We start from the raw sequence: 71,660 nt of genomic DNA, 5'->3' as shown, positions 1-71,660 counted from the left end.
CAGACAATTTTTAAGCGATACGCGCTTCAGCACACGGCAGTCCCATTCTGTGAGCTTGTGTGGCCTACCACATCGCAGCTGAGCCATTGTTGCTCCTAGACGTTTCCACTTCACAATAACAGCACTTACAGTTGACTGGGGCAGCACTAGCAGGGCAGAAATTTGAAAAACTGACTTGTTGGAAAGGTGGCTGAGCTCTTCAGTATGGGCCATTCCACTGCCACAGTTCATTTATGAAGATTGCGTGGCTGTGTGCTCAATTTTATACAATGGGTGTGGCTGACATAGCTGAATCCAATAATTTGAAGGGGTGTCCACATACTTTTGAAAATCGATTATATATCTGATGGGACTGCAATGAATGATGCAGAGCCAAATATATAGACATATATAGAGATTTTCCTAATTCAAATCTAATTTTATTCGTCACATGCTTCGTAAACAACAGGTGTAGAGTAACAGTGAAATGCTTACCTAAGGGCCCTTCCCAAACATGCAGAGAGAAATAAAATAGAGACATTTATATTGAAAAATATATGGCTTTGGATTGATTGTTTATTGTCTTTACTCATCTTTAGATTCATTTATCTGGTTTAATCATAAGGGCCTATTACATGCTAATATCTGCTTTGCTAATGACCCCACTGTTTCCTCTCTCCTCATCCTCGATGGGAATCAACCAGTCTAAGTCTGAGAGTGAGGGACATGGAGGACAACCCTATCTATGGGAACATCACCTACACCCAGACTAGTGAGAAGAAGTTCCCACAAACTACTTGTTTGCAGAATTTCAGTTTTTAATTTTGAATGTCAAGGTTTCAGTGTTGTCAGTGTAATGTTGAATGGTAATGAAATGAAACAGGTCATTTTTTTCTTTCAAATTAGTTTCTGATATACACTCTTAGAAAAAAGGGTTCCAAAAGTTATTCGGCTGTCCACATAGGAGATTTCAGGTAGAACCTTTTTGGGTTACATGTAGAACCCTCTGTGGAAAGGTTTCTACATGGAACCCAAAAGGGTTCTACCTGGAACCAAAAAGGGTTCTTCAAAGGGTTCTCCTATGGGACAGTCAAATGGGACAGTCAAATAACCCTTTTAGGTTCTAGATAGCACTTTTTTCTAAGAGAGAATTTATTGCACAGTTACATGTAATTACACCAAGAAAACCTCTTAAGGATCCGCCCCTTTTTTCATATGCATATTCTTGGTACATTTGAAAGGAAATACTTTGAAAATGCGGAAATGTGAAAGGAATGTAGGAGAATATAACACAATAGATCTGGTAAAAGATAATACAAAGAAAAAAACAACCGTTCTTTTTTTGTACCATGATCCTTAAAATGCAAGTACCGTTACCGCTTGCCGTGCAGTAGCAGAGAGAACAGTGTATGACTAGGGTGGCTGGAGTCTTTGACAATTTTTAGGGCCTTCCTCTGACACCGCCTGGTATAGAGGTCCTGGATGGCAGGAAGCTTGGCCCCACTGTCCAATTTAAAGTAGCTATAACAGTGAAATAATACCATGCTATTGTTTGAGGAGAGTGCACAATTTTGAACATGAAAAGTTATTAATAAACAAATTACGCACATTTGGGCAGTCTTGATACAACATTTGGAACAGAAATGCAATGGTTCATTTGATCAGTCTAAAACTTTGCACCAGTGTTGTACTGGGCCGTTCGCCCTACCCTCTGTAGTGCCTTGTGGTCGGAGGCCGGAGCAGTTGCCGTAACAGGCAGTGATGTAACCAGTCAGGATGCTCTCGATGGTGCAGCTATAGAACCTTTTGAGGATCTGAGGACACATGCCAAATCTTTTCAGTCTCCTGAGGGGGAATAGGTATTGTTGTGCCTTCTTCACGACTGTCTTGGTGTGCTTGGACCATGTTAGTTTGTTGGTGATGTGGACACCAAGGAACTTGAAGCTCTCAAACTGCTCCACTGGAGCCCTGCCGATGACAAAGGGGGTGTGCTCGGTCCTCCTTTTCCTGTAGTCCACAATCATCTCCTTTGTCTTGATCATGTTAAGGGAGAGGTTGTTGTCCTGGCACCGCACGGCCAGGTCTCTGACCTCCTCCCTATAGGCTGTCTCGTCATTGTCAGTGATCAGGCCTACCACTGTTGTGTCATCGGCAAACTTAATGATGGTGTTGGAGTCGTGACCGGCAGTGCAGTCATGAAGGAACAGGGAGTAAAGGAGGGGACTGAACACGCACCCACGAGGAGCCCCTGTGTTGAGGATCAGCGTGGCGGATGTGTTGTTACCTACCCTTACCACCTGGGGGCGGCCCATCAGGAAGTCCAGGATCCATTTGCAGAGGGAGGTGTTTAGTCCCAGGGTCCTTAGCTTAGTGATGAGCTTTGAGGGCACTATGGTGTTGAACGCTGAGCTATAGTCAATGAATAGCATTCTCACATAGTTGTTCCTTTGTCCAGGTGGGAAAGAGCAGTGTGGAGTGTAATAGAGATTGCATCATCTGTGGATCTGTTGAGGCAGTATGCAAATTGGAGTGGGTCTAGGGTTTCTGGGATAATGGTGTTGATGTGAGCCATGACCAGCCTTTCAAAGCACATGGCTACAGACCTGAGTGCTACGGGTCGGTAGTCAATTAGGCAGGTTACCTTAGTGTTCTTGGGCACAGACATTATGGTGGTCTGCTTAAAACATGTTGGTATTACGGGCTCGGACAGGGAGAGGTTGAAAATGTCAGTGAAGACACTTGCCAGTTGGCCAGCGTATGCTCGCAGCACACGTCCTGGTAATCCGTCTGGCCCTGCGGCCTTGTGAATGCTGACCTGTTTAAAGGTCTTACTCACATTGGCTGCGGAAAGCGTGATCACACAGTCTTCCGGAACAGCTGGTGCTCTCATGCATGTTTCAATGTTATTTGCCTCGAAGCGAGCATAGAAGTAGTTTAGCTCGTCTGGTAGGCTCGTTGGGCAGCTCTGGGCAGCTCTCGGCTGTGCTTCCCTTTGTAATGGTTTGTAATGGTTTGCAAGTCCTGCCAAATCTGACGAGCGTCAGAGCCGGTGTAGAACGATTCAATGTTAGTCCTGTATTGATGCTTTGCCTGTTTGATGATTTGTCGGAGGGCATAGCGGGATTTCTTATATGCTTCCGGGTTAGAGTCCCAGTCCTTGAAAGCAGCAGCTCTAGCTTTTAGCTCAGTGCGGATGTTGCCTGTAATCCATGGCTTCTGGTAGGGGTATGTTCGTACGGTCACTGTGGGGACGACGTCATCTATGCACTTATTGATGAAGCCAATGACTGATGTGGTGTATTCCTCAATGCCATCGGAGGAATCCCGGAACATATTCCAGTCTGTGCTAGCAAAACAGTACTGTAGCTTAGCATCTGCTTAATCTGACCACTTTTTTATTGATCTAGTCACTGGTACTTCCTGCTTTAATTTTTGCTTGTAAGCAGGAATCAGGAGGATAGAATTATGGTCAGATTTGCCAAATGGAGGGTGAGGGAGAGCTTGTTTGCGTCTATGTGTGTGGAGTAAAGGTGGTCCAGAGTTTTTTTTCCTCTGGTTGCACATTTAACATGCTGATAGAAATTTGGTCAAACGGATTTAAGTTTCCCTTCATTAAAGTCCCCGGCTACTAGGAGCTCCGCCTCTGGGTGAGCATTTTCTTGTTTGCTTATGGCGGAATACAGCTCATTAAATTATTTCTTAGTGCCAGCCTCTGACTGTTGTGGTATGTAAACAGCTACGAAATATACAGATCAAAACTCTCTAGGTAGATAGTGTGGTCTACAGCTTATCATGGGATACTCTACCTCAGGCGAGAAATAGCTTGAGACTTCCTTAGATATCGTGCACCAGCTGTTGTTTACAAAAATACATAGTTCACCGCCCCTTGTCTTACCAGACGCCGCTGTTCTATCCTGCCGGTACAGCGTTTAACCAGCCAGATGTATGTTGATAGTGTCGTCGTTCAGCCACGACTCCGTGAAGCATAAGATATTACACTTTTGAATGTCCTGTTGGTAGTTTAATCTTCTGCGTAGGTCATCTATTTTATTGTCCAACGATTGCACGTTTGCTAGCAGAATGGAAGGAAGTGGGGGTTTATTCGATTGCCTACGAATTCTCAGAAAGCAGCCCGCCCTCCAAACCCTTTTTCTCCGCCTCCTCTTCACGCAAATCACAGGGATCTGGGCCTGTTCCTGAGAAAGCAGTATATCGTTCGCGTCAGACTCGTTAAAGGAAAAAATGGTTTCTGCCAGTCTGTGGTGAGTAATCACAGTCCTGATGTCCAGAAGTTATTGTCGGTCATAAGAAACGGTAGCGGCAACATTATGTACAAAGTAAGTAAAAAAATAAGTTACAATCAACGCAAATAAAATGAAGAAAAAAAACCACAATCGGTTTGGGGGCACGTAAAATGTCTGCCTTATTCTCCGGCGCCATTTTAGCCTGTGCATTACAATTACATTTACATTTACGTCATTTAGCAGACGCTCTTATCCAGAGCGACTTACAAATTGGTGCATTCACCTTATTAAAATGTAATGTGATGAATGACGCAGAATGTAAGGATCCTTTTTCTCACGACTGGTGTCTCTTTGTTGACAGGAGTAGACCTCCCACTCAGTTCCTCATCTCTCAGAGATGGCCAGGTCAAAAGTGTCTCTCAGGTGCTACTTTTTCTACACCTTCTCATTGTGAAGCAAAAAACATTGCTAGAGAGAGCCGGCTGGTGGACAAGATTGTACTGAACATAAATTTACCATGTTTCTTCCTTATGTCAGGCGCCCTCCAAAGGTCAGGACTGTTATGCCAACCTGACTCTGAAGGCCCCCAAGCTGGTGTCTGGCCGCAGCTCCCCACAGCCCCAGATTAAGTACTCTGACGTAGTGAAACTACAGGGGCCACAGGAAGCGGAGAAGATGGCCATGGCCAACAACAACGCTGACTCAGTCTCTGTGGTCTCTGACCTGTATGTCTCTGACCTCTATGCCTCAGTGCAAATAGACCGTACCAAAACCCTGGACACAGTGGATGGCAATAACGGCTATGCCAACCATGTCTGAGAGACAAAATGTTGGTGACATGCTTTTCAATCTGTTATAGATTTTTTTCTGTGTTTTTGGTTGGAAAGATTTGGAGATGATGACGCTGGTTGTCTAGCTGTTTCACTTCACAACCACAGAGTGTCGCCAATTGCCAGCTTTAGAAAAATATTTATCCTTCCTAATATAAAAATCTGCCGAGCAGTGTGTGTGTGTGACAACTGTGTGGTTTAACTTCAGTCCATGCAAACTTTATTACAACTTGTTGAGGCCCGTACTTACTTATCTAATTCCCTTAAACCTTAGTATGAATTTCAGACTCCAACAAGAAGCCAGTAGGAGGTAAGAGGCTACATGCAAGCAGTGGTGTAAAGTACTTTGAAGTACTGCTTAAGTCTTTTTTTGGGGTATCTGTACGTTACTTTACTATTTATATTTTTGACAAGTTTTACTTTTACTTCACTACATTCTTATAGAAAATAATATACTATACTCCATACATTTTCCCTGACACCAAAAAGTACTCGTTACATTTGACTGCTTAGCAGGACATGAAAATGGTCCAATTCACACACTTATCAAGAGTACATCCCTACAGACTCTGATCCGGTGGACTCACTAAACACAGATACTTCATGTGTAAGTTATGTCTGAGTGTTGGAGTGTGCCCCTGGCTATCCGTAAAAAAATATATATACAACATTTTTTGGTGCCGTCTGGTTTGCATAATATAAGGAATTTGAGAAGATTTATACTTTTACTTTTACCTTTAATACTTAAGTATATGTTAGCAATTACATTTACTTTTGATACTTAAGTATATTTAAAACCACATAATTTTAGACTTTTACTCAAGTAATATTTTACTTGGTGACTTTCACTTTTACTTGTGTCATTTTCTACTACGGTATCTTTTCTTTTACTCAAGTACTGTATGACAATTGAGTACTTTTCCACCACTGCATGCAAGGTATTTGGAGGTGGATTATTTCCTCTATTTCCATCACACATTTTCAGATGCCTGTTAGGGTAGAGTGTCTACCATGTTGTTTGCTGTTTTATAATCTCCAGATACTGTCAAACATTAAGGTTAAACTGAACATGACATTTATGGAGATAAAATTGTGAAGGGCAATACATTTCTATATTGTTGAGATATGAATTAATGTGGTTTATGTCTAAATTGTTGATACCTCCTTTTGTCATAAATAAACAAACTGTATTTTTTATTTATTTTAGTTCTGTGCACATTTATTTTGTCAGTTCATTTGATGGTCGGATTCTACTGTAAGGGTAATAATGCATCATAGAACTTTTGCTATGTTCATGTTCATAGAATACTCCACCAGTGATTGTGAGTAACGAGGCTTTGAGATACAGCCATGCGGCTTTGCAAGTTGTAATCACTATCTTTAACAAAGTGTTTGTTATCATCACTATAATAAAAACTTGATCAGTTTGTCTGAGATGTATTTTCAATCTAGGGTTAATTACTGTACTACTTAAACCATTCTCAAGCTTTTAATTTAGAGGGTACCAGGGAATTAAATCCCTTGGTTTTTGAAGTAGGTTTTTTAGTTTGTTGAAACTTTTATGAAAATGTTAAAGATGTAATTGATTTCAAATGATTAACACATTTGGGTTATGAAGTGTTTCTAAGGGAAAATTATTGGGATATTTGAAACCAACACTGGCAGCAAAATCATCTGGGTCAGTGAATTCAGTAGGTGAATTGAATATCCTCATTTAAAATAATCATCATTTTCAATTGTTGAATTGGAAATCCAATGAATCTCCTAAACGGATTGAATTGAAATGAATACCAGACGTACAATATATGTTCACAAAATATTCACCCGGTATTTATTAGACCAGATGTATTATTTGCATAGATAACTGTTCATCGATATAGATGTTCCATAATGTTCTGTTATCTTGCAGACTTTGTGTTGTCCAGCATTTTATCTCAGTCAGGATGTCAGAGGAGTAATAATCCAGCGATAATTGTTCATGAGAAAATACTTTAAGGTCAAAATGGTAAATTAATAAACAAGAGATAACGATAATTGATTACACCGTATTAAGGAATTATTAACATGGTAAAACAATTTTTGCAGATTATGCAACTAACTTATACGTGAAAGCTGAAATTGTCTATTCATTCCTTTTTTTAGTAGACACTCTTATCCAGGACAACTTACAGTAGTGAGTGCATACGTTTTCATACTGGTCCCACCGTGGGAATTGAACCCATAACCTTAACATTGCAAGCACCATGTGTAACCGATGTGAAATGGCTAGTTAGTTAGCGGTGGTGCGCGCTAATAGCATTTCAATCAGTGACGTCACTCGCTCTGAGACTTGAAGTAGGGTTTCCCCTTGCGTTGCAAGGGCCGTGGCTTTTGTGGCGCGATGGGTAACAATGCTTCGTGGGTGTCAGTTGTTGATGTGTGCAAGGGTCCCTGGTTCGAGCCCAGGTTGGGGCGAAGAGAGGGACGGAACCTACACTGTTACACATGCACTACCAACTGAGCCACATCATCACATCTCATCATCACAAACCACTTGATACTCAATTACTGTATTGTCCATTGTTTTTCTTCATGGTGATGGAAAGTCTACAGGTACAATCATAGATGACCAGACTATGTATAATACAGTAATGTACATTTACATTAAGCGGTTTGTAAGGATGGTAAATTAATACTGCACAAATAGTGGTTGTTTTCCATGTTATTTGATCAAGAAAAAGATTTAATTTGATGTAGGTGTTTTGTGTCTTTGCAAAATGTTTTCCACCTTTTGATTTCAATGTTTGAGGACAGGGTTTTGTTCTTTCTGAACACATTAGAATGACAATCACACCGAAAGGGACAGGGCAACAACTCTTACAATTCCAACTATTGAATCCTGCAAGATACTGTTGTTAATTATACAACCACCATTTTTGCCAAAGCAGAGATGCTGCAAAAATATTTTTGCCTGCGCTACAGACAATATCTGTCTGCTAATACTAGTAAAGGCCCAGTACACTACTTTTGTGAAACAAAATATATTTAAAAACATATTTAAAAAATGTATTATTTTTATTTTTAATTCAGATTTTTCAAGGGGTGCTGCAGCATCCTCAGCACCCCTACTTCCCACGGCTGTGGTAAGTCCACAAAAATGGAAGTGGACAGAGAGTTCAAAGTAGTTTGAAGTGATCCTGCTCTGTACTCTCTACCAAAGATAATGTTTAACGTGGATGGTATTGTGTCAAAGATCTGTCTGAAATCAACATTGCGGACATAGTACAATGTTTTGGCCACTTTGACCCTGTGTATCCAGAAACCAGTAATCCTCCATGGCTCTGTGCCCAGAGCTCCTGTAAGAGGGGACCAGCAGCATAGGGCTTCACACACTAGACTGCTTTATCAAGTGCAAAAGCACCACCACTGACTTGCTAATAAAAATAGTTTATTCCTAACGTCTGGGGCCAGGGGGTTTCCTGACCATGTAACCTGACCAGGAACAACTCTGGGCCTTGTAATGGAAATTAAAAGATCCAACACGTGATCCCACAACCCTGAACAGAATTGAAAAACAGATTTGTAGTTAATAACGGCAATTTACTTTTAGAGGGCAATTATTATTTTATTATTCAACCAAGACAGTCCACTCAGCAACAATAATCCCTAACTATTGGTGGCAGGTAGCCTAGCGGCGTTAGAGCATTGGTCGCTAGTTTGAATACCCGAGTCGACAAGGTGAAGTATTTGTCTGTGTCTTTGAGCAAGGAATTTAACCCCAATTTGCTACAGGGGTGCTATGGCTGACCCTTTAAAACAACACATTTCATAAACACCTATCCGGTGTATATGACAATATATATATAATTATTTTTTTTTTTAATGATCTACAGGGGGTCCTGTTTACAATGATTCATATACTGTACTTGTTGCCTTGGAGTTTTCCAACATAACATCTTGAGCCGGTCAGCAATAGGTACAGATGTAGGATCTTAATTGTGCCAGTTTTCTACAGCAGGAAAATAAGCCTGCAGAAACAGGAGATGTTAATTATTATGTGGATTATAATTAATGGACATTTTTGTAGGGGTTGACACATCTTTTGTGAGGGAAAATCAACTCTGAAATTTCCAAGTTGAAATTACAGACTTCAGAAGCCTTTTTAAACTGCTAATACACTACAAGTATTACATTTCCTGCATTGCAGGGATGATCTCCTGCCACAGGGTGATCAATTGAAGATCCTACATGTATATCACAATGCTGGTCATAAATAGCTGTTAATCATCCATTATAAACCAATCAATCTTTATTTTCAGGGACAGGGTAGCCTTTCCTTGATCCTTCAACCTGTTTCATTCTTAACATAAGCTGCTAGTGCTGATATAGAATTGTATGGTTATTGAGGTGCTGATAAAATAGTAAACCCTAGATTAAGATTGCAAACAGGAGATAAAGACTAAAAGAGCCAACACAAAGTTGAAGGATTGTTACTACCTAACAAAGCTTTAGTCTCTCCCTCTTATAATGGATGTTTCTTCATATCCCTTTTGTAGGGTTGTTCATTAAGCATAAAATGTTTCCTTTGAGCTTCACTTTTGTTTAAAGCCAGACGGAGTTCCACTACAGTGAGATGTTAATGGTGTATGATCGCTTGTCAGTAATTGAAATCAAGTATTACCCTTTGTGACCTCTGGTATTTAATTTGAGAACAAAATGTCTGCAGTGTACACTGTAAATTGAGTCAACTTAAAAAATCTAGGCAACCAGCTAACGTACATTCCTGAGTTGTCTCAACAGATTTGGCAAAGTTGAGTTAACTACAAATCGTAATGCAGCTGGTTGCCTTGATTTTTCAAGTTGACACTTTGGATTTCAAGTCCTCTCAACTAACTTAACGATGCAAGCCCACCCGCTCAGCTGAATTATTTAAGATCAATGGGAAAAGATTGCGAATTCAGTGGGTAGCCCCAACCGGGACTCGAACCCTGAGCCAGCGACTACAACACCTTACCGTTGCTCTATAGAATTACCACTATGGAAATTATTTGGCTATTGATGGCTGTTATATTTTTTATTTAGGATGGAACAGGTATGTTAATGTTGCATAAAGGCTTCGTTTACACAGGCAGCTAAATTCTGAAAATATTTCCACAAATTGGTATTTTGACCAATAACATCAGATCTTTTCACATCAGACGAGTGCAGAGCGATTAGTGTTTTTAGGGCTCGGTTTGGTTTTGGTTCTGTTGTAAAAAATAATCACGGTTTTAAATTATTATATCTTTTTTTTACATTAAATGCATTATGAAATATGACCTTGAAATTATTTTAGAGCTTTTTCATGGAAATTCCAAGCCAAATATTGGGAACATTCAAGTCTCTAACACAGAATAAAGCAATTAATAAGAGCCCCATGATCGTAGTGACTGCCCATTAAGTCTTATCACTTATTAACCACCATCATTTATTCACATTACTTTACTTAAATACAATATTTCAGTTGTGTATATTACTTTTTTTTTTGTTGAAATGTATGACTATTATTTAATTTCTTAATGTCATCATGTTATCTCTTCTCAGACAGCAGACAGACAGTGAAAATGGTATCCCGTGATAATTGGGTTACCACAGTTGCCCATGCTGCAGAGCTGTCTGAAGAAATCACTATTTTAGTAGTTCTTCAAAGTAGATAAGGCATACTTTCAAGACTGCCACAACTATCAATCGGGTCTTGTCACTGTGTTGTACATTCCTCTCTCATATGGTCTGTGTGCAGGGCCGGGAAGAATAGGAGCAATGGATTCTGGTCATTGTAGTTAATTATCACATTTTCTGCGCTGAACTAGGTTGAATATTTTCACATTGAAAACAACAACTTCCTACATCGTCCCACAGTTCGTTCTGGATTTTACGTAATCTTGTGCTTGAAATGGCTCGTTGAGCTCACAAAAAAATTAACTAAATGGTCTTCCCTGTGGCTCAGTTGGTAGAGCATGGTGTGTGTGCAACGCCAGCATGGTGTGTGTGCAACGCCAGCATGGTTGTTGGTTCGATTCCCACAGGGGGCCAGTACAACAACAAAAAAAATGCATGAAATGTATGTATTCACTACTGTAAGTCGCTCTGGATAAGAGCGTCTGCTAAATGACTCAAATGTAATTGAACCAACGTTGGTCAATTAGTTGTTTAATAATCTGGAAAATCAGCACTACATCCAACCTTTTTCAGAGCTGATCTGATTGATCAAAATACTTTTTAGTGAAAAATATCAGAATTGGGCTGCCTGTGTAAACGCAGCCTTCGAGTCAGTCCGCTTTGAGTCCTTTCTAGTTTTTTGACAAGTAAATTGACTAAAATAAAGTTAAAACAACTTGCAGAAAGGTACACTGGGTAATATGTTAATGAAACACATGTTTTCAAGCCAACACAGTATTTTACATTACAGGTCTCAGCAAACTAAACTCTCTTGTGTGATCAGCTCAACTCAACTTAAATATTTCAGTTCACGCAACATTGTCTTACAAATTCAGCTCACATTGAGCAAAAAATCATTAGGTTAGTGGAGTATTCCATGTCAGCTGACCAATTTCCCAATTCGAAGTCCAGCCAACTTGGATATTTAAGCTCCATGGACATTTTTTTTTACAGTGAGATATAAACTGGTGTGAGATATCTGTCCTGGACGTGAATGACAGCTGAGAGAGTTTGATTAGAGGCGTAGCGTTAAGCTACTCCAAATTCCTAAACTAATTACACATTTTTAACATGCAGATCTCCTCAAGATCTGTCAATGGACCTGAAACACATAAAACATTTTCAGGTAACACCAATCGTCCCCTGTATAACCTCATAAATATATGGACCTGTCTTTCTTGGGAATCATAACAAAAAGGTTTTCCGATAATGCCAACCTTTAAGACATAAAAAGTGTTTGCTGTCTAACCTTATAACTAATAATGGATGTACATACAACATACAGTAATGTAGACAAAAAAGGTATACAAAGCTTATTGAAAAGCTAATATCTGAAAGGATATAGTGCAAGACCATGAACATCACAAGTGAACAGGAGTAGGGCTAACTGTATTCTTGATGTGAGGATCAACAATGCATGTTTCCTTGTTCACTAAAGCTTTCATAGAAGTTGCCATGATGTCTAATAACAAATAACAAAAAGTTGCATAACAAATATAAATGAAATATAATTCATGTTTTATTTCCAATAAAGTCAAAAATATGATTTGAAAACATCAATGAGCATACTACAAAAAAAGAGTCACGAGTATTGTCAAATCTTTGATCATTTTTGTACAAATTCAGACCATTATGAATATTTCAGTATCATCCATTATTGCATTCATCTTTTTAAAATACAGTAGACACTTGTGTAAATTCCTTTGACAGCATCACTGAGTAAAACACTTGATTTCTCACTCTGACATTCACTCTGTAAAAAAGTGCACATATCTGAAATTGTCATCTTGCAAAATTAACAAAACAAATAATTGTATAACAATTGTCAATAACAATAACAGGCCAAAATTAACAGCAGCTATTCCTTCTGTACACAACAAACATTCAAATAATTATTTTGTTCATTGATCAAAATGCCAAAGAACTTGAAAGCTGGCAAGAACGTATAAGATGTCAATCCCATCTTCTCATGTCATATAAGAGAGAGTGGTGAGCTAACACTGTATGTGCAACATTTTGCAGCGTCACACCTTCACATTCATTCCTCAGTATTGCTAACCTAGTGTTCCCATACAGGGCTGGAAGCTTGAAATGTGAGTTCAGACCTTGGTATTGTCCTAAATGTCCTTTATGCTGGGGGGGGCCTTGTGCACCCCCATGCTGGCAAAATCAGAGGGCACGTCGAAGAACAGCTCGTCGTCAAAGCAGAACTCGTCAGACGGCGTAGCGAGACAGGGCAACTTCAGTGCAAAACCGGTCAGCACCCCACCGACAGCGGCTGCCCCGATGGTAGAGAAGATAGCTGCCACCTGGTAGAGGACTTGCTCCTTGGCGGTGCGCCCCAGCCCAGGCCTCAGCCCTGGGATCAGCTGCTGTAGCTCTAGGAGCTTTGGGTCTCCCTCCATGGGTGCACGGTGGGTGAAGATCTGGTACATGCTGGGGCCATAGGTTTCTTCGTTGGCCATGAGGATGGCACAAATGCCGGCCGTGCAGGATATGAGGCCGGTGAGGCCGTGGAGATTGTGGATGCCACACTGGTCTTGGATCCTGAAGCGGCGGGCCAGGAACGGGGTGAGGTACCTGTATCCCATGAAGCAGGCGGTGCAGCCCATGATCCCAAGGGCGTAGGCGGCTGCGGGGGAGATCATCATGTCCACAGAGGCCCCAACAGTCACACCACCTGCCAGAGTAACATTTTGAATGTCGGCCATGGTGAGCTTGCCTCTCTTGTTGAATACGGCAGATAAGGCGAAAGCGGTCATCGTTGAGGAGCTGAGGCCTATGAAGGTGTGCAGGACGGCCCTGTGCTGGTCATCACCCTTTAAGGTCAGAGCCGAGTTGAAAGAGGGCCAGAACACCCAGAGAAACAGGGTGCCCATCAACGACAGGATGTCTGACTGGTAACTGGTAATCTCCTTGACGTGGCCGTCATTCAGGCTAGGCCGATACAGCACAAACGTGACCCCCAACCCAAAGTAACAGGCAAACAGGTGGATGAGGATGGAGCCACCTGCGTCATTGATCTTTAGGTACTTCAGCACAGCCCACTCTGTCACAGCAAAGATAGGGACCTCTAGCAGGGCCATGACCAGCAGCTGCACCGGACTGGTCTTTCCCAGCACCGCCCCGAAGGAGATGAGCACCACGGCACAGGCAAACTCAGCATTGAGCAGGTTGATGACCCCAAGGTGGATCTTTCCATCAGAGTAGAACTGGAAGTAGCCCTGCACCAAGATGGCCCACTGGATGGTAAAGGTGGCTGTTAAGAAGTTGAAGACCATCCCGCTGAAGCCATAGAGCCGCAGGAAGGCCAGCAGGCAGCCGAAGCCGACGAAGATCATCACCTGCACATCCGCGAAGAAGGGATAGTCCCGATAAAGGGAGTTGTCCATAGGGTTGGTCTCATTGTTCTGAAACTTGGCGTTGGCATTGTCGTCGTAGGTGACAAAGCCGGCAAAGAGACCAAGGAAAACCACTTCCATCAACAGTACCAGCACTGGCAAGCGCACCCTCAGGCTAGTGGAGTTATTCATGGTGGAATGAACACCTCACATAGGCCAATTACTCTAGCAGGCGCATGCTTTATAGCTCTGCTGCCAGATAAAGATTGGCATTGGGCAGAGAGCAGAAACGCACACCGTACAGCTACACAGGACTCCACATCTCTACCGCTGTACCTTGGTCCCTCAAATTACCCACAGTAAAAGTTTTACAATCCAGCACATTCTACAGTTTCACAGAACAATATGTACTGATGAAATGATTACGGATTCAGATAAAATAAATTGTTAGGTTAGTAGCCATGCAGGGTCTATTTTGAATAAATAAGGGAAATGGTTTTTCAGAAGTTTTTAAATGTTTTTTTTTTAACTTCCCGACTGTTTGTTACTGTAAGCCTCAAATTAGTTTCTATTGTACTGGAAAAAGAACTGAGCTAATGAGCTAATGCCTCAAAGGTATTATAGTATTGAACACGTTTTTCAAAACAAAAGATGCCCAAACAATTGACTTTGCATAAAGAAATAACAAATAATGTTTCAGTAATTCTATATCTTTAGAATTCCCTTTACAGATTGCAGTATAACGGCAGTAAAAGTGCAGTACCTGCAGTCGACTGTGGTATTTTGGAGGCAATAATTGCAGAATAACTGCAGTGTACTTGATGCAGTTATACTGCACTTTAACTGCAGTTACACTGGAAAATTACTGCAGTAAAAAAACTGTGTTATTTTGGACGCAGTATTTGCAGTATACTGCAGTTAAACTGCAATCTAACTGCAATCTTTTTTAGTGAAGTACAGCACAATATATTCAACAAAACATTCCAAATCAAGTGGAAAAAGGGTTCTACCTCTTCAAGAAAGCATTTATTATTGCAGTGGATGACTTCTACACCTGCATTGCTTGCTGTTTGGGGTTTTAAGCTGGGTTTCTGTACAGCACTTTGAGATATCAGCTGATGTAAGAAGGGCTATATAAATTGATTTGATTTGATGAGAATATACCTTTGCTTTAGCCCCTATCAGTGAAATTGTGCTGGGTTGGTTAGCAAGTGGTTTTACAAACTTTGATGGTTTTACAAACTTCTACAAACGTGCTGTTTCCAAGTTGTGTCCTTCATTTGTGTGAATAAATTGATATCTAGTGGGCATATATAGACATTACAGGAACTCAATCTTTACAACAGTGGTCCTGTGGCCTCATTTATAACAGTTGAGTACATTTCACGCTACATTTCTGAATGAACATTAAATGAGCAAGAATGAGCAAGAAACACATCCACTCACCTTTTATGGTGATAAAAACACCCCTTTATTTGCTGAATCATTTGGAACTCTTGGCATGTCGTGGCACGGCATACAAAAGACTAATTGTTGTTCAATAGTGTATATATTTTACTAGGTCCAATTAAATGATAGTTGCGCATGGTAATTTGTTGCATGGGAGATCTGTGGCTAAATCGAGGGCGCCTACTGCGCTTGCTAATCAGACAGCTACAACCACTGTGCCTATAGCTTCCACGACCCCGGCCACAGCAAAGTTTGATAACAGCCTATATGACATGTCAGAGCACATCCAACATTGTCTGAGAATAACAATATTGTCAGGCCAGGCCTATAGCCAATGTGCTGTTATAATACATTAAGCCTACTGCACAAACCTAATTCCTACAGAATTGTTTTTATTAGGTTAATATTACAATTTTTAAGTCATGTTTAAAATAATTCTGAGAGGTAGATCTCTGCTGGCTTTTGACTGCAAAAGTGATCTTGATGCCACAAAGGTTGGTGACCACTGGTCTAAAGTTTTCAGGGAGGTGAGCCCATTCTCCCCTCAAGTTCATAAAAAACAAAAATCTAACTTTTGATTGAAAACTGGGCTGGCACATTTTCGGGTATTTTTTGTACTATGCATGGTTTATAAATGAGGCCACAGGGGCCTTGCCTGGCCCTCCACAACTAAGTATTCAGACCCTTTACTCAGTACTTTGTTGAAGCACCTTTGGCAGTGGTTACAGCCTCAAGTGTTCTTGGGTATGACACTACAAGCTTGGCACACCTGTATTTGGGGAGTTTCTCCCATTCTTCTCTGCAGATCCCCTCAAGCTCTGTCAGGTTGGATGGGGAGTGTCGCTACACAGCTATTTTCAAGTCTCACCAGAGATGTTTGATTGGGCTCTGGCTGGGCCACTCAAGGACATTCAGAAACTTGTCCCAAAGCCACTCCTGTGTTGTCTTGGCTGTGTGCTTAGGGCCGTTGTCCTGTTGGAAGGTTAACCTTTGCCCCAGTCTGAGGTCCTGAGCGCTCTGGAGCAGGTTTTCATCAAGGATCTCTCTGTACTTTCCTCCGTTCATCTTTCCCTCGATCTTGACGAGGCTCCCAGTCCCTGCCTCTGAAAAACATCCCCACAGCATGATGCGGCCACCACCATGCTTCACCGTAGGGATGGTGTCAGGTTTCCTCCAGACGTGACGCTTGGCATTCAGGCCAAAGAGTTCAATCTGGATTTCACCAGACCAGAGAATGTTGTTTCTCATGGCGTGAGAGTCCTTTAGGTGCCTTTTGGCAAACTCCATGCGGGCTGTCATGTGCCTTTTACTGAGGAGTGGCTTCCGTCTGGCCACTTTACCATAAAGGCCTGATTTGTGGAGTGCTGCAGAGATTGTTGTCCTTCTGGAAGGTTCCCCCATCTCCACAGAGGAACTCTGGAGCTCTGTCAGAGTGACCATTGGGTTCTTGGTCACCTCCCTGACCAAGGCCTTCTCCCCCGATTGCTCAGTTTGACCGGGCGGCCAGCACTATGAAGAGTGCCTCGACACAAACCTGTCTCAGAGATCTACGAACAATTCCCTCAACCTCATGGCTTGGTTTTTACTCTGACATGCACAGTCAACTACGGGACCTTATATAGACAGGTGTGTGCCTTTCCAAATCATGTCCAATCAATAAAATTTACCACAGGTGTACTCCAATCAAGTTGTAGAAACATCTCAAGGATGATCAATGGAAACAGGATGCACCTGAGCTCAATTTCGAGTCTCATAGCAAAGGGTCTGAATACTTATGTAAATGTGATATTTCAGTTCTTTATTTTTAATACATTTGCAAACATTTCTAAAAACCTTTTTTTGCTTTGTCATTATGGGGTATTGTGTGTAGACTGATGATTGAAAAAAAAAAAACAATTTAATCAATTTTAGAATAAGGCTGTAATGTAACAAAATATGGAAAAGGTCAAGGGATCTGAATACTTTCTGAATGCACTGTATAGACATATATACTGAACAAAAATACGAACACAACATGTAAAGTGTTAGTCCCATGTTTCATGAGCTGAAATAAAAGATCCCAGAATTGTTCCACACACACAAACCCCTTATTTCTTTCAAATATTGTGCACAAATTTGTTAACATCCCTGTTAGTGAGCATTTTATCCTTTGCCAAGACAATTCATTCACCTGACAGGTGTGGCATATCAAGAAGCTGATTAAACAGCATTATCATTACACAGGTGCACCTTGTGCTGGGGACAATAAAAGGCCACTCTAAAATGTGCAGTTTTGTCACACAACAATGCCACAGATGTCTCAACTTTTGAGGGAGCATGCAATTGGCATGCTGACTGCACGAATGTTCACCAGAGCTGTTGCCAGAGAATTGAATGTTAAAATCGTTGAAATTGTTGCATGTTGCGTCAATTTTTTTCTTCAGTATATATAAAAGGTTATTTTACTTGGTTCTTTAATTCAAGGCTACCCCAGGAGTGTGAGTGGGCTGAGGTTGCACTTTACTCGCCACTGATGACTCTCCAACCACTTTGTATAGTGGTTGGAGAGTCATCAGAGTCACACAGGGTCATTCCATACTTTGAATCAGGTAGCATTCGTGTTAAAAAAGGTGACCCATTTTTCCGTGTCCAAGGGCATTGAAATATTTGATATTGACTTATACACTTTGTTCTGTTGGAATTTAGAATTCCCAAATCACTGTCTGTTTTTTTGTCTCGTGGGGAGGGGTTGGCATGTAGAAATAGGTCTACAGGCCTGTTGCTTTTTAGATCCAAATGGCTCATACGCCTCATATTTAGTTGCCTAGATTTCTCCACGACTATGAAAGCTTATTTTGAAGTGTTGCGTCATTTCCAATTGTTGAAGCAAAATAAAATATAGGATTCGCACCCCTGTAGATTATTAGATATGGGTATTATTCTGATGATGTAAGCCTATGTCTCTGATAAAGCTGTGGCTTTCCTTGATCTAACTTCATAAAAATGATTAGGCTTAGTTAGCTATTTCATTTGGGATGAAATGTAGGCTACATTGAATGTTAATTTGAAATGAGCAAGCAGTATTGAAACGAATAAATACAATAAAAAAACTACTTATGCATAATTAGCCTAAACTTGTTATCAATAGAGATCGCCAACTTGTAGTCCTAAAAACCGCAAATGATTTCTCTGGTTCGTTCAGCCATTCCTATGGGGCAAATGAATGGGGAGAAAAATATGGTTTGGGGATAATAGCTGAAAATAAGGTCTGAGGTTAACACAGGCTTAGTAGATCTTATACGTTTTGTTCTATGAGATAATATCAGTCAGTTAACATGACCTTTATGAATTAAGAAGCCTTTTATGTGCTTTAAAAAAAGTACATACATGCTTCAAAATTCACAAAAAGTTACGTTAGCTAATGAATATTATCTAAACGTATGATATCTCCTAAGCCTATGTTCACCACAGACCTTATTTTCGGAGTTTATCCCAAAACTCTCCAGAAACGACATTGATTTTCCCATAGGCTTTGTCCAGTAAACCATGGCTGAGAGCCTACAAAAATATGCCATTACTATTGCAGAGATGAAAGCCTCATGATGCTAACATTTTGGCTGTATAAGTGACATTTATCTTCAATAGACTAATATTGTAGCTAGCTATGTATGCATCCTGCATTTTAATTGGTACAATTACTCAGGCAATTGGAATAATGCTCCACATAACAGTGTTTGACTGTCGGTGTCACAGAACTAACCACTGGGCAGCGTAGCCTAGTGGTTAGAGCGTTGGACTAGTAACCCGAAAGATTGTAAGATCGAAACCCCAAGCTGACAAGGCATAAAGTCTGTCGTTCTGCCCCTGAACAATGCAGTTAACCCACTGTTCATAGGCCGTCATTGAAAATAAGAATTTCTTCTTAACTGATTTGCCTAGTTAAAAAAAGGTACGATTTAAAAATATACCCATAATGCATTGCAATGCCAACGTAGGCAAATCTGCCACTGGCTAGTTGTCAACATGGCCACCGGTGTTTGCCATCCGCTAGCATAGCTCTTCTCAATGGATGTCATTTAACTCCACGTATTTAGCAAAAAGCCATATCGAACTAGCTAAGCAAGAGAGACGCTTTAAACACCGCTTTCTTTAGTTTCTACAATACCCAGCCTGGTAAGAGACTACGAGCTAGCAGTAGCATAGTAATAGTTAACATCAGTTAGCTACAGTAACTAGATCTCTTCAGATATACTATCCTACATAGTATAGACTATTGAATGACATTCAGCTTTCTAGTTGCAGTCAGTTCGTATTTTCATTGTTTTTGAATATTGTTTATTTAACAAGGTATGGCTTTCAAAGTCTGTCAAAGGCGTCCTACCGCTTGGTAGTTAGCTAAGCTATACACGTTATTGCTTTGATGCCGGCTTGGTTGGTGATAACAGAGGAAGCTAGGACGTGATTTATGTGTAAGATTGCTAATAATTACTATCTTCAGTGTCAGTCAAAATGGCAAGCCCAAGGACCAGAAGAGTTTTGAAGGAAGTGAGAACCCAGGAGGAAAACAACGTGAGTAGCTAGTTAACGTTAACTTGCTGTTTGACCAGTAACGTTGTAGCTGGCTTAGTCACGACTTGATTGCCCAAAGGGCCAAGGCTGAACTAGCTAAGGTTTAATATGGACACTGACGTTAGGACCTTGAGGGTAAACAATCTCTGTTGAGATATTCAATGTGACAGTGTCCAGTGTCCACATCCATGTTTTCAATATCGACATCAAATAGTGAGCCAACATTTTCCCCTCTTTTCTCAGCTTTGCTTTGAGTGTGGGGGCTTCAATCCTCAGTGGGTGAGTGTGACCTATGGGATCTGGATTTGTCTGGAATGTTCTGGCAAACACAGAGGCTTGGGAGTACACCTTAGGTGAGTAACTTACAAGTTCCAAAAGGCCGATTATTCTGATTGTGTTGGTATTTATGCTCGTCTGCATGAATGTCAAACCTCTACTGTTGAATCTCTTATCCTGAATAAGTCACTGTTCAAGCCTTCAGCCATGCCCTTCTAAAATGATGATTACCAGTTCTATTCTTTAACCCACCTAGTCATCCAAATGTCTTCTTATATAAGGTCCCATGCCTAGTTAAATAAAAATAAAGTAACATTTCCTGTCAAGTCAGTTTGGAAGTATTTAACCCCTAATGTGATCTCTGTACTGTAGCTTTGTGCGCTCTGTTACCATGGACAAGTGGAAGGACATTGAGCTGGAGAAGATGAAGGCGGGAGGGAACGGAAAGTTTCGTATGTTTCTGGAACTCCAAGATGATTATGATGCCACCTGGACCATGCAGGACAAATATAACAGCAGACCTGCTGCACTTTTCAGAGACAAGGTAAGGAAGCCTCCCTTTTGAGTCATTATTTTAATGGTCATGTACATAATAAAGTTGCTGGGGACACTCCAAATCATCATTTCTGAATTTCCAATGCTAATATCAAACAGTACATCTGTAATGGTCTCACTCACTGAAATGCATGCCTCTTTATTCCATTGACAGGTTGCAACCATTGCAGAAGGGAAAGAGTGGTCTATTGAAACTTCCTCTGCCAAGGACTGGACTCCGTCTCAGGCTAAGACCGGACTTTCGTCGTCTCATCGGTAAGGGAGAAAAGAGTGTTATTTCATATATTTCATATATATTTCATATATTTCATATCCCATAATAATCTGTGATTGGTTTTCCAATGTAGCTCAGGGGGCCCTGGCCAGAACTCGGGAAACCCTTCAGACAAGGTGTTTGAGGACTGGTTGAGTGACGATGTGAACTCTTATCAGAGGTGAGACCATTGTATCCATGACTTGCTTGTCTCTGAGGCAGATGTACAGCTCCCCTCCCCCTCTCAAAACAGCCTGAATTTTTCAGGCACGGACTTTACAAGGTGTTGAAAGCGTTCCACCGGGATGCTGGCTCATGTTGACTCCATTGCTTCCCACAGTTGTGTCAAGTTGGCTGGATGCCCTTTGGGTGGTGGACCATTCTTGATACACACGGGAAACTGTTGAGCGTGAAAAACCAGGCATCTTTGCAGTTCTTGACACAAACTGGTGCGCCTGGCACCTACTACCATACCCCATTCAAAGGCACTTAAATCTTTTGTTGCCCATTCACCCTCTGAATGGCACACATACAGTCTGTCTCAATTGTCTCAAGGCTTGAAAGTCCTTCTTTACCTCACTCCTCCCTTTCATTTACACTGATTGAAGTGGATTTAACAAGTGACATCAATAAGGGATCATAGGGGTCAGTCTGTCATGGAAAGAGCAGGTGTCCTTAATGTTTTGTGTGTATACAGTGCATTTGGAAAGTATTCAGACCCTTTGACTTTTTCCACATTTTGTTACGTTACAGACTTATTCTAAAATTGATTAAATAAAAAATGTTCATCAATCTACACACAATATAATTTTTTGAATTTTTTGCTTATTTACCTGAGTGTTCAAACCCTTTGCTATAAGACCCGGAATTGAGCTTAGGTTCATCCTGTTTCCATTGATCATCCTTGAGATGTTTCTACAACTTCATTGGAGTCCACCTGTGGTAAATTCAATTGATTGGACACAATCCTGTCCCCTGGGGAAGGGATGCCTGGTTATTCTTTAAGTGCTTTCCTCACCATTTTAATAAGCATGCCCCATTCAAGAATCTAGAACCAGGAACAGATATAGCCCTTGGTTCACTCCAGACCTGACTGCCCTTGACCAGCACAAAAACATCTTGTGGCGTTCTGCATTAGCATGGAATAGCCCCCTCGATATGCAACTTTTCAGGGAAGTTAGGAACCAATATACACAGGCAGTTAGGAAAGCAAAGGCTAGCTTTTTCAAACAGAAATTTGCATCCTGTAGCACAAACTCAAAAAAGTTCTGGGACAATGTAAAGTCTATGGAGAATAAGAGCACCTCCTCCCACTGCACTGAGGCTAGGAAACACTGTCACCACTGATAAACCCACGATAATTGAGAATTTCATTAAGCATTTTTCTACGGCTGGCCATGCTTTCCACCTGGCTACTCTTACCCCGGTCAACAGCCCTGCACCCCCCACAGCAACTTCCCAAGCCTCCCCCATTTCTCCTTCACCCAAATCCAGATAGCTGATGTTCGGAAAGAGCTGCAAAATCTGGACCCCTACAAATCAGCTGGGCTAGACAATCTCGACCCTCTCTTTCTAAAATTATCCGCCGCAATTGTTGCAACCCCTATTTCTAGCCTGTTCAACCTCTTTCGTATCGTCTGAGATCCCCAAAGATTGGAAGCTGCCGTGGTCACCCCCCTCTTCAGAGGGGGAGACACCCTAGACTCAAACTGTTACAGACCTATATCTATCCTACCCTGCCTTTCTAAGGTCTTCGAAAGCCAAGTTAACAAACAGATCACCGACCATTTCAAATCCCGCCGTACCTTCTCCGCTATGCAATCTGGTTTCCGAGCTGGTCATGGGTGTACCTCAGCCACGCTCAAGGTCCTAAACGACATTATAACCGCCATCGATAAAAGACAATGCTGTGCAGCTGTATTCATCGACCTGGCCAAGGCTTTCGACTCTGTCCATCACCATATTCTTATCGGCAGACTCAACAGCCTTGGTTTCTCAAATGACTGCCTCGCCTGGTTCACCAACTACTTCTCAGACAGAGTTCAGTGTGTCAAACCGGAGGGTCTGTTGTCCGGACCTCTGGCAGTCTCTATGGGGGTGCCACAGGGTTCAATTCTCGGGCAGACTCTATTCTCCATACATCAATGATGTCGCTCTTGCTGCTGCTGATTCTCTGATCCACCTCTACGCAGACGACACCATTTTGTATACTTCTGGCCCTTCTTTGGACACTGTGTTAACCTCCAGACGAGCTTCAGTGCCATACAACACTCCTTCCGTGGCCTCCAACTGCTTTTAAATGCAAGTAAAAGTAAATGCATGCTCTTCAACCGATCGCTGCCTGCACCTGCCCGCCCGTCTAGCATCACTACTCTGGACGGTTCTGACTTAGAATATGTGGACAACTACAAGTACCTAGGTGTCTGCTATGACGGTAAACTCTCCTTCCAGACTCACATTAAGCATCTCCAATCCAAAATAAAATCTAGAATCGGCATCCAATTTCGCAACTAAGCAGCCTTCACTCATGCTGCCAAACATACCCTCGTAAAACTGACTATCCTACTGATCCTTGACTTCGGCGATGTCATTTACAAAATAGCCTCTAACACTCTACTCAGCAAATTGGATGCAGTCCATCACAGTGCCATCCGTTTTGTCACCCCATATACTACCCACCACTGCGACCTGTATGCTCTCGTTGGCTGGCCCTCACTTCATCTTCATCGCCAAACCCACTGGCTCCAGGTCATCTATAAGTCTTTGCTAGGTCAAGCACCGCCTTAACTCAGCTCACTGGTCACCATAGCAGCACTCACCCGTAGCACACGCTCCAGCAGGTATATTTCACTGGTCACCCCTAAAGCCAATTCCTCCTTTGGCCGCCTTTCCTTCCAGTTCTATGCTGCCAATGACTGGAACGAACTTCAAAAATAACTGAAGCTGGAGACTCATATCTCCCTCACTAACTTTAAGCATCAGCTGTCAGAGCGGCTTACAGATCATTGCACCTGTACATAGCCCATCTGTAAATAGCCCATCCAACTACCTCATCCCCATATTGTTATTATAATTTTTTTGCTCCTTTGCACCCCAGTATCTCTACTTACACATTCATCTTCTGCACATCTATCACTCCAGTGTTTAATTGCTAAATTGTAATTATTTCACCACTATGGCCTATTTATTGCCTTACCTCCCGAATCATACTTCATTTGCACACACTGCTTATAGACTTTTCTATTGTGTTATTGACTGTTCGTTTGTTTATTCCTTGTGTAACTCTGTTTGTGTCGCACTGCTTTGCTTTATCTTGGCCAGGTCGCAGTTGTAAATGATAATTTGTTCTCAACTAGCCTACCTGGTTAAATAAAGGTAAAATGTAAAAAAAATGGAAAGGCGTACACCTGTCTATACAAGGTCCCATAGTTGACAGTGCATGTCAGAGTAAATGCAATGAGGTCGAAGGAATTGTCCCTAGAGCTCCTAGACAGGATTGTGTCGAGGCGACCAAGAACTCGATGGTCACTCCGACAGAGCTCCAGAGTTCCTCTGTGGAGATGGGAGAACCTTCCAGAACGACAACCATCTCTGCACCACTCTACCAATCAGGCCTTTGTGGTAGAGTGTGCCAGACAGAAGCCACTCCTCAGTAAAAGGCACATGACAGCCGCTTGGAATTTGCTTAAATGAACCTAAAGGGCTCTCGGGTCTGAGGAAATCAAGATTGAACTCTTTGGCCTGAATGCCAAGCGTCTCGTCTGGAGGAAACCAGGCACCGCTCATCACCTGGACAATTCCATCCCTACGGTGAAGCATGATGGTGGCAGCATCATCCTGTGGGGATGTTTTTCAGCAGCAGGGACTGGGAGACTAGTCAGGATCAAGGGAAAGATGAACAGAGCAAAGTACAGAGAGATCCTTGATGAAAACATGCTCTGGAGTGCTCAGGACTGGGGCGAAGTTCACCTTCCAACAGGACAACGACCCTAAGCACACAGCCAAGACAACACAGGAGTGGCTTCTGGACAAGTCTCTGAATGTTCTTGAGTGGCCCAGCCAGAGCCCAGACTTGAACCCGATCGAACATCTCTGGAGAGACTTGAAAATAGCTGTGCAGCGACACTCCCCATCCAGCCTGATAGAGATTGAGAGGATCTGCAGAGAAGAATGGGAGAAACTCGATAAATACATTTTTATTTCTTTCTTTCTTTCTTTATTTCATCTTTATTTAACCAGGTAAGCTAGTTGAGAACAAGTTCTCATTTACAACTGCGACCTGGCCAAGATAAAGCAAAGCAGTGCGACACAAACAACAACACAGAGTTACACATGGAATAAACAAGCGTACAGTCAATAACACAATAGAAAAAAATAGTCTATATACAGTGTGTGCAAATGGCGTGAGGAGGTAAGGCAATAAATAGGCCATAGTAGCGAAGTAATTACAATTTAGCAAATTAGCACTGGCGTGATAGATGAGCAGATTGTGATGTGCAAATAGAAATACTGGTGTGCAAAGAGCAGAAAAGTAAATAAAAACAATATGGGGATGAGGTAGGTAGATTGGGTGGGCTATTTACAGATGGGCTGTGTACAGCTGCAGCGATCGGTTAGCTGCTCAGATAGCTGATGTTTTAAAGTTAGTGAGGGAAATATAAGCCTCCAGCTTCAGTGATTTTTTTTTTTACAATTTGTTCCAGTCATTGGCAGCAGAGAACTGGAAAAAAAGGCGGCCAAAGGAGGTGTTAGCTTTGGGGATGACCAGTGAGATATACCTGCTGGAGCGCATGCTACGGGTGGGTGTTGTTATCGTGAGCTGAGATAAGGCAGAGCTTTACCTAGCATAGACTTATAGATGACCTGGAGCCAGTGGGTCTGGCGACGAGTATGAAGCGAGGGCCAGCCGACTAAAGCATACAGGTCACAGTGGTGGGTGGTATAAGGGGCTCTGGTGACAAAACGGATGGCACTGTGATAGACTGCATCCAGTTTTCTGAGTAGAGTATTGGAAGATATTTTGTAAATGACATAGTCGAGGATTGGTAGGATAGTCAGTTTTACGAGGGTATGTTTGGCGGCGTCAGTGAAGGAGGCTTTGTTGCGAAATAGGAAGCCGATTCTAGATTTAATTTTGGATTGGAGATGTTTAATATGAGTCTGGAGGGAGAGTTTACAGTGCCAAGCTTGTATTGTCATACCCAAGAAGACTCGAGGCTGTAATTGCTGCCAAAGGTGCTTCAACAAAGTACTTAGTAAAGGGTCTGAATACTTGTGTAAATGTCATATTTCAGGTTTTTATTTGTAATAATTTTTCCAAACACTTTAAAAACCTGTTTTTGCTTTGTCATTATGGGGTATTGTGTGTAGGTTGGTGAGGGGGGGAAACTATGTAATCCATTTTAGAGTAACAAAATGTGGAAAAAGTCAAGGATTCTGAATTGTTTCCGAATGCACTGTTAACATATTGTACCCATAAAGCACAGTCTACATCCAAAAGTAAGATGCCACAGAGCACATTTTACTATTGTTTAAAGATAACTTGAATCTGCTTTTCTCTTTATATATATTCTTAACCATAATTTTAACTAACAACTTTCAAGACTTTATCTGTAAATGCTCAACCAAAATATAGCACAGGGTCTTAATCCAAAAGTAAGATACCACAAAGTACACATTTGTACTTTTGCTTTAAGATCAATTTCATCCATATTTGTCTTTTTTTTTCTTTCCCGCTGGGACCACCCATATGCGTACGCGTGATTGTAAGTCACGTTACATAAAAGCATTTCCTAAATGTAATTTATTATATATTATGTTTTTGCTCACCTTTTATGAAGACTTATAATTTATGCAAACATACCATTTCCCCTGTAGTGGTGGCGGTTATAGTGGGAATCAGGAGAACCGCTATGTTGGCTTTGGGAATACACCGACCCCAGAGAAGAAGGAGGATGATGTCCTGAACAACGCTCTATCTTCCATTTACTCGGTACGGCAGTAATATGGCACAGCATCTGGGAATCTGCATAGCCCTGAAGTAAAGGGGGGTTCCCAAATGGCACCCTATTCCCTATATTTGGGACATAGACTTGGAGTTTAAGGTATCTGTCATGGTGACTCGTGTGTCTATTTGGGACGCGGAGTTTAAGATATCTGCTGTGGTGAATCATGTGTGACATGTTTTGTTTGATAGGGCTGGAGCAATTTCACAATCGGAGCAAGCAAAATTGCAGCAGTCGCCAAAGATAATGTAAGTATCTCCAAGGAAAGCTGTTATCCTGTCACAGAACTTAATTTCACTGTTTATTAATAACTTTTTTCCCATCTTTTCACTGGAACAGACTGCAAAACTTGCAACCTCAGCAACTCTAAAGGTATGACTTTCTTTTATTAAACAGTTAATTAGTACCCTATTGATTAGCACCATCAAGTTTTTTAAACCTTTAGTTACTATTAAGATATCGTTAAGATTTGTTTTACTAGCATCATTTTGCAACTTACTGTACTGCTCTAAAAACGTGTATTTAGATTAGACTATTTATATGAATGTGTAGATACAAACTCTTAAGGTCTGAGTTGCCATTTAACAAAGTTGATAAAGATGTGATTGTGTGAATCCCTTTTTGATGAAAAAGCAAACCATTATTATGCTCATGCTCGCATGACACAAGTAATAAATAGGTTTCAAAGTTTATTCGCCACATGCACAGGATACAATAGGTGTAAAGCAGTACAGTGAAATTCTTACCTTCAGAGCTCTTTCCAGCAATGCAGTGATAATAATAATAACTACGATGAGAGTTAAAAAAAACACGAGAACGCAAGAGTATGTTTAGGTCAGTGCCAGTACCTTTATTCAATGTGCAGGTTTACTGGAGTGGTTGAGGTGGGTTTATGCATAAATAAATAAACTATTTCTTGACCTGCATTGTTGATTTTAAGGGCTTGTAAGTAAGCATTTCACAGTAAGGTCTACACCTGTTGTTTTCGGGGCATGTGACAAATAAAATGTAATTTGATTTAGTATGATGCACAGTACCAGCCAAAAGTTTGGACACGTGCTCATTCAAAGGTTTTTCTTTTATTCTTACTATTTTCAAATTTGTAGAGTTATAGTGAAGACATCAAAACTATGAAATAACACATGGAATCATGTAGTAACCCAAAATGTTAAACAAATGAAAATATATTTTAGATTCTTCAAAGTAGCCACCCTTTGCCTTGATGACAGCTTTGCACACTCTTGGCATTCTCTCAACCAGCTTCACCTGGAATGCTTTTCCAACAGTCTTGAAGGAGTTCAGCACTTTTTGGCTGCTTTTCCTTCACTCTGCAGTCCAACTCATCCAAAACCATCTCAATTGGATTGAGGTCGGGTGATTGTGGAGGCCAGGTCATCTGATGCAGAACTCCATCACTCTCCTTTTTGGTCAAATAGGCCTTACACAGCCTGGACGAGTGTTGGGTCATTGTCCTGTTGAAAAACAAATGATAGTCCCACATTGGCACAAACCAGATGGAATGGGTATCGCTGCAGAATGTTGTGGTCGCCATGCTGGTTAAGTGTTCCTTGAATTCTAAATAAATCACTGACAGTGTCACCAGCAAAGCACCATCACACCACCACCTCCATGCTTCACGGTGGGAACCACACATGCGCAGATCATCCGTTCACCTATGCTGCGTCTCACAAAGACATGGCGGTTGGGAGCAAAAATGTCACATTTGGACTCAACAGATTTCCACTGGTCTAATGTCCATTGCTCATGTTTCTTGGCCCAAGCAAGTCTCTTCTTCTTATTGGTGTTCTTTAGTAGTGGTTTCTTTGCAGCAATTCGGCCATGAAGGCCTGATTCACGCTGTCTCTGAACAGTTGATGTTGAGATGAGTCTGTTACTTGAACTCTGAAGCATTTATTTGGGCTGTAATTTCTGAGGCTGGTAACTCTAATAAACGTATCCTCTGTGGCAGAGGTAACTCTGGGTTTTTCTTTCCTGTGGCGATCCTCATGAGAGTCAGTTTCATCATAGCGCTTGATGGTTTTTGCGACTGCACGTTTTTGCGACTGAAATTTTCCGCATTGACTGACCTTGATGTCTTAAAGTTATGATGGACTGTCGTTTCTCTTTGCTTATTAAAGCTGTTCTTTCCTGCATTCCAGGTGAATACCTCATGAAGCTGGTTGAGAGAATGCAAAGAGTATGCAAAGCTGTCATCAAGGCAAAGGGTGGCTAGTTTTGAAGAATCTGAAATATAAAATATATTTTGATTTTAATACTTTTTTGGGGGGGTTACTACATGATTCCATATGTGCTATTTCATAGTTTTGATGTCTTCACTATTATTCTACAATGTAGAAAATGGTACACATAAAGAACCCTGGAATGAGTAGGTGTGTCAACTTTTGACTGGTACTGTATATGTAAACAGGGCTGAAAAGTGACTGGTAGCAGAAATATATACACACTGAGTTTACAAAACATTAGGTACACCTTCCTAATATTGAGTTGGACTTCGAAAGCGTTCCACAGGTATGCTGGCCCATACTGACTTCAATGCTTCCCACAGTTGTGTCAAGTTGCCTGGATGTCCTTTGGGTGGTGGACCATTCTTGATACACACGGGAAACGGTTGAGCGTGAAAAACACAGCTGCGTTGCAGTTCTTGTCACAAACCGTTGCGCCTGGCACCAACTGCCATACCCCGTTCAAAGGCACTTATTAAAGGCCCTCTGAATGGCACACATACACAATCTATGTCTCAAGGCTCTGTAACCTGTTTCCTCCCCTTCATCTAGCTACACTGATTTGAAGTGGATTTAACAAGTGACATCAAATAAGGGATCATAGCTTTCACCTGGTCAGTCTGTAATTGAAGGAGCAATTTGTATACTCAGTATAAATACTTATGGTAATATACTAATGGTAAAATATACTGTACATGTAAACAAGAGTAATAGTGACCAGTAGCAGGACAAATATGTAAATCGCGATCAATAATCAATGGACGGCAGCGTAATGGAGTAATAAATCTAATCCAGTAATAATTTTAGCAGTTGTCTGAGTGGGTAGAGACCCGTGGATGGGCATATAGTCAGTGTGGATAGTCATGATGATCTGCTAAAGATATATAGTTCTAGCCCCCACTCTCAGGAAATACCAAGCTAGGGTCATTTTTTTGAGTAAGACATTTTAATGTATTGGTTAAGAGGTTCAACCTCCTAATTCCATATGATGTACCCACAGAAAAATAGTTATTCCAGATATAACTTAATTCTATGGATGCACCACTGTATGTGATTCTCTCTGCAGCAGAAACAGCAGTGCAAATGTTTAGCCTTTAGAGCTCATGGAACATAGATTTTCTTCCACAGGTTTCCCTTTTTATTTTTGCTCATAAATGAACTGGACATAAATAACTGACCTTATTCTGTGAACATTACTGTAGTTTGAACTGTTTGTCGCTTCTTTAACATCCTTGCTTTCTCTGGACGTAGTTTAGGGGCTATAAGCCGCCCCCAGAGCCGGTAAAATCAATAACAAATGCATGCTCTTTGTCCATATACCTGCATCTCCCATTTTACTCATTGTTTTCATGAATGTATTCATTCCCACCCTAAGCTTGTCGGCTGGTCATCGGTGTCCTATTTGAAAATGACCAGACCCACCACTGCAAAATGGTGGATAAGTACAGTTAGCCTAACCAGTAGTGTTACTTTGAGCTTTTCTTGGCTGCAGACAGAAAAACATCTATTTTGAAGTTGATGGATAATCTTAATGTCAAGGGTTGTAGTAGTTTTTAAAATGATTAATTAATATGAAGTTCTTGGTCACTTTCACTTTAGTGGCTCATTAAGACAATGGTTGAGAAACCATTCAAGGAGTGTGAACATTCCTGGCATAATAATAAACGTATTTTGTACTCACCAACCATAGGGTTATTTATCCCTGCATGACCGTTCCATTGCTCAGTTCCCTTTGAGGGTCAGCCGTCTGTTCGCTGTGCTGACTGTGCTTGTTTAATGTCCTAGTGAATGGAATGATAGTTCCCTCGCCTGCCTCAGCTGCCTGCTACTCCGAAATTCAGTCAGTGTCTTGTGTCTTGTCGTGAATGTCGAACTGTTCTGTTTAATTCACACATCTTCTCCCTGTCACTCCCAACTAGGCCACAGAGTTAGGACAGACATTAAATGAGAATGTTATCAAACCTACCCACGAAAAGGTAACACTGTTTAAAGTTAGTTAATAGGCTAATATGCTTCATAAAACCATCTTTACATTTGAATTGCATTGTCTCCTTTGGAATGTGTCTGCTCTAGTGACTGACTATAATGTGCATGTGTAATAGCTAATTGCTTGATGTAGAAAAATTCCACATAGATTTGAAAACACACATTTTAAGAAACTATCTTGACTGAGACTTACAGAAATCACCTACTGTCTCATAAGTAGGCTAATCACCACATTTATTGTCCTCTCAGTAAAAAATATCTAAGACTAATCACTTTGCGCACAATAAAATGTGCAACTGTTCACAATCAGAAATACTGCCTGAGCTAGCCTGTGTGGTGATGTCCTGATTTACACACCCACCTCTTGATGCTGTAAGTTGTCTCCATTTCCATTAACGGTGATTTGGCTTGTCCAGGTAAAAGATGGAAAGTTGCTAGATGAAATGTCCGTTGGCATTGCTGGGCTGGCATCCAAGGTAGGAGAAGGCAGACCTCTGCCACACTGCAAACCTACAACCAGTCTCCCGAGCAAGGGTCGTGGGAAGCTATGCATTCATTAGGAATTAGCCTAAGTTTAGCAAGGCAAAATACGTTGGTGCTGTCATCGCACTGCTTACTCTGAAAAGGAGACTGGTTTGGGTGTGTTGATGTACATTTTGAAGATATTCATGCAATTTTTATCTCCCTTTTCTCTTGCTGCTATTGTTATTCTGGTGGTGAGTACTGTGTAGATTGAATTGTACTTATATTAACTTGTACAACCTTATACAACCTTTACTTTGGTCAATGAACTATTGTGAATCTGATAAACATGATTGTAAACTTGTTTTGGTGAGTGTTGTAGACTTTTTTTTTTAATCAACATTTCATGTCTATTGATGTTTTCTCAATTTTGTTTGACATGTGTTCCCTCTTCTCAGGTTCAGGATGCTGGTGCAAAAGGCTGGAAAGATATGACTGACTTCTTTGCTGGAAAGCCAGAGGACGGGTAAATCCAAATTATTAAATGAATCTGGAATTTGGCATAGTGATGTGTCAGTTGAGGGTCTTTATTTCTGAGATGACCGTCTACCCTCTTTGTGACGAACCCTCTCCCACAGGTCAGAAGGAGAGAGCTACCAGAACATGGACGCCACTGAAGGTTACCAGTTCAACTCCTCAGGCCCAGAACTAGGCCAGGCCCCTGCGCAGGACTTCTGGACGTCCTTTGGCAGCACCAGCTCCTCCAAGCCCAAGAAGTCCCCAAGCAGCGACAGTTGGACCAATGTCGACAACTCTGCCGCCGAGAAGAAGAGCTCCGACAACTGGGGCTCGAAGGCGGCATCCAACAACAAACACAGCACTGGAGACAGCTGGGAAGCCTGGGACAACAACTGGGACAACGCTGCTGGCGGAGAGGCCAAGGGCAAGAAAAGCCCCACAGCCGCCCCCGCCAAACCTGCTGAGGAAACCTGGGACAATGCAGACTGGTAGAGGCCTCACTCACAATCCTCCCCAGCTCTATTTCACCCTTTTCCTCTACCTTCACCGCCTTCTCTCTTTCCTTCCTTCTCACAGGCACTTTTAAAGTTGCACAGTTCTGTCTCTAACCTGGGTTGAGTTCAATGCCAGTTCAGTATGTATTTATCACTCAATAAGAACTAATTGAAATGGAATTGAGCTCAACGCACACTGAGTATTCCTGAATATTTACACATTTTAAAGGAAGGTTGCAGTCTATTTAATTTTGCTGGATGTGTATACATTTCTTTAATTCATTACAGGAGTTCAATCTAAATGTAAGCAGAGTCATAATCATCTTATGTCACATTTAAAGTTGTCTCCATATTAGAAGGCAAGGTGCCATCTTGGTTTTATGAGTCTATAGTCTGACATTTTAATACATCATCCTCAACTAAAGATGGCAGCAGTCACCTACTCAACCAGAGTTTTTAGAGTGAGAGGAGCCCGCTCTGTCAGTGGTTATCCCTTGAGAAACGGGGATTTCAACTTTCTGAGTTTCCACACTCAATTTATGCATAATGAAATTGACAAGGAGCTGAAATCCAGTTTAGTGTGCTGTCGTGTAAAGCCAGCATCCCTTGCACCCCAACAGTGCGGTCTGTGTTGACTAAAACTTAAGGTCAAAATGTTCTGTTGTGTGTCAATTTACGACTGCAGCTAACCTTGGTATGATGATGCTTAACATTGTGCAATGGCGTTATATGTATAAAATGTAGCTGCTGGATTCATGTGATGCAAGTACAGTGTTTTACCAATATATTTTTTTCTTTCCATTCTCAGCCGTCTGCATTGAAACCTGAAGAGAAAGCTCTTATGAGTCGGTACGACTTGGTTATTTTGATGAGGAACAGGTGATACGTACATTTAGGTTTTAATACAACCTAGTCTAAAAAGCGGTTGACAGTGTAAAAGTACTATTCCACCACCCAATCAGTGGTTGTCGATCGCATGGCATTAATCTCAGCAGCTAACTGTAAATGATAAATGTGTTAATTGAATGTGGTAAGCTGTACAATTATTGTGTGTGTTGAGAACTGGACACTTTTGTTTTTGGAGTAGGGACTGTAACTCTGATTTATGGTTCATTGCATGTAATACTGCCGAACCTGTGGGACCACCACAGCAACCTTCTGTGACCTCAGCAACCTTCTGTGACCTCTGGGATCTAGTATATTGTAGTTGTCTATTGTCCTCAACACACACACCAACAAAAAAAAGCTTTCTCATTAAGCTTCATTAAGCTGATCTTTTCAGTCTCCATGTCTGTGTTAAGTGTTGCATCTAAGTTTTCATTACTTTTCATGTTAAAACAGACAATGGGCAAAGAACACGTCTCAGGCCAGTCATGTAAGAATCTTTGATACGAATTTCAGTTTGATACGGACGGTTACTTCTCAAGGAGTGAGGTTGAATACTGCCAATTTTGAAAGAGCTTTTCGCTGGACTTCTAAGATGAGTCCGATGTTTTACATTGACGTGCAAACTTCAGCCATGTAATCCCTTGCCCCTGTTGTTCGATTTGACATGTTTTTGTGTTTGTATGCAGGGGTTAAATGGGCATTTCTGTGTCCTCTGAATTGCTGGCTTTTCCATAGTCATTTTTCACAGATTAGCCTAGTTCCTACTGTTTACTATCTCCCCTTGTAATGTCTCCCGTTGGAACTCTCAATTTCACCCTTGGATCTATGTGAGAGAGTGTGGCGTTGCCTAGATAATTTTTTGCCTACTATTTCTTAATTGCACCAGATTGTTGGCATTTCCTTCCACTGGCTGTTTTTCTGGTGGAACCACAGCAATACGGGCTGATGTGGCGTGGCTTGCATTGTCTTGTGTGAACGAAAAGTGCTTCTGCTAAATGAGAAACAAAGACGTGTCTGAGTTGTTTTCTACACGCCAGGATAACTGTAATGACTAACTGCAACGCTTGTGTAGTAGTGCATGTTCTGCGGTATTGCGCTCTCCCCACCCTCTATTTTAATGTTGTGTTACAAGCCTTAAAGAGCTGTCCTCATAGTCTATCTATTGATAAACCGGTGTCAGTTTGGTTTTAAGTGTGTGTGTTTGGGTGTGTGTTTTCCGTTATTAGATGGACAGCATGTATGATACAATATGAACGTAAAACGAGGAGCTGCTGTTTACAGTTTGCCTCCATATTTCTGATGCTTTATGACTTTTCTTGTACAATATTAAGTTTTATGACTAATCACACAGCCTGGATGGTGAACCAGCCTGATGGTGAACGTAGCGATCGAGCTATCTCCACCAAACTAATATACACATTCTTACAGTCCCAATTTTCTTTATTTAAAAAAATATATTATTCATCAATGAATTCCAGTGTTTTAATCTAAAGGATGTTAAATGTTAGATATTATGTTTTATAGATATACAAGTCTCACAGTAGATCATTAGGTATAAATGTGTTATGTAACACTTGCAAATTAAAGAATCTTCTCTTATTTTTTTACCATTGATGGTAATTAAGACTTTTCAGCAGTGCGGTTTAGTGAAATATAGGCCTAACGCAGAAAAGTACAGTAAACCATGTGCTTTTATGTCCATTCATGTTTTGACTGCCACATTGGAGATTGCCACCCACAATCTTTGTAGATATCATTGTTCAGTCAACAAATACTATTTTTTGATATTATACAGAGTTGCCTAATGTAACTATGGTTTGGAAATAAAGGGTAATTCTTTTTTTTTTTTTTTTTAAACATAGTATTTCTAAGTACAGTGGGCGTTGGTGAGTTCTAACTTATCTAAACAAGCATTCAATATTGGTGATTGATTAAAGGGAATTTCCTCCAATGCTCTTGAATCTCATGTGAACCATAATTACTTTAGGCTTGTCCCTTATAGTACTGTAATATGTATAATGTGTAAAATTTCCGGTTATGGGTGTATGTACAGTGCCTTCAGTATGTATGTATTCATACCCCTTGACTTTTTCCACATTTTGTCTTACAGCCTGAATTGAAAATGGATGAAATAGCTTTTTCTCTCTCACCCATCTACACACAATACCCCATAATGACCAATTGAAAACATGTTTTTAGAATTTTTTTCAAATGTATTGAAAATGAAATTCAGAAACACACTACGTGACCAAAAGTATGTGGACACCTGCTCGTCAAACATCTCATTCCAAAATCATGGGCATTAATATGGAGTTGGTCCCCTGTTGCTGCTATAACATCCTCCACACTTCTGGGATGGCTTTCCACTAGATGTTGGAACATTGCTGTGGGGATTTACATCCATTCAGCCACAAGAGCATTAGTGAGGTTGGGCACTGATGTTGGTTGATTAGGCCTGGCTCGCAGTCAGCGTTCCAATTCATCCCAAAGGTGTTTGATGGGGTTGAGGTCAGGGCTCTGTGCAGGCCAGTCAAGTTCTTCCACACCAATCTCGACAAACCATTTCTGTATTGACCTCGCTTTGTGCACGAGGGCGTTGTAATGCTGAAACAGGAAAGGGCCTTCCAAAACTGTTGCCACGAAGTTGGAAGCACAGAATAGTCGAGAATGTCATTGTATACTGAAGCATTACGATCTCCCTTCCCTGGAACTAAGAGGCCTAGCCTGAACCATAAAAAAACAGCCCCAGACCATTATTCCTCCTCAAACAAACTATACAGTTGGCGCTATGCATTGGGGCAGATAGTGTTCTCCTGTCATCCGCCAAACCCAGATTCGTTCCTTGGACTACCAGATGGTAAAGCGTGATTCGTCACTGCTGAAAACGCCTTTCCACAGACGATTATTATGAGGTCCCATTCTGTGAGCTTGTGTGGCCTACCACTTCACGGCTGAGCCGTTTTTGCTCCTAGACGTTTCCACTTCACAATAACAGCACTTACAGTTGACCGGGGCAGCTCTAGCAGGGTATAAAATTTGATGAACTGACTTGTGGCATCCTATGACAATGCCACGTTGAAAGTCACTGAGCTGTTCAGTAAGGCCAATGTTTTGTCTATGGAGATTGCATGGCTGTGTTAAATTTTACACTTCAACAACCGGTGTGGCTAAAATAGCTGAATCCACTAATTTGAATGGGGTGTCCACATACTTTTTTGTATATATAGTACATGTAATTTCCATAAGTATTCACACCCCTGAGTCAATACTTTGTAAAAGCAACTTTGGCAGTGATTACATCTGTGAGTCTTTCTCGGTAATTCTATAATCTTTGCACACTTGGAGTGTTCAGAATTTGCTCATTATTCTTTTCAAAATTCTTCAAGCTCTGTCAATTTGGTTGTTGATCATTGATAGACAACCATTTTCAGGTATTGCCATACGTTTTCAAGTAGATTTAAGTCAAAACTGTAACTCGGCCATATTCAGTGTCTTCTTGTTAAGCAACTGTTTTGTGTTATTGTCCTGCTGAAAGGGGAATTAATCTCCCAGTGTCTGTTGGGAAGCAGACTGATCCAGGTTTTCCTCACCAAACCCTCACCACTTAACAATAACAAGCATACCCATAACATGATGCAGCCACCACTATGCTTGAAAATATGGAGAGGTACTCTGTTGTATTGGATTTGCCCCAAACACAACAAAAGTTCATTGCTTTTCCACATTTTTTGCTGTATTAGTTTAGTGCCTTGTTGAAAACAGGATGCATGTTTTAGAATATTTTTATTCTGTACAAGCTTCCTTTTCACTCTGAATTAGGTTAATATTGTGGAGTAACTACGAAGTTGTTGATCCATCCTCAGTTTTCTCCCATCACAGCTCTAAACTCTTAACATATATTTTTTTATGTACTTTTTACCCCTTTTTCTCACCAATTTCGTGATATCCAATTGTTAGTCTTGTCCCATCGCTGGAACTCCCGTATGGACTCGGAAGAGGCGAAGGTCGAGAGCCATGCGTCCTCCAAAACACAACCCCGCCAAGCCGCACTGCTTCTTGACACACTGCTCGCCTTACCCAGATGCCAACCGCACCATTGTGTCGGAGGAAACACCGTACACCAGGCGACCGTGTCAGTGTGCATGCGCCCGGCCCACCACAGGAGTCACTACAGCACAATGGGACAAGGATATCCCGGCCGGCCAAACCCGATTGACGCTGGGCCAATTGTGTGCCGCCTCATGGGTGTTCCGGTCGCGGCCGGCTGTAACACAGCCTGTTATCGAACTCCGATCTGTAGTGACGCCGCTAGTACTGAAATGCAGTGCCTTAGACCGCTGTGTCACTTGGGAGGCCTCTGTAACTGTTTTAAAATCACCATTGGCCTCATGGGGAAATCCCTGAGTAGTTTCCTTCCTCTCTGGCAACTGAGTTAGGAAGTATGCCTGTGTCTTTGTAATGACTGGTTGTATAGATACACCATCCAAAGTGTAATTAATAACTTCACCATGCTCAAAGGGATATTCAATGTCTGCTTTTATTTATTTTTTACACACATCTACCAATAGCTGCCTTTTGCGAGGCAACCTCCCTGGTCTTTGTGGTTGAATTTGTTTGAAATTCAGTGCTTGACAGAGATGAGGTAGTCATGAAAAAATTATGTTAAACACTATTATTCCACACAGAGTGAGTCCATGCAACTTGTGTGACTTGTTAAGCACATTTTTACTCCTGAACTTATTTAGGCTTGCCATAACAAAGGGGTTGAATACTTATTGACTCAAGATACTTCAGCCTTTTAATTTGTAATTTAAAAAAAATCTAAAAACCTAATTCCACTTTGACATATGAGGTATTGTATCTAGGCCAGTGACACATCGCTATTGTATCCATTTTAAATCCAGGCTGTAAAACAACAATGTGGATAAAGTAAAGGGCTGTGAATACCTTCTGAAGGCACTGTATGTGCACTACCTGTTGTCTGAATTGAAAATAAAAACGTACATGTATGTAGTAAATGCTGTTTTTAGATTTTTTTCCGCCCTCTTTCCTTGGTAGATATCATATTTTTTGAATATGGTGTCATGAGATCAATTATACCATGTACATGTCACATTACGATATGTATTAAATGTTAATTAATGTATGCATTGCCCTGCACATGCACTGATTAAAATCAAAATGTTGAATTTATGTGAAAGACAGGATTCTTGTGCAGTAGCCATGGACATATATACTTTATGTCCCGCCTACGAGGCGTGGTGATGTATCGTCTTACCACAGATGCTGCATTGGTGGAAGTATCAAACGGCGGCGATCCGGTCCAGGCCATGGGGTAGGTAACCGCAGTTACATGAACTATTTACTATCAGTAAATGAACCATTTTGAGAAATGATAGAATTGTGTCGTTATATTGTAATCACTGTTGCGCGCCTGCAGACCAAAAAGCACATCGGCAGTAGCCTAGTGAAAAATAGATGTTTGCGAAGGAACAAATCGCTCTCCTATGGAATATCGTGTGTAGCCTTTTTTTTTTCTCAGTGTGGTGATTCACTCTTGAGACGAATACGTTCTATAAATTCATACATTTAGGATTTTATTCACTTGGAGGGGATTTCAGTGTTGAAATATGAATGACCAGAAGTTATCATATTGAGCGCTGGCTACAATTTAATTCAAGCTAGCTGTGTTTCTCAAATTAATAAATGGATTTACATGCTTTGCCATCCGATGTGGCTCTTTTACAGCCCCACTGCCTTCGGTAGCTAGTAAATTATCAACGCTCATTAGGCTACATGTGAGGTTATCATGGTTTATAAAATGATTATTAATATATATTTCACAATTTGGCCAGGTTTCTGAAAATACAGCGTTGAGAGCAGGAATGAAATTTTAAAGCTATGCATCCTGGCTGCAGCCCATTCTGTCTTAATTACAATGGTCTTACAAGGCGGTGGTGGTCAGCAGTAATTGATACATTGTTACAAATGTATCCAGCTGCCTTGTGTGACACACTGAAACCACCCTCATCTGTCTGTGAGGGGGATTCTCTGTCCCCATCATTCTACAGAAGGTCGATATTTGTCCTCCTGCAAGCTGGAGACTTGTCACTCAGAAACCAGTCAGATCAGGTACCTATCTACCTGTCATAATTATGTCAAGAACCAGGATCATGCATGTGCCCTGAAAACAAAGGATGAACTCATTTCCCTGTAACATAAGATAAATGTAACGTTGCCACTCAGGATTTGCAGTTCGGGCCAGTACATGGTAGGCTATGGGGTCTTTAGGATCAGTTATCTGAAGTCTCTCCTAACTTTCCCAGATTAGGTAGGTCAGTGGGTGCTTGAGTATCTGCGCTCCAGAGCAGCATCACCAGCAGACAGTATTATCCCTTATTTTAGTAAGGATGCCTTTGAAAATTTCTATTTTGTCTTGCAGTTTTTACATTCCCACATCAATAAGAATTGCGAGACAGAATCCCTCCGTCTATAAAATAAGAAATTCAATACACCCGGTGTCAGCTTAAAAGCATTCTGCAAGATTGGTTTCAATCTGAGATGCAATTAAAACGGTTTTAGAAGGAATGTCTGCATGAAAGCAGGTTGTCAGTATTTGACTGGTTATTAACATCAAGAAAAGGATAAAGGGAACTTCTCAAGGAAGGGATTTTATAGGGGTGGAGAAGCATTAAAGGTGGGATGTTTGACCCTATTTTACAGTTCCTCTAATGATACTTTCCCACTGTTAGGCTTTGCACCAGTGTTTGACCCAAAGATTTTGTTGTCTGTCTTTACAGGGGAGCTGATGCCATGGTCCGAAACGTTTGATTCAGAGAGCGAGTGAGGTGCCCACTCAACGCTCCAACAGGTAAGGACGGACGCCATATCTTGTTAAGATAAGACCCAGGATGAGAGGAGAAAACAGAAACAACGGCACCCACTTAACAGTTAACGAGATTAGCATTGTCGACTTGAGAGATTTGCCTTTTGGCATTAGAGAGCCCTGGCTGAGATTCCTCTTCAAATGTGTGGGGGAAAAGTTGTGCTAGGATGGAAAAGGAGTAGGGCTTTTTGTTTTGAATTCACTTTGAACAAGATGGCTGTCCAGACTGCATAGTCCTCGTTATGGGCAGAGGGAGAAGCCTACTAAATTAAGTGTCTCTCTCGGGCTTACTGGGCATCTGTTTTCAATTCCCTCCCTTATTGCCCAGGCACATAGGTCCTGACATGTACTGACTGTCTGATTCGCCTCCCCCAACCTAGACACACACACGTACTGTCTCTCTTAATAACCTCTTAACCTTGTCCTTCATGGACTCTGGTTTCTTAGTGGTGCCTAGTGGTTTTCCCCCTGTAAGCACATGGCCGCCTGTCAACTACTGGAATTCTGAGTTAGTATTCGGATGGTATCCTCACTATGCTGGACTTAGTGTTTCATGCCATGCATATTGTTCCCCATGTAGAATATTGTCTCAGCTCTTAATTATTTCCTTAATTTAAAATTAAATTCTCTATCAGTCATGTTTGCTTGCTTTGGTTCAAGAATTTGATAGATACCCTAATTTTTTAAAGATTTTTGTAGAGCTAGTCAGTAAACTGAGGAAATTATCACCATTCTTGCCAGTTCGTGGTGTGGTGTTTGTTTGTTTACAGTTGGCACTATGCATTCAGGCAGGTAGCGTTCTCCTGGCATCCACCAAACCCAGATTCGTTCCTTGGACTGCCAGATGGTGAATCGTGATTCATCACTCCAGAGACCACGTTTCCACTGCTCCAGAGTCCAATGGCGGCGAGCTATACATCACTCTAGCCGCCGCTTGGCATTGCGCATGGTGATCTTAGGCTTGTGTGCGGCTGCTCGGCCATGGAAACCCAGTCCGATCTGAGTGAGGGAAGCAGCAGAATCTTTTTTTTTTGTTGAGCTACTGATAACCAGACCTGAAAGTGCAAGAGGGAGAGAGGTGCCGCTGTAGCAGGCAGGGGAGCTGTCGTTCTGTCAACGTACTGTTAGCGAGTGACACAGGAGCAGGAAGGGAGAGACAACAACCAATCAGTAGACTAATAGCTGCTGTAACTCGGTTATTTATCACCCAATATGATTGCTCAGTACCTGTCTTGACTGCGTCAAACAAGGAAACGCTAGTTAAGCTAGGTAACGTTTGCTAGTTAGGCTAGTTGAGGCTGCAGTGCATGTGCTTTCTCATCCTACAGTTACACAACAACTCCATTCAGAATATTAAGTAGCCTGTAGCCTCTCCTTCTCCTTTAACTTTTAATTCCTTCATTGTAATTCCATCTTCCATTGATTAGATATCTCCTAACTTTTGCCCCACATGGAGGCTCTGACTGTAGCCTATTGCCGCTTTGACTTATGATTGGCCAACAACAAGCTACACGCACCACGCTCCACTCTCATGGAAAAAGCAAGAGCAGCACCATAAATGATACAATTTCTCTTTCTACAGCAGCGGTCTCGTTCGAATCTGTACGGCCCTTCTGGACAAGTCAGTTAAAATTACACATCCCCGAGACCCGTGACAATCAGATCCGACCCAGACCCGTGACATTATTTAGAATTCTGGATCCGGTCCTGCATTGGGTCTTGGGTATTCGGGTACAGGTGGATGGATCTGTGAAGACCTCTAGTCAGTGACTTTCGGACTGGGAATGGACGATTGTGTCCGAAATGGCACCCTGTTCCCTATGTAGTGCACTACTTTTGACCAGAGCTCTGATGGGCCCTAGTTATTCCCATTTGGGACTAGGAATGGACTTCTCTTATTTATACCCCCAGACAATGGCAGCATTGTGGCCCAGATGATGTGTCATGGCAAGGTTAAGTTAGCTGTTACATGTGCCTTGTCTTCCGGCGTCTATTTTCATGTTGATGTTTGGCCACAAACAAATGTGACGGTGTGGCAGTGTGTCAAGAAAAACATGTCTGTGAAATGAAAAAATATAAATTACTTTTAGAATTAAACCCTCACAAAGAATCCCCAACGCTTTTGATGTGTTCTTATAAACCGTTTGTGTAATTGTATGCAGCAGTGAAACATGGTTCATTAGCATATGCTTTTGCGTATAACAGTGTGGCTAACTTTACAAGTCTGTTTTTCTTGCTGTTCTTTCATTTGTGGATGTGGTGGGTTGTAGTGAAGTCAGAGTATCTGAGTGTGCTCTGGTGAGCTGTCCTGCACTTGCCAGTCTTGGACTAAATTCATCTCAGTATTTTTCTGCAGCTTTTTCACAGCCTGTTTAGGCAGCCTGTTGCACAATGCCCCATTCATCATTCCAAGCCAAGTCTCATCACTGATGGTTGTTTGACTTGGTGTTCTCATTTAGCTAAATTCTCCTATCCCCTATCCCGCCTACCAGGCAAGTTTCCTCCTGTATGGATATTATTGCCTGATTTGAGAGCAGAGGAAATACTTTATCCAAAGGCAGTATTGAATTGGCTCTAGCTTGTTATTAGAGGTGGTACGAATGGAATTACATTTTCCTCAAGAAAGTAAACGAGTGTTTTCACAGACCATTTAAGTTGATCATTAGGCTATTACTGCAGATTATGAATTTAACTTTCTGTCTTTGCATCAACTGTCTCAACTGTCTCATCATCAACTGAAATGCTTGAATTTATTAGTTCATGGTCCCTGAAATTGTTTGCTGTGAAAATATCCATATTGAAACCCAGGTGTCCAGAGAACCAAGGCAAGCAACAGACACTTTTAAACCATGTCCACACACCATCTGATCCCCAGCCAGAGTCAGGGCCGGATTACTGAACAGGCACGCAAAAAAAAAACAATTCTGAAGTTTTGGGGGGCCCAGATAGCAAAATGTGTACAATTGCAGGAAATTAACTTTATAACGGCAATGTTTTTCATGGCAAAATGTGAACAAAAGCATGAACTGAGCTATATAACAGCCCCCGGAGACAGGAGAGGGAAATCCCCCCCCCCCCCCTCCAAAAAGCCCCTTACCCTTCTCCCCATACCGCCCAACACTCAACAATTTTTGGGGGGTTATAGCCATTCGGCATCTGCCCAGTGCAGTGACAAGCACTGCTTGATTTCTACTGCTTTGACGCGCATTCTCATCTGTCGTCACACGACGCCAGCCGAGTGCAGAGCAAAGAATCCCTGTGGATTTAGAATAGGGAGCCTAGCAGGGGTATACCTGAGCTCCATGGTGCTGTTGTATCTGCAGTAGATCGGGGAGCTGTGCTAAACCAACCCCAGCCCACGTACAGGTTCTAGGGCTCCTGAGTGGGAGGACTGACCCTGCCAGAGATGTGGATGTATGAAACTTGCTGTTTCTCACTACCCCAGATTGTGTGTGTGTGTGTGTGTGTGTGTGTGTGCCTGCATTCACATTTTCTGTAAAGAAATGCGCAGAAAGATTCTGTCTGTAGGCGTCTGAATTCAATGTCGATGAATGAGAATGTTTAGATTTTTCTGGCAGCAACACCAGAGAATGCCACCCTATAGTGTAGTTAACATAGACCAGTGTTTCCCCTATATTCATTTAGCTGCAGCTTTTAAAGGAATAGTACGATGTTTTGCCAATTTAAGCTATTTTTTTTTCTTCTTTTTTTTTTAACTCAATGGATGTCTTTGCATGCAGTTTGCAGGAAGTTGCTAACTAGCATTAGCGCAATAACTGGACGTCTATGTGAACAGCTAGCATGCAGGATGTCTACGCTGTGGTCAGCAACAGGCGAGGGGGGGGATTTTTTGGTAAAAATATTAAAATCACCAGGAATTCAGCTAAAAAAATTTGTTTAATGTAGTTAATCTGTTCACCTAGTATTCCCACAAATAAAAGAGCCATGTGATTGTCTCTCAATGCAATCGAGGTGTAAAATGATTATTTTTTACAAATACAATCTCTTTTTGAGTTTGGTGGTCAATTTGCAGTGTACAAATTATTATAACTATTCCGGACCCTTGACCTTCCGCTCCATAAAAAATCATCCCATGGCTGAACCAGTTGCCTATCGCTGGTCTACAGGAACAGCTAGCATGCTAGCTTTTCCCATAAACTTCTAGTCATTGCGCTAAGACTAGTTAGCAATGGCTCGCGAAGTTACCTTCAACTTCCTTCAAACTGCACGCAGACAAAAATGGAATCCAAGAGTTAGTGACTCTTTGTAAGTAGAAAAAAAATGCTTAATTGCCCAAACCTTGTACTATCCTTTTAAGAACAGTGACAAGTCACGATGTATATTTGTAGCAAACAGAGCGACCAGTGCGGTGAATGAGAGCCACAAGCACACAGCCATTGCTTTCTCCTCATCTCCCTATAGTGTAGTTGTGTGCATCTGTTATTTCAGATGGTGTCAACGTAGTTCCATTTTCATGCATTTTGGAGTAGAATGTATTTTTCAAAAGTCACCAGAAGTGACCTTTTCACAGTCGTTCTCCAAAGAAAATCTCCCAGGATGCATGTGCCCTGACCCCCGCAGGAAAGAGCACAAACCTCACACCCCTCCCCTGCTGTCTTTGCCACCGCGGCTGAAAAAAATCCTGGGGAAAACTGCATCGAAAGACAGACAAAACAACGTGTGTTTTAACAAGACATGGGATGTTTTTCTTTGTCAAATCTGGTTGGTTTTAGTGCGTGTCTATTTCTGGCAGCGACAGAGCTGGAGTCTAGTTCAGGCTACACGATGCATATCAGCCTGTTTTCCACTCGGTGGTGCAGGGCTTTGATGTTGAAAACCCCTGGGCACTGATATTTAGAAGACTTTGTCTCCCCGTCGTTGGGCTTGTACACTGTCCATCAGGCTGTTAAAATGCCTCTTTTGAAGTGGATGTAGGTAATAGCTAAACAAAGTGTGGAGCTACCTACCACGGGTAATACATCTGAGGATTTAATGGTGTTGATAGCTGATACCTTAAGCCAGTGCTGCTGTAAAAGCTGTCCTGGTCCCATCTTTTTAACCTAACATGTCCTCTTAAAAACAACAATTTGTCATGTGGGGAAAGCTTTACCAAAGATGGGCTATGACCCACTGGACTGTAATGAGACTAAATTGAATAGATGTTGTTGCTAAAACGTACATTTAAGAGAAGTGTACTTGACTGACCTTGTGCCAATGATAAGGAACAGGCTGTTCTAGAATAAGACTTTTCGACAGGTGTCATGGTGTTATTAAGCCACATTTGGCTTTAAGAGTGATTTAACTATGAAATGTGAAAATTGCTGTCAAACCTTCATACCAACATAACGTGATCATGGCGACATATGTAACATGGTGGCAGACATGGGATCCACATATGTAACAGTAATAACGTGCCCTCTCTTCTTCTCTGTGACGTCTGTCCTCCAGTGGCGTGTGAGAGGACAGCAGCCATGCCACCCCACTCTGACATCGTTAAGGTGGCCATCGAGTGGCCCGGCGCCAACGCCCAGCTCATCGAGATTGACCAGGTCAGTGCCCGTCTAAAAACCCCCCTAAAGGACAAGACATACCAACATGAACGTCGGTCACGCGCTGTAGATTACCTGCTTGGTATCGATGAACGGTGTCGATTCAACATGTAGAATCGTCGGGAAATGAACAGAAAAATGAGAGCCGATGTTCTGTGGTCAGAGGCGATAGGGCGGCCAACCACTGTGCTCGGCTGCTGACTGTGTTGGTTGGTCTTGTCCTTAACAGCATCAACCCTCCACTCTGTCTACTCAACCAAACGTTTTATAGAAGTCTATTTTCACTGTGCCAGCGACTCCATGTTAAATAATTGTAGGGAAAAGACGGCTACAGTGTGTTTCTGCTCAGACCAACATAAACTACTGAGATTTAGTTGGTAAGTCTAGCACATCTCTCAGCATGAACTGTAGTGTATGTCGCCGGCAATGACATGAAACCAAATCATCAACGTTTGTTTTCCACTGAATGCCAAGCTAGGCAAGGAATGAGAACCATTGTTGAAGTTACTTTAGGGCAGCGTTTCCCCAACTCGGTCCTGGGGACCAACCAGGGGTGCACGTTTTGGTTTTTGCCCTCGCACTACACAGCTGATTCAAATCATCAAAGCTTGCTGAGTTCATCATTTGAATCAGCTGTGTAGTGCTAAGACAACCAAAAACGTGCGACCCTTGGGGTCCACAGGATTGACTTTGTAAAGCGCTGCTATAGGGCCTTTTTATGACCAATCGGCAACTTTCCTGTGATTCCAGTGGTTTTGCAGAGTTTGACTATGTTTTTTTTTTGTCTGTTGTGTGTTTGCAGAAGAAGCCTCTGTCCTCTATCGTACGGGAGGTGTGTGATGGGTGAGCACCAGGTCCACACCCAGCTGTTTCTGCTCACGCTGGAGATAATGACCTTACAATATTTACCACTGATTTATATATGTGTGTGTGATATGAGCACACACAGACACACACACACCCTGCGTTATGTAAGATTAGTGCTAGCTAGACAGACTTAGTTGGGGCCAGATGTATAGCAGGTCCATAATGAGAACACACAAAGGAACATGAGTAAGAGCCATTTCACATGGACTGGATCACACATGGGTTTCATTACAATGACAGAATTCTTATTATAAAATGACTTCTTAAAGGTCTATATATATTCTATATTGTAATATATTATCCTGTGCAGAAATGGAACAGTTTGTGCCTGTTGGCATACTGCAGAATGTTCTGCTCATAATACAAAAAATGTCATTTGAATGCTTTCTACATTCTTGCTCCATCATACCCATTGATTCACTATGCTATATTATCGCACAAGTTTAGAATGCTATTGCATTCAAAGATGTTGGATATCATTCTTCACTTTTGAGGTGCAGATATTTCTACAATGACATACGAGGCATTTCAGTGTAATCTCCAGATACACATAAATGCTGCGGTACTCCACCTTTTGCTTGGCTCCCGAGTGGCGCTGCGGTCCAAGGCACTGCGTATCAGTGCAAGAGGTGTCACTGCAGTCCCTGGTTCGAATCCAGGCTGCATCACATCCGGGCCGTGATTGGAAGTCCCATAGGGCGGTGCACAATTGGCCCAGAGTCGTTTGGGTTTAGCCGGGGTAGTCCGTCATGTAAATAAGAATTTGTTCTTAACTGACTTGCCTAGTTTTTATTGCGCTTACTCATATACCACTGCCAATAAACACACACCTCTAGCCAATACCCTAGTAAAGGAGGTCTAATGGCTCACAGATGGGGGCCAGACTTGAACTTATGCTTATATAACCATTCTGGTCCATGAACACTGAGACTTTTGCTAACTCGCTACTTCTCCTTATCCCTCTCTCTCTCCATCTCTCTCCAGTGCTTCCTCCTACTCCCTTGCTCTCCCTCTCACATCTGAATGTATTTTTTCCCTAACACTTAACGCCCACTGAATATCACCCTGTACAATCTTCTCCATCTGCTCCTCTTGCAAATAGAAATGCTTGAGGCTCCGATAATGACTTTTATTAACCTTATGCACATGGTATGTATTTTCTGTAGGGTGGAAAAACAAATGCATAGCATTACAGTAGGTCTTATTGAGATACTAGTGGGTTTAGCTTCTGCCTGCCTCATGTTTAGGGAGGTCAGTGCACTCTGGTATTGAGCGGGAAGTTTGTGAATTCATTCACCTACTTTTCAATTGATTTTGTGCGTGTGTCCACAGCTGGTCTCTGTCTGGCTCTGAGCAGTTTGCCCTGCGTTACGCTGACGGTCCTCAGCTCTACATCACTGAGCAGGTGAGCCTCAACACCTTGGCAGAATTCATTACTATAATACACTACATGGTTCCTTAGTTAATATGTTACTGTTAGTACACTACATGACCAAAAGTATGTTCGTCGAACATCTCATTTCAAAATCATGGGCATTAATATGGAGTTGGTCCCCCTTTGCTGCTATAACAGCTTCCACTCTTCTGGATAGGCTTTCCACCAGATGTTGGAACATTGCTGCAGGGACTTGCTTCCATTCAGCCACGAACATTAGTGATTAGGGCTGGCTCGCAGTCGGTGTGCCAATACGCCCCAAAGGTGTTCGATGGGATTGTGGTCAGGGCACAGAATAGTCTAGAATGTCATTGTAACCTATAGTGCTAAGATTAGGCTAATATTTCCCTTCACTGGAACTAAGGGGGCTAGCCCGAACCATGAAAAACATCCTCCTCCACCAAACTATACAGTTGGCACTATGCATTGGGGCAGGTAGCATTCTGGCATCCGCCAAACCCAGATTTGTCCATCGGACTGCCAGATGGTGAAGCGTGATTCATGATTCCAGAGAACGCGTCTCCACTGCCCCAGAGTTCAATGGTGGCGAGCTTTACACCACTCCAGCTGACGCTTGGTGATCTTAGGCTTGTGTGCGGGTACTCGGCCGTGGAAACCCATTTCATGAAGCTCCCGACAAACAGTTATTGTGCTGACTTTGCTTCCAGAGGCATTTTGGAAATCGGTAGTGTGTGTTGCAACCGAGGACAGAAGACGTTACGCGCTTCAGCACTCGGCGGTCCATTTCTGTGAGCTTGTGTGGCCTACCACTTCGTGGCTAATCCGTTATGCTCCTAGACATTTCCACTTCACAATAACAGTTGACCAGGGCAGACATTTGACAAACTGACTTGTTGGAAAGGTGGCATCCTATAACAGTGCTACGTTGAAAGTCACTAAGCTCTTCAGTATGGCCATTCTACTGACAATGTTTGTCTATGGAGATTGCATGGCGGAGTGCTCGATTTTATACACCTGTCAGCACGGGTGTGGCTGAAATAGCCGAATCCACTCATTTTAAGAGGTGTCCACATACTTTTGTGTATATATAGTGTTTGTCATATCACCAATATGAAGTTTTTGTTGTTGTTGCTACAGCATCATGCTGTGGTAGTAGCAATGTTCACCATCTTTCTTTCCAGAGCCGTAGTGAAATGAAGAATGGGACCATCCTTCGATTAGCCATATCTCCCGTGAGACACTTTCTCTTCTTGTACATGCAGTTATTTTTATTTTCTTCAAGTAAATGACCAGTATTTCTTAGGTATATTTTATTAACTCTATATAGTGACTGCATTGCTGCAATGCTCATAGTAAAACCAATGATAAACAGGGAGAGGCTATACGGACACGCCTGGTGCCCAAAATTGTTAACCCTATGTCGCGCAGTGAGAGTTGAGTGTGGACGAATGGATTCGGTTCAGTCAGACGTCTTGATGAGCCCTCCTCAGCTAGCTAGTTTATGCTTGTGGCTAGAAATTTCAGTGAGAATGTGAAACTTGTTTGCCGAAGTTGGGACTTGGGAGTGTTCAGAATTATTCCGTTTTTATCGGACTACAAAATCAACAAATGTGCTTTAGCTGCCTGTCACCCTTGCCTGATATTAGCTACACTATAGCTACTTCCCTCAAAATGAGTTACTGCAGGACAGCCAGAAGGTACTGACCCTACCTTTAAGCTTGTTTACACTGAGCTGCACTGGGGTCGGAATGCAATCATGCTTACATTAAGACACCGTGGAGCCGGCATGAGATATGGTTTGGAAAATGTACCTCAATTCAGGGATGGGATATCAAATAAAAAATGTATTTGCCACTGTACTCCACACTGCCGCATAGAGAAGATTGAAATACTGCTGTTTTTTCCGGAAAACTTCCCTTTTCGTCCTCATGCTAGCTAGCAGTAGCCACCGCTGCCAATTTTGGAATGGCAGTGTCAGCCAATCCGCTCCTTTGTTGTTCGTGACGTATCATTCCATAATGGCTGCTATGGCTACTGGTAGCTAGCATGAGGACGCAAAGGGCAGTTTTCGGGAAAAGCTTGCAGTATTTCAATCTTAGCAATGGAGCAGTGTAGATAATTGTCAAATTTTGGAGTACCGTGGTATATCCCATCCCAGCATTAAGGTACGTTTTCAGACCCATATTGCGCGTTGGCTCCACGGTGTCTTAATGTAACCATGAATGCGTTCTAACCCCAGTGCAGCTCAGTTTAAACAAGCGTAAGGGTAGGGTCGGTATCTTCTAGTAGGCTTGGGTGGTATATCGTATACCGGGTTATTTGGAAAAAAACATGGGATGGTTTTTCAATACCTTCAAAATGATTTATTAGACATTTTTGAATAAATGTGAATATTTGTAGCTACTTTTTAAGTTAATACCTGCAGTCAACTTGTGCAATACCTTAGGAGATAAAGCAGGTTGTGTTCTTCATTTCAGCTGTCACATTATTTTACATTATGAAGCTTACCGTAGTTTCTCAGAACAGCGGGAGCTGGTGAGCCCATAGCGTTCTATATCGGCAAGGCTCTGTTGTGCGGTGCACATGAGGTGATGAAGTTACACTTGTATTCAATTCACTACTAAATGTTTGCCATCAGATATCTTCTAATGGCTTTCTGCCAGAAGTCAAAGAGCTCTAGATGAGTTGTCTTTACAGCTTACATTTTTTCTTATGCTTCCTACTAGTGTTTTTTTTTTTTAATCCGTGCTTCTCCTCTGTGCTCCGTGTACACATTCTGTTCTTCCTTCAGAAAAGCATTCATCACAACTTTGTTCATTTGCACAATTTATCTTGTTCACTTTCACTTTTAAATGTCCACACTAATCTAAAATGACATTTGGTAGCTACTAGCTATGCTTGTATAACTTATGAGCTGGATTTTCCTGTCTTTGTAATTACTTTATGTTCGTTTTCACTCATTAGCATTTAGCTAACAGCGTCTGTGATTTCGCTATTAGTTTGTGCTCATTTTGTTAGCATTCTGGTAAGGGGCCCAATGGTCATCCCGATGGTTACAGCAAGTTATTACAAGTTATTTCTCGTGTAGGCTGCTATCCTACTCAAAAATATAATTGAGTATTGAACAAATTGGCTAATGCCAGGGACGTTATACAGCTGCCCGGTGAAGCAACTGCTGCCCAGTGGGAAGCAGTGAAACGCCTCGGTACAACATACAACATCGTTGCATTGGCCATTCACACAGGCTTGCGTTAGCTAATTGGCATGTCACGGTGACATCCAGATTCCAGATGGTGACCTATACTAAGTTATTTATCCCTCGCCCATCAAAAATAAACATCACTGTCTTTTACAAGTTTTAACTAGCGCAGTGCTGTTGTTGTTGCCAGCTAGCCAGCATAAACTAGATAGCTGGAAAGGGCTCATCAGGACGACTGACTGAACTGAATCCATTAGTTTCCACTCTGCTCTCAGCTGAGTGACATGTCATCAGGTTGGGCACCCAACGTATCCGTCCGTATTGCTTCTCCCTAATAAACAGTTCACAAACATGGCAGCTGCTTTAGACTAACACTATTGCTGAGTTATATGTTTCGGTCGCTGCCTACATGTATCATGCTAATGTAGTCGGTGAGGTAAACCAGGTAAAAAAAAACTGTCATTAATGGCCACCATTGCCTTGCCTGACCCCCACCCACCCACAATAGGCCCGTGCAGCACGGCAGCTCCTGGACAGGATCCAGTCTCATGGCATAGACGCCCGCCTGGAGGCCCTGAAGGAGCTGGCCAAGCTGTCAGCTGACCCCACCTTTGCCACCGAGTTCATCAACATGGAGGGCATCGGGACCCTGGCGCGCCTGGTGGAGAGCGGCACCCAGTGAGTCTCATACAGTGTATGGTGAACTGCCACTAGACTCTGATCTTGGGTCAGTTTTGCATTTTCCCCACTAATGATTAAGGTAAGAATTGGGCGAGCTGAAGCTGATCCTAGATCTCTACCTACAGGGAAACTTCACTCCGGAGCTTGTCTCATTATGAAGTCATAGGTCTTGTACAGACAGACAAACCATGGGTCTATTGTAGGATACATACCACACCACAGCCATAGACATCAATGTGTACGTGTTTAAAGGTAGCTCAGCCCTTGGGCTACTTCTACTGGCTACTAGAAGCCTTTCTGGATATGGTTGCTGTAGGCTAACACTGATTGCCCTATACTGATACCTTGCTGTTTGTGGCTGCAGTTGTCTTGTTTCTTTTCCCCTTCAGTTGGTGAGTGTTGTCCTCTGACTCTGTCTCTGCCTCCTCTCTCCTCATCAGCTTTGGGGAGATGCTGGCCTTCACTCTCACTGCCTTCCTGGAGCTGATGGACCATGGAATAGTGTCCTGGGACCTCATCTCTCTGTCTTTCATCAAACAGGTCAGAATCCATACCTGCCTCACCTAAACAGTTGAGGCTGCATCTATCGGAAATGCTATTCCCTATACAGTGACCAGGGTGCATAGCGCTCTGGTTAAAAGTAGTGCACTTCATAGGGAATATGGTGCCATTTCGTATGCAGACACACTCAACGTAACACTTGTCATATAAGGAAGCCACTGTCAGATTCCTACACCATCCACAATGGAAGTAAGACGCAATGTATTTCTGACTTATTTTGATGGAACTTGGCCCTATACAGTATGTGAACTATCTTTCTCAGTTTAAACACTGGTAAATGAGTTTGGGTGGGTTCAGAAGTTTGAGGTCTATCTCGAAGTCCTCCCCCATGTTTTTTTCTTTCTCTTTTCTTTAATTACTTGACCTTCAACCCCTCACTGGTTGACAGAACTGAGTGGGTTGCAGTTACCTAGCAACCCCCATGTTATTTGGAGCTCTTTCAGCTGAATTGTCTGTGAAGTTTTCACCCTGATGAAGTCCTCTGAAGTGCTGCACAGCAACAAGCACTGTATAATTTAGATACATGGTTTCCTATAGGCTGTATATTTCTGCACAAGTATGGATAGTATTTATTTTGTCAACTGCATGTCATTTGATAGACCTACTTTTCAAGTCCTAGTCTCGAGTTTTCAAATCTACCTCCATAAAACAAGTTGTAATCAAGAAGACCCTAGATTTATGTGTCTATTTGAATGGAGTATTTCCCTCCTGTCTGGTCAGATTGCGGGCTATGTGAACCAGCCGATGGTGGACGTGTCAATCCTGCAGCGCTCTCTGGCCATCCTGGAGAGCATGGTCCTCAACAGCCACAGCCTCTACCACCGGGTGGCGCAGGATATCACTGTTGGACAGCTCATCGGACACCTGCAAGTGTGAGCACACACACACGCACTGGGGCCTCCCACATACAGCTATGTGGGGGATGTAGTCGAAGTTAGTGTGTAGAAATATAGTGGCGTAACCTACTAATGTCGATGGAATACAACGTAGATGACGAGCCTTGCCTTGCTACGCAACCTTGTGATTATGACTAAGCTTAGAAGTGTAGAACCCCAGACTAATACTATCTGAGTACTGTACTAATACATTTAACCAGTTGCTACTTTAGTTTTTGTAACCATGTGAGAATTCCTAGAACCAGATGCTTCTAACTGGTGTTGCTGTGTCTGATGTGCCTTTTTAGATCCAATCAGGAGATCCAGACGTATGCCATCGCACTCATCAACGCCCTCTTCCTCAAGGCACCGGAGGATAGACGGCAGGTCAGTACAGACCTGCTCACCAATACACCGAAAGGGTACCCTTGCAATATACACCACATGACCAAAAGCATGTGGACACTAGGGCTGTTAAGGTGACTGTATTACCGCCACACCGGCCGTCACGAGTCATGACGTCAGTCAAATTCTGCTTGACCATTTAGTCATGGTAACTAGGCTTCTCCAAGCTCTGATGCTGCTGATGGTCATTAGTAGCCTACCAAACTTGCTAACTGCCTGGTACTCAGCTCTCTATTGTCCCTCTAATCACTCTGACATCAATGCAAATGTAATCGAAAATCTAATTTAACACTTCATGAGAGCCTATGAGCTCATGTTGTGCAACATTTCTCTAGGCTATGCAATTGCGTGAGAAAACAGAGTGATGGCCTCTACTAAAAAGAGGATCCCATCAGATTTCTATAGACTAGACCTACTATATTTATTTCTCAACTTTTCTAATGTAAAGCACATTGCTTCTCTTTACAACAGGAGTATAGCCAACCTGCCTGGCATGAAAATTAACCACGGAAAAAGCATCCTCCATTCGCTATTTAAGTGCGTAGATGACGTATTTTTGTTCCACTGCCCCAGTTTCGAGACAGGTTCATGATAATGGTCCATTCTAAATTTAAAACAAATTTCACACATATATTATTTAGTAATTGTAAAGACAATATTGAATCAAGAATATTGTGATGAGTGACAATATTAGCCTATCACTTTGTGAATTATATATTATCACTTGTGAATCATGCCCAGCTGTTGCGGCAGCTTTTGTTTGCGACTTTTCACACACCTCATATAGCCTAGCCCATAGGCCTACAGTGCCTTCGGAAAGTATTCAGACCCCTTGACTTTTCAACATTTTGTTGAGTTACAGCATTATTCTAAAATGGATTAAAAAAAATCCTAAGCAATCTACACACAATACCCCATAATAACAGAGAAACAGGTTTTTAGACATTTTTGCAAATGTATTAAAGATAGAAAGCAGAAACCTTACTTATAAGTATTCAGACCCTTTGCTATGAGACTCTAAATTGAGCTCAGGTGCATCCTGTTTCCATTGATCATCCTTGAGCTGTTTCTACAACTTGATTGGAGTCCACCTGTGGTAAATTCAATTGATTGGACATGATTTGGAAAGGCACCACCTGTCTATATAAGGTCCCACAGTTGACAGTGCATGTCAGAGCAAAAATCAAGCCATGAGGTCGAAGGAATTGTCTGTATAGCTCCGAGACAGGATTGTGTCAAGGCACAGATCTGGGGAAGTGTACCAAAACATTTTTGCAGCACTGAAGGTCCCCAAGAACACAGTGGCCTCCATCATTCTTAAATGGAATAAGTTTGGAACCACCAAGGCTCTTCCAAGAGCTGGCTGCCCGGCCAAACTGAGCAATTGGGGGAGAACGGCTTTGGTCAGGGAGGTGACCAAGAACCCGACGGTCACTCTGACAGAGATCTAGAGTTCCTCTGTGGAGATGGGAGGAACTTCCAGAAGGACAACCATCTCTGCAGCACTCCACCAATCAGGTCTTTATGGTAGAGTGGCCTGACAGAGTTGGAGTTTGCCAAAAGGCACCTAAAGCCTCTCAGACCATGAGACAAGATTCTCATGTCTGATGAAACCAAGATTGAACTCTTTAGCCTGAATGCCAAGCGTCACTTCTGGAGGAAACCTGGCACCATTCCTACGGTGAAGCATGGTGGTGGCAGCGTCATGCTGTTGGGATGTTTTTCAGAGGCTGGTACTTCCAATATCTGAATTGAAAGCATTACTGAGGTCGGGCACTGATGTTTTACACGATTCAGCACTCGACGGTCCCGTTCTGTGAGCTAGTGTGGCCTACCACTTCGCGGCTGAGCCGTAGTTGCTCCTAGATGTTTCCACTTCACAATAACAGCACTTAAAGTTGACCGGGGCAGCTCTAGCAGGGCAGAAATTTGACAAACTAGCTTGTTGGAAAGGTAGCATCCTATGACGGTGCCATGTTGAAAGTCACAGAGCTCTTCAGTAATGTGTTTGTCTATGGAGATTGCATGGCTGTGTGCTCGATTTTTATATACCTGTCAGTAATGGGTGTGGCTGAAGTAGCCAAATCCACTAATTTGAAGGGGTGTTTATACTTTTGTGTATATATAGTGTATTTACACTGAACCATGGTCACTCATACATGCATAACACCTACAGTGCCTTCAGAAAGTATTCACACCCCTTGACTTTTTCCACATTTTGTTAAATTTAGTTTTTTTGTCACTGGCCTACTCACAATACCCCATAATGACTACATTTTTACAAATCAATTACTAATTAAAAGCTGAAATGTCTTGAGTCAAGTATTTCATCCCTTTGTTTATGGCAAGCCTAGGTAAGTTCAGGAGTAAAAATGTGCGTAATAAGTTGCATGGACTCACTCTGTGTGATATTAGTGTTCAACATGATTTTTGAAAGACTACCTCATCTATGTACCCCACACATACAATCATATATAACGTCAAGCAGTGAATTTCAACCACAAAGACCAGGGAGGTTTTCCAATGCCTTGCTAAGAAGGGAATATGTTGGTAGATGGGTAAAAACAACAAAAGCAGACAGTGATATCCCTTTGAGAATGATGAAGTTATTAATTACATTTTGGATGGTGTATCAATACACCCAGTCACTACAAAGATACAGTTTGCCGGAGAGGAAGGAAACATCTCAGGGATTTCACCATGAGGCCAATGGTGACTTTAAAGCAGTTACAGAGTTCTATGGCTGTGATAGGAGAGAACTGAAGATGGATCAACAACATTGTAGTTACTCCACAGCACTAACCTAATTGACAGAGTGAAAATAAGGAAGCCTGTACGGAAACAAATATTCCAAAACATACATCCTGTTGACAACAAGTCACTAAAGTAATACTGCAAAAATGTGGCAAAGCAATTACGTTTTTGTCCTGAATACAAAGTGTTATGTTCGGGCCAAATCCAATACGACACATTACTCAGTACAACTCTCCATATTTTCAAGCGTAGGTGACTGCATCATGTTAAGGGTATGTTTGTAATTGTTAAGGACTGGGGAGTTTTTCAAGATAAAAAAGAAACTATGGTGCTAAGCACAGGCAAAATCCTAGAGGAAAACCGGGTTCCGTCTGCCTTCTACCAGACACTGGGAGATAAATGTACTTTTCAGCAGGACAGTAACCTAAAACAAGGTTTCCCAAAGTTGTTCCTGTGCAGTCCCTGAGACGACCAGCCCTGAGAGGGTGGAAAGGAGGATTTCATGGTGTCAGTCTGAGCTCTCTCATTTAGCCTCTAGAGCAGGGTTCCAGCTCGCGGGCCCAATTTTATTTGGCCCCCAAATTTTGTGAGCAAAAACAAAGTATTATAACAACAACAAAAAATATATAATATTTTTTAAAGTTCTAGTTTTTGTTGTTGGACATAAACTCTAAAATCATCAAGAAATCAGCTCAAAGTGATTAGGAAATCTGTTCCCAGGTATTCCCATTAATAGAGGCAAAGGCCTATGTGATCGTATCCAAATGTTATCAAGGTTTGAAATGATTCTGTTTTTGTCATGCTATATCTGTTTGGGATTCTTGAGGTCAATTTGCAGTGTACGAATTATTTATGACTATGTTCCGGCTCCCCCGCAATCCGCTCAAGGACAACGCTGTGTCATGTCACATACTGTACTGTTGTGCTCAGCGTTGCCATGCCATACCGTGCTGTACCTTACTGTACCATGCTGTTACTGTGCATGCTGTATCTTGTGATGTATGCCTGTATCTCGTGAGCCATGTATAAGTGTGCACTATTTGTTTCCATCGCCATCACCGGGAACCCCTCCTCCCAACCCACCCCCCACTCAGGAAGAGCATAATAACCCCATGGACCAGCGGCTCACTGTGAGTACACGTCATCCCACAATCCTTCGCTCCATCCTCTCCGCCCCCTCTTCTCTCTGATCCATAGAGAACCATGGGCTGCCACCCTCATAGTTCAATCCACTCAGATGAAGTCTGTGGGGAAGAATACAGTATGCAATCCTGTCATAGTAACTCTGGGTCCCTCTAGTGGTAGCAGCTGTGGTCTGCACTATTAGACATGTCTCACTGGTGATGAAGTCTATGATGATGTGACCCCCCCACACACACACATACACACAAAATAAATATGGAATTGTAACAGTTATGAACCCATTCAGGGCCTAGTGATATGACTGTGAACCTTTCCTCAAATTAGCCTTTTGATATTGTTTTCTGATAGTAAGCTTATAGCCTAGCTGTTTCCATACTGGCCTTGCTTTTGAGGCTCACTGTATTTGTCTATCTATCTCTCTCTCAGGAGATGGCGAGCACCCTGGCCCAGAAACACCTGCGATCCATCATCCTCAATGTAAGTTTCGGGGAAAGCCTGAGTGTACTTGTCTTGGATAACCAATCACAACCAAACAGCCCTTCATAATAACATGATGCTTTCTGAACAGTACAGATGGAGAGCTGCTACTGCTCCTAATATGTGTGTCATCTCTCGCAGCACGTTATCCGAGGCAACAGACCAATCAAAGCCGAGATGGCGCACCAGCTCTACGTGCTGCAGGTGCTGACCTTTAACCTTCTGGAGGAACGCATGATGACCAAGATGGATCCCAGCGACCAGGTAAAACAACCAGAAGCAGTTTTTCTTTTTGTATTCCCTGAGTCTTTTACCTCAACCCTTTTTACCCTCATACCGTTTGATGTTTTTAAGTTCTGCGCTCATCCATTTCCAGGCCCAGAGGGACATCATTTTCGAGCTGCGCAGGATTGCGTTTGACGGGGAGAATGACCCCAGTGGCACGGAGAAGAGAAAGGCCATGTACACCAAGGACTACAAGATGCTGGGCTTCACTGTGAGTCCAGCTAGTGGGTTGCTTTCATCTGTATAACTGCTCTCTAGAGAGGTTGTTTGGGTTGGAGAGTGAGTGGATGTGTTAAAACGGTTGTTTGGGGTCAAGGGATTGTTATGGGTCTGTCTGTGTCATTGACTCACCTGTCGGTTGTTTCTCCAGAACCATGTGAACCCTGCCATGGACTTCACGCAGACCCCTCCAGGGATGCTGGCCCTGGACAACATGCTCTACCTGGCCAAGCTGCACCAGGACACCTACATCAGGGTGTGTGTGTGTGCCATTTTAAGACAGCCTGTACCACACTCTCCAGTGAAGGTTTTCTATGACAAAAAGCTCTGAACAAATACATTTTATATTTCCAATGGTAGCACTTGAGTTTTCCCGAGTATTGACCATATATGTGTGTCACTCACAGATTGTTCTGGAGAACAGCAGCCGCGAGGACAAACACGAGTGTCCTTTCGGTCGCTGTGCCATCGAGCTCACCCGTATGCTGTGTGAGATACTACAAGTGGGAGAATTGCGTGAGTACACTTCTCGCAGATGGACACCACACATCACGATGGCTTTAAGGCTGACGAGGCGTTCAAGGAAGCCTCAATCTTTTTGGGGCTATTCCAAGCTAATCAGAGTGGCCAACCTCATTCATTTTTATTGTACATGTATCCTCAGAGGGATAACTGATGTATAATCTTTCAAGACAACCTCATGCGTTATAATAAGTATTCGACGGTGTGTGTTCCTTCCCTCCAGCCAACGAGGGCTGCAACGACTACCACCCCATGTTCTTTACTCACGACCGGGCGTGGGAGGAGTTCTTCTGCGTCTGCATCCAACTGCTCAACAAGACCTGGAAGGAGATGAGGGCCACGGCTGAGGACTTCAACAAGGTCAGAGTTCATCCACCGGAGTCGGTTGACCACTTGGTTACTTAGGACTTAGGCCATTGGTGACTCCTATCCATCCCACTTTGTTTATCTGGTTGACTCTGGTTGGTAAAGGAAAAGCTGATAACTCTCATGGCTTCGATGTAATGTAACAAGTACCAACGTTTCTCGACAGCTAAGCTGCCTTAATTTATCAGAGTTTTCACTAAATGTTTGACTCTGGTTGTTAACCCATTGGTTGGCCAGGTGATGCAGGTGGTTCGGGAGCAGATCACCCGGGCTCTGGCCATGAAGCCCTCGTCCCTGGACCATCTGAAGGGTAAACTGCGAGGCCTCAGCTACTCGGAGATCCTGCGTCTGCGCCAGTCGGAGAGGATGAGCCAGGACGACTTCCAGTCACCACCCATTATGTCAGTCCCACATCCACGTTAACTGTTTGACTTTGTCCATCAGATTAGTCTGCCTCTGGGTTTAACCCCTCGTGTCAGTATTTTAGCCTCTCTTCAGTCTTTGTTTTCATTTCAAAAGTTTCATGGTACTGTATGACAGGATTGGGGTCAATTCCATTTAAATTCAGGAAGGAAACTACGGAGCCCCTTAGGGGTCAAGGGGGAGAAAAAAACTGCCAGGCTAATCCATTCCCTTGTTTTGTTTTTTTTATCCATTCCTTCGGATTCTTTATTTGTTCCCTCAGTTTATTCCTGATTTGTGTAGCTCTAGGCCTAAAAACCGCATTCTCCTCATGTAGGCTACCATGACAGCCCCACATGGCCGATAACATATTGCAGCCTAAATATAATTCTATTTAGTCAATTACATGCTTCAAATGGTGATGATCACTGACCATTCAATACCTTATTTCCAGTTTCTGTGTTTTCATATGCCTCCGAGTCATATGGGCAATTAATAGGTAACGGGCGTGCAAAACCCCTGAAGTAGGCTAGGTCATTTCAAAACCCCTGAAGTAGGCTAGGTCATTTCAAAACCCCTGAAGTAGGCTAGGTCATTTCAAAACCCCTGAAGTAGGCTAGGTCATTTCAAAACCCCTGAAGCAGGCTAGGTCATTTCAAAACCCCTGAAGTAGGCTAGGTCATTTCAATCGCCTGAAGTAGGCTAGGTCATTTCAAAACCCCTGAAGCAGGCTAGGTCATTTCAAAACCCCTGAAGTAGGCTAGGTCATTTCAATCGCCTGAAAAGCCAGGGGCCTCACTAGCAGTCAACTGGATGATGCAAACCAAATAGGCTACACAGTTGTCCATTTTGTGCGCCTCTCATCCCCGCGACCCAGTGTTTTACCCCTCGTGCATAAGGTTAGGGCCAAGTACTCCAGTAAAACATGGTGCAGCCAAGCGCCTGGGTGTGTTTGTTGTTTACAATTGTGCATGTGACTCATAGAAGGCAGAAAGGAAAGGCATGCACATTTATTGTGCATCATTTCCTAGAGGCTTCGGTGTTACCAGGTACAATGTACACTCTCGTCCCTGCGCTAGGCAGGTGAACTTCTTGTGCGACGTAGCCAACCAGGCACAGATAGATGGTTTAAATCAGCTCTGGCTCTATGTTCATAACTGAAACGGTCTATTTCCTTTGTTGCGAGGACAATGCGTCACCTGGAAATTAGCTAAGTTCCAGGCTAGGGTAGCTGGCTAAAGAACTCCTCCGGAATACAGATATAGAACAGCGAAGGTCATGAAGCAGAGCCAGATGGAATTCTTGCCTAGGGATGAGAGCGCATCACTGCACCGTATTTGCACCTTGAGTGGTTTTGCACGCCCGTTACCTATTAATTGCCCATATGACTCGGAGGCATATGAAAACACTGAAACTGGAAATAAGCTATTGAATGGTCAGTGATCATCACCATTTGAAGCATGTAATTGACTAAATAGAATTATATTTAGGCTGCAATATGTTATCGGCCATGTGGGGCTGTCATGGTAGCCTACATAAGGCGATGAAAAAAATAATCTATGAATGGATACAAAAACAGAGCGAACAAATACAAAATCCAGAGGGAATGGATAAAAAAAAGAGGGACAGGATTAGCCTTCTCCACCATGACCGCTAAAGGGGCTCTGTGGGACACTGAAATTCTAATTCCACTTTTTATCTCATTGAAAAGCATTCAGGAAAATTGGAATTTCAGTTTACTTTCTGAATTGACTGAATTGAAATGGAGTTGACTCCCACCCTGCTCTATGAACAATATAGGTTAGTTAGTGTGTTTTGGTTGCTGTTCAATGCTAACAGACCTTCTGTATGGGAGGGTTGTGTTGCAGTGAGCTACGTGAGAGGATTCAGCCAGAGATCCTGGAGCTGATCAAGCAGCAGAGGCTCAACCGCCTGTGTGAGGGAAGCTGCTTCCGCAAGCTGGGCAACCGCCGCAGACAAGGTGGGCACACACACTTAAATAAACAAAGTGATAGGAGCAAGAGCAGTGTGCAATGTTTTCTTTTAAAAAGCATTATTCCTACGCACCTGCAACAAGATACTTTTTTGAATATTTGCTGAGCACTACCTTTCTGTGTTTTTTTTTGTTTTTCACTGCCGTCATCTTTTGTCCTCAGAGAAGTTCTGGTTCTGCCGCCTGTCTCTGAACCACAAGGTGCTGCACTATGGCGATCTGGACGAGTCTCCCCAGGGGGAAGTGCCCCTTGAGCTGCTCACCGACAAGAGTGAGTCTCCTGGCTGCAACTCTGTGTCTCCCCCCACTCATTCTCAGCGTTGGGGTCACCGTGACCTGTGCAATCGTGACTATTTGAGATTCGAGTGAGGTTGCCTATCAAAAGGCAAGCTAATTAGGTGAAGTCTCATAGCACATGGAGAGGCATCAGCTCTGAGCTGATGTTGCACAGATTCACTTGTCGTCTGGAGGGCAGGCGATCCAGTCAAGTGTTACAACTGACACTGACTGATCCACATCACACCTAGGTCAGTGGAACTGTGCAGTGGTTGACTTGGATAAATGCCTGTTCATCTCGTCTTAATTTCCTGCTCTTTGTCGTCTTCCCCTGCAGTCCCCGTGTCTGATATCAAGTCTGTGGTGACGGGGAAGGACTGCCCCCACATGAAGGAGAAGAGTGCCCTGAAACAAAACAAGGTAGGCTACTGAGGGCATCCCAAATGGCAACCTATTCCCTATATACTGCACTACTTGGATATAGGGTGCATTTTGGGACATAGACCTGTTGGCGTGATGTCTGTTAGCATGACTGATATGTAGCTACGAGCCCTACATCTTCTTCAGCTCAATGGTTATGGAGTATCTAGGGAGATTCTCAATCCTCCGTCCTCTCCTCGACTCCTCCGTCCTCTCCTACGTGACATGGAAACCAATAAGTGGTCGCCATATGTATGAGAGTGTCAGTTCGTTAATACGCCAACGGAGGACTTTGCTCCTCTTCTCGATTGCCGCCTCCAGCGGAGGATACTCGGGTGTATTCTACTGCGGAAGACTTTTGAAATCTGCCACATCCCCTTTGAAACAGCTGTTTTCTCGGATGAGAAAAGCATGTACACATTTAAAAGCTATAGGTAACAGTGTTGCTTCCGTCCCTCTCCTTGCCCCGGCCTGGGCTTTGACCAGGAACCCTCTGAACACATCAACAACTGCCTTCCATGAAGCATCGGTACTATTCACTCCACAAAAGCCGCGGCCCTTGCAGAGCAAGAGAAACAACTACCCCAAGGTCTCAGAGCAAGTGACGTCGCTGATTGAAACGCTACTAGCGCACTCTGCTAACTAGCTAGCCATTTCACACCTGTTACATATACGCTACTTACACTTTTATCTATAAAATAGCACAACTAGCTACATTTATTTTTATCTCTTTACACGTGTTTTGGGACTCCACCTCCTGTAAACGTCATTTGTCTGATAATGTGCTAAAGGAGAGTCTCATTTCATACAAGCTCATTTGTTTTCACGTTTCCTCACCTCCTTTCTTCGATTAAGGAGGAGAGGATGCAAGGAAATCCAATTGATATTCTCCACATCATCCTAGTGCACTGTATGATGTTTAAATTAGAGGTTTGGACATGAGGTGTGCTCTCTCGTTTGGGTAGGAGGTTTTGGAGCTGGCCTTCTCCATCCTGTACGATCCTGATGAGAACCTCAACTTTGTGGCCCCCAACAAATATGAGGTGAACGGCATGTTTAACCCCTCAGAATGAATAACTCTGAAGACATGATCTGGGTTGTATGTGAGGGCATACCGCAAATGTACTGTATGTTATCTGACCCATGCTTTCTATCTGCTTTGTGTGTTGTATGCGTGCATGCGCCTGCCTGCACTGAGCAGTACTGTGTCTGGACTGATGGGCTGTGTGCGTTGCTGGGCCGAGAGATGGGCAGTGACCTCACCCGCAGCGACCTGGACACGCTCATCTCCATGGAGATGAAGCTCCGCCTCCTTGACCTGGAGAACATCGCTATACCCGAAGCCCCTCCCCCTGTGCCAAAAGAGCCCAGCACTTACAACTTCACCTACAACTACGGCTGAGGGGTGTGTGTAAAGGCCGGTTTGTGTGAGAGAGCTGGGTTGTATTTGTGTCGGTGTGTGGGGCACGGTTGCGTGTGTGTATTTGTGTGTAATAAGACGAAGGAAACCACTCATCCCCTAGCCACTTAATCTTGAACTCAACATCACTTGTCTGATGCTCTGAAATCCAACTGCCCACAAATAATCCAGGCAGGCTAGGTAACACTAGACAACAAAATGTTCCATTGTATTTAAAGAAAACCACCATTATGGTACAAGCTTGATACGAACCTGAAAGTTTATATTTTGTTTCGTAACTCATCACTTCATGGCCTTATCAACTTTTTTTGTTAAATAAGCTCTGTGTGTTTTGAACAGTTACAGCCGAGTCCTACTATTGATTCACGCATCGTCATGACAACAGAACCAGATCTGTTTGAACTGACACATCACGGCCCAGGGTCTTTTCCAAGGTGTTGTATTCAAGTCCCTCCCCGTGTCTGCTCATCCTCTAATTCAGTACTAATTAATATTATTGATGTTTGTTATGCAGAATCTGATTATATTTTTGTAAATGACTGTGAACTCCGTCTCAGCTTTGGAGAGAAGGAACATGAACTTTCTAGCAACCTACTAATTTGACTTTAAAAAATAGTGGTTTAGGGGCACAAAAGATTGATCTAGGTATTAAACTGACAGGGGTATCAGAGAAAGCAGTAAGCCATTTGTAGGCTTATCACATATTTGTCTTCTATAATTATTATACTTTGCACAGTCAAACTCAGTTGCCAAATGGTGATCTGTATGTGGAGACATTTAACACTAAACAAAATGGAGCTTTCACCACGCAAGCACTCTGAAGTCACATATTCTCTGGAATTTATTAGGTTAGGAGATGGCCAAAATGCCTCGTAACACGAATCCTCAATGGTCAAGGTGTCAAATATTGGGTAATGTGTTTTTGTTGTATATTGCACTGCTAATGAAAGTAACAAGAAATGTGCTCAGTATATGCTATTGGAGTTTGGTTACACTGTACGTAAATTAATAGGATTCAGTGGTCTTGTATTGCAAGTTATTTGTAAAAGGGTTCTACCTTTGTAAAGGGGTTCTGATATTTGATGTCCCATTGTTCATAGTACACAATCTGAAAGGGATGTTATGTCAGACATCACTGTCAAAAGCTTGTAGCTGCTTAGAGAATTCTACAAAATGCCACATTGAACAAAGTCAGGTTGCTAATGGAAACCCCAACAGTAGGGAGACTTCTGAAGAGGCTTAAGCATTAGGTACTCTTTAACATGACTTGCTAAACCACGTCCGTGTTCAGGCTAGTGCTGGTAGTGAATGACATGTTAATCAAATACATTTACAGTTGAAGTCGGAAGTTTACATACACTTAGGTTGGAGTCATTAAAACTCATTTTTCAACCACTCCACAAATTTCTTGTTAACAAACTATAGTTTTGGCAAGTCGGTTAGGACATCTACTTTGTGCATTACACAAGTAATTTTTCCAACAATTGTTTGGACAGATTATTTCACTTGTAATTCACTGTATCACAAATCCAGTGGGTCAGAAGTCTACATACACTAAGTTGACTGTGCATTTCCAGCTTGGAAAATTCCAGGAAATGATGTCATGGCTTTAGAAGCTTCTGATAGGCTAATTGACATCATTTGAGTCAATTGGAGGTGTACCTGCGGATGTATTTCAAGGCCTACCTTCAAACTCAGTGCCTCTCTGCTTGACATCATGGGGAAATCAAAACAATTCAGCCAAGACCTCAGGAAAAAAACGGTAGACCTCCACAAGTCTGGTTCATCCTTGGGAGCAATTTACAAATGCCTGAAGGTGCCACGTTTATCTGTGCAAACAATAGTACACAAGTATAAACACCATGGGGCCACGCATCCGTCATACCGCTCAGGAGGGAGACGTGTTCTGTCTCCTAGAGATGAAGGTACTTTGGTGCGAAATGTGCAAATCAATCCCAGAACAACAGCAAAGGACCTTGTGAAGATGCTGGAGGAAACCAGTACAAAAGTATCTATATCCATAGTAAAACGAGTCCTATATCGACATAACCTGAAAGGCCGCTCAGCAAGGAAGAGCAAGAAGCCACTGCTCCAAAACCGCCATAAAAAAGACAGACTACGGTTTGCAACTGCACATGGGGACAAAGATCGTACTTTTTGGAGAAATGTCCTCTGGTCTGATGAAACAAAAATGGAACTGTTGGCCATAATGACCATCGTTATGTTTGGAAGAAAAATGGGGACGCTTGCAAGCCGAAGAACACCATCCCAACTGTGAAGCACGGGGGTGGCAGCATCATGTTGTGGGGGTGCTTTGCTGCAGGAGGGACTGGTGCACTTCACAAAGTAGATGGCATCATGAGGAAGGACAATTATGTGGATATATTGAAGCAACATCTCAAGACATCAGTCAGGAAGTTACAGCTTGGTCACAAATGGGTTTTCCATATGGACAATGACCCCAAGCGTACTTCCAAAGTTGTGGCAAAATGGCTTAAGGACAACAAAGTCAAGGTATTGGAGTGGCCATCACAAAGCCATGACCTCAAACCTATAGAAAATGTGTGGGCAGAACTGAAATAGCGTGTGCGAGCAAGGAGGCCTACAAACCTGACTCAGTTACACCAGCTCTGTCAGGAGGAATGGGCCAAAATTCACCCAACTTATTGTGGGAAGCTTGTGGAAGGCTACCTGAAACGTTTGACCCAAGTTAAACAATTTATAGGCAATGCTACCAAATACTAATTGAGTGCATGTAAACTTCTGACCCACTGGGAATGTGATGAAAGAAATAAAACCTGAAATAAATCATTCTCTCTACTATTATTCTGACATTTCACAATCTTAAAATAAAGTGGTGATCCTAAGACAGGCAATTTTTACTAGGATTAAATGTCAGGAATTGTGAAAAACTGAGTTTAAATGTATTTGGTTAAGGTGTATGTAAACTGTCGACTTCAACTGTACATATGGTATTCATATATAAATCATTGTCTGTATATATTGTGTTGCCTTACTAAAAAAAATGTATTTTGTTTTGTGTGAATAAATATGTTAAACTGGTATGGTATGTTTGTCCTGGAAAAGAGGGTTTTGAAATTACTTTTCACACATTTACATTATATCTTCATGCAATCAGGTTTATTGCATGACTCCTCTACATTGTACCTACATACCTACATACCTTCAGGCTCTGATCAGGCCCTACACCCAAACAAGGGCACTGCGTTCATCCACCTCTGGCCTGCTGGCCCCGTACCTCTGAGGAAGCACAGTTCCCGCTCAGCCCAGTCAAAACTGTTCGCTGCTCTGGCACCCCAATGGTGGAACAAGCTCCCTCACGACGCCAGGACAGCGGAGTCAATCACCACCTTCCGGAGACACCTGAAACCCCACCTCTTTAAGGAATACCTAGGATAGGATAAAGTAATCTTCTAACCCCCCCCCCCCCCCCCGCCCCCTTAAAAGATTTAGATGCACTATTGTAAAGTGGTTGTTCCACTGGATATCATAAGGTGAATGCACCAATTTGTAAGTCGCTCTGGATAAGAGCGTCTGCTAAATGACGTAAATGTAAATTGTATTGGAGAGCCTGCCATCTACTACAGCAGTAGTACACATTTGTGTTGTAGCCCTGGACAAACATACCTCATTCAGCTCATTGAGAGCTTATTGACAAGTTTAATCAGGTGTGCTTGTCAAGGGTTATAATAAAAAGGTGTACTGTTGGGGGTACTCTATGAGCAGGGTTGGGAAACACTGTACTACAGGATCTATTAAACAAAGCTCTAGTCTGTTGTGTAAAGCCTCATTTTAACACAGTTATTTTTGTGGTGGTGACTGTCCCGGTCAACTGTAAGTGCTGTTATTGTGAAATGTAAACGTATTGGAGCAACAACGCTTCAGCCGCAAAGTGGTAGGCCACACAAGCTCATAGAACGGGACTGCTGAGTTCGAAATCGTGTAGCATGTAAACATTTTCTGTCCTCGGTTGCAACACTCACCACTGAGTTCCAAACTGCCTTTGGAAGCAATGTCAGCAGAATAACTGTTCGTTGGGAGCTTCATGAAATGGGTTTCTATGGCCGAGCACACAAGCTTAAGATGACCATGTGCAATGCCAGAGGTTGGCTAGAATGGTGTTAAGCCCGCCGCCAATGGACTCTGGAGCAGTGGAAACGCGCTCTCTGGAGTAATGAATCACACTTCACCATCTGACTGTCCGACGGACGAATCTGAGTTTGGCGGATGCCAGGAGAACACTACCTGCCCAAATGCATAGTGCCATCAGTAAAGTTTGGTGGAGGAGGATAATGGTCTGGGGCTTTTTTTTTTTCATCTTTAGTTCCAGTGATAGGAAATCTTAAAACTACAGTATACAATGAACTTTTAGACGATTCTGTTCTTCCAACTTTGTGGAACAGTTTGGGGAAGGCCCTTTCCTGTTTCAGCATGACAATAACCCTGTGCACAAAACAAGGTCCATACAGAAATGGTTTGTTGAGATCCGTGTGGAAGAACTTGACTGGCCTGCACAGAGCCCTGACCTCAACCCGATCGAACACCTTTGCGATGAATTGGAACGCCGTCTATGAGCCAGGCTTAATCGCCCAACATCGGTGTCTGACCTCACTAATGCTCTTGTGGCTGAATGGAAGCAAGTCCCCACAGCAATGTTCCAACATATAGTGGAAAGCCTTCCCAGAAGAGTGGAGGCTTTACAGCAGCAAAGTTGGGACCAACTCCATATTATTACTAATGACTTTGTAATGAGATGTTCGACGGGCAGGTGTCCACATACTTTTATTAATGTAGTGTAGGGCCGACAGGCCAGGAAGATAGGTCTGGCCAGGTAGGAAGGTCCGGTCGGCCAGGTAGATAGGACTGGCCAGCCAGATAGGTCCAGCCATCGAGCCGGCAAGGTAGGTTGGTCCAGCCAGGTAGATCAGTAAGGCCAGCAGGTAGATAGGTTTGATAGGTCTGGCCGGCCAGGATGTTGTAGGTCCGTCCGGCCTGCCAGGTAGGTAGGTAGGTCCTGCCGGCCAGTTAGGTAGATCCGGACTTACCTATCTTGTCGGCCGGACCTAGCTATCTGGCCAGCCGGACGGACCTAGCTATCTGGCTGGCCGGACGGACTTAGCTATCTGACCGGCCGGACCTAGCTACAGTGCATTTAGAAAGTATTCAGACCGCTTGACTTTATCCAAATTTTGTTACATTACAGCCTTATTCTAAAATTGATTAAATTGTTTTTTCCCTCATCAATCTACACACAATATCCCATAATGACAAAGCAAAAACAGGTTTTTAGGACATTTTTGCAAATATATTAATAAAAAATTAACTGAAATCACATTTACATAAGTATTCAGACCCTTTACTCAGTACTTTGTTGAAGCACCTTTGGCAGCGATTACAGCCTCGAGTCTTCTTGGGTATGACGCTACAAGCTTGCCACACCTGTATTTAGAGAGTTTCTCCCATTCTTCTCTGCAGATCCTCTCAAGTTCTGTCAGATTGGATGGGGAGCATTGGTGCACAGCTATTTTCAGGTCTCTCCATAGATGTTAGATCGAGTTCAAGTCCGGGCTCTGGCTGGGCCACTCAAGGACATTCAGAGACTTGTCCCGAAGCCACTTCTGCATTAACTTGGCTGTGTGCTTAGGGTCGTTGTCCTGTTGGAAAATGAACCTTCGCCCCAGTCTGAGGTCCTGAGCACTCTGGAGCAGGTTTTCATCAAGGATCTCGCTGTACTTTGCGCCATTCATCTTTCCCTCTATCCTTTTCCTGTGATCCTGTGATTTGGAAAGGTGTGAGCCTTTCCAAATCATGTCCAATCAACTGAATTTACCATAGGTTGTGGACACAATCAAGTTGTAGACACATGTCAAGGATGATCAATGGAAACAGGATGCACCTGAGCTCAATTTTGAGTCTCATGACATACTTTATTTACTTACATAAATAAGGTATTTCTGTTTTTAATTTTTTATACATTTGCAAACATTTATAAAAACCTGTTTTCAATTTGTCATTATGGGGAATTGTGTGTAGTTTAATGAGGGAAAAAATTATGGAATCAATTTTAGAATAAGGCTGTAATGTAACAAAATGTGGAAAAAGTCAAAGGGTCTGAATACTTCACGAATGCACTGTATCTGGCTGGCCGGCCAGACCTACCTAGAGTTGAAGTCGGAAGTTTAAATACACCTTAGCCAAATACATTTAAACTGTTTTTCACAATTCCTGACATTTAATCCTAGTAACAATTGCCTGTCTTAGGTCAGTTAGGATCACCACTTTTATTTTAAGAATAGAGCGACTTACAAATTGGTGCATTCACCTTATGATATCCAGTGGAACAACCACTTTACAATAGTGCATCTAAATCTTTTAAGGGGGGGGGGGGGGTTAGAAGATTACTTTATCCTATCCTAGGTATTCCTTAAAGAGGTGGGGTTTCAGGTGTCTCCGGAAGGTGGTGATTGACTCCGCTGTCCTGGCGTCGTGAGGGAGCTTGTTCCACCATTGGGGTGCCAGAGCAGCGAACAGTTTTGACTGGGCTGAGCGGGAACTGTGCTTCCTCAGAGGTAGGGGGGCCAGCAGGCCAGAGGTGGATGAACGCAGTGCCCTTGTTTGGGTGTAGGGCCTGATCAGAGCCTGAAGGTATGTAGGTATGTAGGTACAATGTAGAGGAGTCATGCAATAAACGTGATTGCATGAAGATATAATGTAAATGTGTGAAAAGTAATTTCAAAACCCTCTTTTCCAGGACAAACATACCAGACCAGTTTAACATATTTATTCACACAAAACAAAATACATTTTTTTTAGTAAGGCAACACAATATATACAGACAATGATTTATATATGAATACCATATGTACAGTTGAAGTCGACAGTTTACATACACCTTAACCAAATACATTTAAACTCAGTTTTTCACAATTCCTGACATTTAATCCTAGTAAAAATTGCCTGTCTTAGGTCAGTTAGGATCACCACTTTATTTTAAGATTGTGAAATGTCAGAATAATAGTAGAGAGAATGATTTATTTCAGGTTTTATTTCTTTCATCACATTCCCAGTGGGTCAGAAGTTTACATACACTCAATTAGTATTTGGTAGCATTGCCTATAAATTGTTTAACTTGGGTCAAATGTTTCGGGTAGCTTCCCACAATAAGTTGGGTGAATTTTGGCTCATTCCTCCTGAC

The 71,660-nt window shown here is 42.5% G+C and overlaps 3 protein-coding genes and 1 pseudogene across 14 annotated transcripts in view; 3 read left to right on the top strand and 1 right to left on the bottom strand.

The window, feature by feature from the left end:
- Positions 1–5,313, top strand: part of LOC106565509 (uncharacterized) — a 7,008-nt gene extending 1,695 nt beyond the window's left edge. Inside the window, exons 5-7 of the mRNA XM_045691588.2 lie at positions 684–751; positions 4,585–4,646; positions 4,761–5,313. Of these exons, the coding sequence (XP_045547544.1) occupies positions 684–751; positions 4,585–4,646; positions 4,761–5,042 (412 nt within the window). The 3' untranslated portion in view covers positions 5,043–5,313. The remainder of the gene's footprint in view (positions 1–683; positions 752–4,584; positions 4,647–4,760) is intronic.
- A 6,913-nt stretch (positions 5,314–12,226) lies between these two features.
- Positions 12,227–14,307, bottom strand: LOC106565508 (ammonium transporter Rh type B pseudogene; annotated as a pseudogene).
- A 5,081-nt stretch (positions 14,308–19,388) lies between these two features.
- Positions 19,389–38,766, top strand: LOC106565400 (ADP-ribosylation factor GTPase-activating protein 1). Of its 8 annotated transcripts, XM_014132472.3 has the most exons (14): positions 19,389–19,671; positions 19,997–20,067; positions 20,311–20,420; positions 20,716–20,887; positions 21,053–21,153; positions 21,246–21,332; positions 27,029–27,143; positions 27,348–27,404; positions 27,496–27,528; positions 30,651–30,680; positions 31,319–31,375; positions 31,802–31,861; positions 32,306–32,373; positions 32,486–38,766. In XM_014132472.3, the coding sequence occupies exons 2-14, from the start codon at positions 20,008–20,010 to the stop codon at positions 32,856–32,858; spliced, it is 1,323 nt and encodes a 440-aa protein (XP_013987947.1). In that variant the 5' UTR covers positions 19,389–19,671; positions 19,997–20,007; the 3' UTR covers positions 32,859–38,766. The 8 variants fall into 8 exon arrangements, with proteins under 8 accessions (XP_013987947.1, XP_013987949.1, XP_013987950.1 ...); XM_014132474.3 differs by lacking the exon at positions 30,651–30,680; XM_014132475.3 differs by lacking the exon at positions 31,802–31,861 and having other exon boundaries at positions 32,312–32,373.
- A 217-nt stretch (positions 38,767–38,983) lies between these two features.
- Positions 38,984–67,507, top strand: LOC106565399 (engulfment and cell motility protein 2). 5 transcript variants are annotated; one of them, XM_014132468.3, is made up of 23 exons: positions 38,984–39,083; positions 40,549–40,619; positions 46,083–46,183; positions 46,986–47,026; positions 48,383–48,455; positions 49,628–49,678; positions 52,154–52,323; positions 52,767–52,866; positions 53,608–53,753; positions 54,071–54,149; positions 58,016–58,051; positions 58,491–58,541; positions 58,683–58,805; positions 58,918–59,037; positions 59,197–59,301; positions 59,453–59,561; positions 59,791–59,927; positions 60,171–60,334; positions 62,204–62,316; positions 62,492–62,599; positions 62,942–63,024; positions 63,990–64,067; positions 64,226–67,507. In XM_014132468.3, exons 3-23 carry the CDS (start codon positions 46,106–46,108, stop codon positions 64,424–64,426), a joined length of 2,166 nt encoding a protein of 721 aa, XP_013987943.1. In that variant the 5' UTR covers positions 38,984–39,083; positions 40,549–40,619; positions 46,083–46,105; the 3' UTR covers positions 64,427–67,507. The 5 variants fall into 5 exon arrangements, with proteins under 5 accessions (XP_013987943.1, XP_013987941.1, XP_013987945.1 ...); XM_014132466.3 differs by having other exon boundaries at positions 53,608–53,759; XM_014132470.3 differs by lacking the exon at positions 58,016–58,051.
- Positions 67,508–71,660: the final 4,153 nt, after the last annotated feature.

The sequence above is a fragment of the Salmo salar genome, chromosome 12 (assembly GCF_965601325.2).
Source record: "Salmo salar chromosome 12, fSalSal1, whole genome shotgun sequence".
NCBI lineage: Eukaryota > Metazoa > Chordata > Actinopteri > Salmoniformes > Salmonidae > Salmo > Salmo salar.
Note: the sequence above shows the minus strand (reverse complement) of the source record. Positions and strands in the feature narration are given on the sequence as shown.

Excerpts from the sequence above, each read along its gene's own strand:
- LOC106565400 (XM_014132472.3), top strand. The coding sequence starts at position 20,008 with ATGGCAAGCCCAAGGACCAGAAGAGTTTTGAAGGAAGTGAGAACCCAG. Across the intron at positions 20,888-21,052 it reads CTGCACTTTTCAGAGACAAG|GTTGCAACCATTGCAGAAGG; the intron begins GTAAGGAAGCCT and ends TTCCATTGACAG. Across the intron at positions 27,529-30,650 it reads CAACCTCAGCAACTCTAAAG|TTTAGGGGCTATAAGCCGCC; the intron begins GTATGACTTTCT and ends CTCTGGACGTAG.
- LOC106565399 (XM_014132466.3), top strand. The coding sequence starts at position 46,106 with ATGCCACCCCACTCTGACATCGTTAAGGTGGCCATCGAGTGGCCCGGC. Across the intron at positions 59,562-59,790 it reads ACTACAAGTGGGAGAATTGC|CCAACGAGGGCTGCAACGAC; the intron begins GTGAGTACACTT and ends CCTTCCCTCCAG. Across the intron at positions 60,335-62,203 it reads TTCCAGTCACCACCCATTAT|TGAGCTACGTGAGAGGATTC; the intron begins GTCAGTCCCACA and ends GTTGTGTTGCAG.